At 38.2% G+C, this 61,717-nt stretch overlaps 3 protein-coding genes across 3 annotated transcripts; 1 reads left to right on the top strand and 2 right to left on the bottom strand.

Moving 5' to 3' along the window:
• Nucleotides 1-3,791: 3,791 nt before the first annotated feature.
• LOC577525 (testis, prostate and placenta-expressed protein) lies at nt 3,792-13,750 on the top strand. The gene is made up of 7 exons (XM_777748.5): nt 3,792-4,185; nt 5,072-5,133; nt 8,748-8,800; nt 9,599-9,663; nt 10,432-10,496; nt 11,074-11,138; nt 12,019-13,750. Exons 1-7 carry the CDS (start codon nt 4,002-4,004, stop codon nt 12,080-12,082), a joined length of 558 nt encoding a protein of 185 aa, XP_782841.2. The 5' UTR covers nt 3,792-4,001; the 3' UTR covers nt 12,083-13,750.
• Nucleotides 13,751-25,277: 11,527 nt separating this feature from the next.
• Nucleotides 25,278-26,030, bottom strand: LOC115920265 (NXPE family member 3-like). The gene has a single exon (XM_030975691.1). It carries the CDS (start codon nt 26,028-26,030, stop codon nt 25,278-25,280), a length of 753 nt encoding a protein of 250 aa, XP_030831551.1.
• A 6,775-nt stretch (nt 26,031-32,805) lies between these two features.
• LOC115920264 (NXPE family member 3-like) lies at nt 32,806-60,564 on the bottom strand. The gene is made up of 5 exons (XM_030975690.1): nt 60,542-60,564; nt 38,146-38,452; nt 35,131-35,272; nt 34,309-34,572; nt 32,806-32,833 (listed from the first exon to the last, which is right to left on the bottom strand). Exons 1-5 carry the CDS (start codon nt 60,557-60,559, stop codon nt 32,806-32,808), a joined length of 759 nt encoding a protein of 252 aa, XP_030831550.1. The 5' UTR covers nt 60,560-60,564.
• Nucleotides 60,565-61,717: the final 1,153 nt, after the last annotated feature.

Genomic DNA, 61,717 nt, shown 5'->3' with positions numbered 1-61,717 from the left:
TGAGAGTACATGTACATGGAGTGCATATACATTGTAGTGCATATAGTGTGATTGCCATTCAATATTAGTGTGTAAGAGAAAGTTTATTTTGTGGCATTTGAGTCTTTGAGAACACCTTATGCTTTGTATTTGGGATTGGGGGGAGGGGGGGGGGCAGTAGGTGCAACATTTTTTAAAAATCTATTACACTGTCCATACTCTTTATATTTCTCTTGTAAGGGATTTCTAAGACATTGATCTACATTTGCCACACTCAACCCAGGTGATGTAAATGGGTACCTGGCAGGAATTCATTCTTTGAAATTCTAGAGCGCCGTAATGGCAGCACAGCTAAAGCCGGGGTAATAATCTCCAAGTTTGGAAGCGCGTAGTGATAATTGTAATAAGCGCTATATAAAAACTGAGTATTATTATTATTATTATTATTATTATTTGGCTGATAGAGAAAATATCTGTTTAACCACCTATATACATGTACATGTACATAATTAAACCATTTGGGAAGCTTCTTTTTTACCTTCGACTCAAACTGGTGAAGGGTTACTCCTTTTTCTTGTAAATTCATTTTTTATAAATTGTATACAGTAGATACCCCCCCCCCCCCCACCCAGTGTCGGGAGGATTCTCCCTTGCTTACCATAAATAAAATAGTTTCTTCATTTTAAAGCCTATCTCCACTAGTTTGGCCAGGAGGGATTAGACCTCCCTGCATGGTCGCTGTGGCAGGTGGTTATCTCATCAAACCAGCTCTCTATTAACATAAGGGGACAATGGGGGACCAACGGGTACGGTACCACTTAGGCATTGTTGGCTGTATAGAGGGCGCAAGTAGAACTACAGTGTGTACATGAATATTATTTTAAACTATTATCAATATGTATATGAGATGTGTTTCTTGTCTTTTCCTGGGCATTGTCATTATGATTTACGTATTAGAATTTATTATGCAAAGTAATTTCTTGTTAAAAATCAACTCTTGTTTCTTTTTTTTACTGTCTACATACAATGTAGTTAGAAAATAAATATAGAAAACTAAAATGAATACATGTTGATTGCTATAATATTATTCTGTTCGATATTAGTGTCAAAGTACATATGCTATTGCATTTAATGTATTCCATTTTTGTTTCATTTAATGCAATAATTTACAGCTTAAAATTGATCTTAATGCTACTAGGGTTTTCAGTATATTCTGAATATGCGTGTTTGCAAAGAAGGTGGCATGTAGGCTGCCCAAAGAATGGAAATACTGACTGGAGAGGGAGTAGCGGCACTTTGTACTTATTTACAGTTGACAACTGAACAACTCATACCCCTTGTAAATTTGATGTTTTTGCGTTTTTCGTAACTCAAGAATGGATGGAAGGTGGAATGGTTGAATTAGGGCCTTTGTTTGATACTGGTAGATGTAAGCTTTAGTACTATGTCGCATTCTCAAGAAACATAAATCGGGGCAAATCAACATTTCACGACATATGAATAATGTAGTTAACTGTAAATCGCCTTTTCATATGATGGAGAGGAGAAGGAGGAGGAGGATGGGAGAGCGAGAAAGAGAGAGAGAGAGAGAGAGAGAGAGAGAGAGAGAGAGAGAGAGAGAGAGAGATGAATGGGGACATGAAGAACAATAGTTACAATCAAAGATGAGAACACCTGTTTTTTGTCAAAGTCGACTACTTCGTAGATATGATTCAACTGTGTACTAAGTTTAAATTTTCTCTTACATGGAATGAGATGCCTCATCCCCCCTCCCCAAACAATATTCCATAGCTGGTATTGCTTTTTTTTTTTTTACTTCCATCGAAACAAAGTTGGAGGAACGAGCTCATTCGAAAAATTACATTAACTTTACGTCGCTAGTAACATATTTTTCATATGATGAGGAGGAGAGAGAGGAGGAGGATGGGAGAGCGAGAAAGAGAGAGAGAAAGAGAGAGAGAGAGAGAGGGAGAGAGAGAGAGATGAAAGGGGACATGAAGAACAATAGTTACAATCAAAGATGAGAACACCTGTTTTTTGTCAAAGTCGACTACTTCGTAGATATGATTCAACTGTGTACTAAGTTTAAATTTTCTCTCACATGGAATGAGATGCCTCATCCCCCCTCCCCAAACAATATTCCATAGCTGATATTGCTTCTTTTTTTTTTTACTTCCATCGAAACAAAGTTGGAGGAACGAGCTCATTCGAAAAATTACATTAACTTTACGTCGTTTTGAGAAGAAAAAAAGCTGGTGTTAAGACTGCACTGCACACTAAAATTCATCGGCTTAAAACAGTTGTGCATAAACTCGGTATGTTACTAGTGCTAGTCCTTTCGTTCTTATTTAGAGGATATATACAGTGCATTATTTTTAAACGGCAATAAAATGATTCCAAAGAGACCGAAAGCTCAAAACGATGGTCCGCGCGGTAACATTATAGTTATCGCTATTAGCTTATGAATGTTTTTATGAATTTGCTCTCTCTTATTACTCACTGTATATAAAACAGTAAGAAATCTTCGATCATGTAAAAGGATGTATTTTTTTGTTCCTCCTATTTTTACAAACACATATGGTGAACGTTCATTTGCCCATGCTGCCCCAGTTTTAGGGAATAGCCACCTAGACTCACTTAGAAACACTGACACAATAGATAAGTTGAAGTCCACCCTGAAAACGTATTTATTTCAATTTATTGTAAAAGGAACTCAGTTTCCTTTTTGTCTTTGCTTTTCTTTCTAAGCGCATAGAGACATACTTTGAAATGTGTTATGCGCTATATAAAAATGGATTATTATTACTATTATTATAGTCTATGGGGGAAAGACCTATTTCATGAAACTTGTTTCCAATAACAAGCCACTATAAATGTTATAAGCTACTGAAATCATGGCCTTTGATTGGCCGAGGAAAAATTTGTCATAGAAATTTAGCGTTTGTTATTGATAGTCGTATAAAACACGGGCCCTGGGCCCGGCCCTGGGCAGTAAAAGGAAGACCGCGTGAAACAGCTGGAAGCTGCAGAGATGAGATGTCTGGGAGGTGTGAGAGGGGTAAAAAAAACAAACAGATGAGGCGATACGGGATATGATTCAATTAAAAGGAAGAGGTAAGAGGACACTGTTTTTTTTTTTGGGGGGGGGGGGGGGTAAGGTCACCTTTTTTAGGTCAGCCATGTGCATAATTTTTTTTTTTTTTTTTTTTTTTTTTTTTAATAATTAAAAAAAAAAAACCCCAAGGGGGGGGGGGGGGGGGGGTTTAGGTTTTTTTAGGGGGGTTTACACACATAAAAATACCAAAGGGGGGGGGTTCAACCCCCCTCCCCCCCCCCCCCCCCCCCCCCCCCCCCCCCCCCCCCCCCCCCCCCCCCCCTGCTGCGTACGCGCCTGTACTTGACCAAATAGGGAATATGTTTTTGCTTACTTTTTACGAATCGAAAAAAGGCCTATACACATTTTTTTTTTAAACCCTTTTAATATATCAAACTAACGCCATAAATGTATTGCACAGGCCCATGAGCTTACATGTGTGGTAAGAATTAGTCTGTTGACATTAATCATCTAAAAGCTATTCTTTTTTCATTATCCATATAGATCTACTTGATTAATTTTCTGCCGTCTCCTAGTACGAGCCAGCCCCGCACATCGATGAATTATTCATTAACGTTCCTACAGTAATAATAAAGCAATTACGTAAACTGCGCATGCGTCCTTGCAACCATCATTATACGCGTTGCTAGGGGGACGGTCTTCCCTGGATGCGCACGTAACAATCAAACTTGATTACAATAGGGATTACCATGTGTAGTCACTCCTTAGCGCACCGGCAACAAGTGAACTGTGTTTAACACAAACAACATCTCCAGCGTCTTATCTTTTTATAGCTTGAGTGGCCAGTACAAAGTTCGAACACGATTCCTATACTCATCATCTCCAATATTCAGCAGCAAAAGAGGATCTCGCTTCGCTATATAATATCAAAGTGTTTCTTAAATATTTCAATAGTTAATATCTGAAAATGCCGACGGTAGAAGTACCATATTATGTCCCGCAATACCCTACTTTTAGGAGGGCCCAGTTGGCGGCGGTCAAGGAGGGTTTATACCACCCCTCCCTACCAACCTTCAGGCGTATGGACATGGACACAGCTGCCCATAGACTACCGGACGAACATTGCAGGACTACCACTGGTGTAGGACCAGGTAAGATCTCATTCAATCACCTTCTCTACATTTAGTTTGATATCTTTTTATATTCAATTATTATGGGTATATTACAACAAAAAAGTTTTATACTGGTCGTATGTACGTTAAGTTCATTTTAACTTTTTAAAGACATTTACTAAAACTATAAGACTAGTTCTACTTCTTAATTTTCTTAACGAGATAGAGGTGATTGTATCACACTGTTGGGAAAGGATAAACTACAGACTGAAAATAATTTGCTTTCTCTTACATTCCACGCGGCTAAAAATTCTTAGTCATATTTTTTCTTCCCTTCACCAAACTGTTTTCAAATTCTATGTTTGTATTGATGTTTGTGGCGTCTTTTATAAATCGTTAACTGTAAACCCGAGAAATCTTCGATGAGTGAGTAACGCTATTGCCATTTATTGTGTTTTCCCAAATCGTATTCCATCAATTTGTTTGTATTGATATACACCATCTTTGTTCATTCAACAAGTTGGGGGGGGGGGGGGAATATTCATAAATAAAATAATGAAGCTGTAATTGAACATATACAAATCTTAGGAACATTATTTACCCTGACTTTATATGGTCTGGAAGGTTGATTAAAAACGGTAATTTGAAGAAGTTTACACGCAATAATTCACAAATCTTGTATAAGAGTCATCTTAGACAATATGAGTATTAATGATTATTATTGCTATTTGGTGCATTAATTCGTTTAAATCCAAAGGCAAACATGGTGGCTTTATTTATGTGAATCGTCAGGACACAACCCTCCCCTTCCCCCAATATCATGCTAGAAATAGGGAGACGTGCTTGCTCGATCGCCATCTCTATTGATGTGTAGTTGTCCAGCAATATGATTAATATACCCCCTTCCTTTTTCTTCTTTATATAGCTGACTTTCAGAACGCCACTGCCACTTATTTCCAGCCACCAGCAAACACCTACAACGGAGCGGTAAGTCTTCTCGAAATTATTCCTGCAGAACCCCCCCCCCCCCCCCCCAAAAAAAAAAAAAAAAAAATATATATATATATATATATATATTATATCGTGTAAATGTATTTACCTAATGTATTAACCAAATGTGAGCACCATCATCGAATAATGCAGGTATGAAGCCGGGAAGTCTTGCTTTACGAAAAATAATTCATAGCAAGCATTCACGAACATAACTTATAAACAATGAACAATGGTACATGTACAAATACATGTAGTATATGGGGGGTGGGGGGGACTGCTTAAAAAAAAGAGTTTATTCCCAAATCATTTTGGGAAGTTGTTCCGGGCTATAATGCACCCTGCCTCTAAGAACAGTCTCTCCTTTCTCAGACCACCCCCCCCCCCCCGACCACCACCTTTGATCTCAACACACAAACACTGCCTCCCACCGTTTTGATCAATCACAATAACCACGATCACAAAACAAACATTAATTCAATAATAAATCATTTCAAATCGACCATATATTCCCGAGCCATTGTTAAAATCCGCATGATGAATTCTGTTCAATAAGCACGATGAATAGCGAAGTGTTTTGCTTTTTAGATAATGATCATCCGTATTAAAAAGAATCAGCCCAATATGCAATTGTTATTAACAAAAACACACGTAATACATTTTGAAAGTGTTAAAGACCGCAATTCACGGACCCACGCGAAGCCAAAACTTAAATAAACACGATATGAAATCGACAAAACCCTTGACGAAGAATGTAAGTTGCAATTCGTGAACTTGAGCTAGACATTACCCCCTACATTGATGAGAGAGAAAGAGAGAGAGAGAGAGAGAGAGAAGAGAGACGGAGAGAGAACTGGGTATTACATATCATATTTTTCAAAGCGGAAATTGAAATTATTTTGATAGCATATTTTGCCCCCCCCCCCTCCCCCCACTACCCCAGTTAAGTTTTGTCAACATCTGTTAATTAAGCCAGTGTTTAATTCTGACCATTTTTGCGCTTTTCAGTGCATTTGGAATGTAAGATCTAAATTTAGAACATTTTAAAAATGTGAGACAGTTTATTTGTGTATTTATCAAAATTATTACAATCATATAAAGAAAGAAACGTTTTGTTTGTTACACATTTTTCCCATGCGAGCAAAACATTGACTATAGTTTTATACTGATTTTGAAATCGATAACGTATAGTCGTCATGGTAACGTATACAATGCATGGAAAAATGATCAGCTATTTGTGTTCTGCAAAGGTCATCAAATTAAATTATTAATTATTTATCAACTACATCTCACCAAAGCTTTTATTGCAGAGTCGCCATTTTATGTCGCTGATGAAAACGACGCTTAGCATTTTTTTGTTTTGTTTTTATTTTATAACTGCGGGGAAAACACTCTGATTGAAACATTGAAGCTATCTGAACTATCATCTGCATGTGCTGTACGCCGGATCGTATAATATCTTCCATACATAATCATGATCATTAGCTTGATTAATAGGTCATTCGAAACACGGATGTATTTCCGTAGAGTCACCTGCTTCATGTATACAAGCGCTTATATTACAGTTTATGTGGATAGAAAGAAAGAGAGAGAGAGAGAGAGAGAGAGAGAGAGAGAGAATTGGGAGACGGGGTCTGTTTATTTTGTAGTTCATTTGCAGAATATGCTGGGAACGATGAAAAGATAGGTCCATGCATCATTAATGTTGGCGAGGGAGGCATAATGGAAAACATGTTATTTGAATACAGAAACAAAAGAATCGAAGAATATTATGGCATTCAATAGTAGAATGGAATATTGGATGGCAGTTTCGGAAAGGCAATTCGGGTTCTGTATGAATTGCATACATTATGTTTATATGGAGGTGATGTATGTGGATCCACGCACGCAAAATAAAAAACTATGATTTGGAAGGCATAAATACAACAAAAAAAAGCCTGTGGTGGACTGTAGAAGTAAAAATTACGAGAGAAGGATGAAGTATTCAAGAGAGAAGACAAAAGGTAAGAGATAATTGAAGAGACTAAGTTAGAAGTTAAATTGAAATAGTAGAATATGGGTCTGCAGTTGGGAAGAATGATTGCAAAATTCATCCATTCATATTTCCATACAGAATCGAATCCCAATCGCATGCCATATCAACATTCAAACCACATTCCTGCGTGTGGGGCATTACCCGTTACCATAGCAACCGCCGACCGAACGCAGAGACACCAGACGATAGAACATACAAACTAAATATGACTTGGCGCGTTTTCAAAAAGCTCTGCAGATTAGAGTTAACACCTGCATCATATTATGTTACAGCCTTACATGCCTACATAATGAAGCGAGATTGATTGATTGGTTGATTGATTGCGTTTAAAAGGCGAATGCATATAGATCCCATCGACACTGGTCGATTTTTAATTAATTTGATTTATTAAAAACATTTTATTGGATTATGCCTTGATTTATTAAATGAATTGGCTTACAGCGATTACATTCAGGGTCCGATTACGTGTTTATTCAACTGTTATGCTCAGCAAGATAACTTCGAAAAACAAGACTTAGACAAGTATATCTACGAAGAATTGTCTTCATTATAATTATAAAAGAAAGATGAGAAAACAATATTTCTGAACTTATATATAGCTATAGACGATATATAGCTATAAACTTGACTTCTTTCGCGAACTAAACTGAAAATCACAATTTTGAAGGGGAGGGGGTGCCAGTTTTGTCCAGCTCCTATATCCGTCAGTGCTCACACTGTTGATTTTGTTGATTTATATTGAGCGTTTATACCATATGAAACATTCCAGATCTATTCACAGTTTACCGAGGTGTTACGTATAGATCTTTTATTCAGATGAAAAGGGGCAGTGCGCTCCCCTGTCCACGTCAGTATTGTTCTCTTTCTTAGCGCAACAAAAGAAGAAAGGATACAAGACACTATGCAACGGGGGAGATAATTTACAAAGAGATTTACTGAAATCGATATTTTGTTCTTTCCCAATGTTTGTGTTCTTATTTGCCCCGTTGCTAGCTTTATACTGCGCTGTGGCGATGAGTTGATTGATAGATTGACATACTTTTGGCGCGGATAATAAAAGCAGAGAATGTAGGCTATAGCAGTTCTTCACACAAATTTGAATGTGAAGAATGACACATTTGTGATTTGATCGTATGGTATTTTACGCATTATTAGAGAGAGGTTAGCTCCTAATGAACTGGTTAACATAATGTTGCAGTTTCGCTTGCCAATGATTTGAACTTGGGTAGCCGGATGATCAATGTCCATCATAAAGTTTGAAACAATTGTTTTTTAAGCTATCAAATGAAATTCACGGGAAGAACAGAATCCAATCAACCAAAATTGTAATGTATAGTATTTGAAAGAGAGAGAGAGAGAGAGAGAGAGAGAGTATAATTTGTATAGGCATTGTTATGCTTCTAGTCTTCTAGTGATCACTGCAATTAAACTGTGTTCACATTTGTTTGTCGAATTTATATTGATGAAAATTACAAAGTCGATGGTAAATGAGTGCTAGTTTTGAAATATAATATTATTTTACACCATTTTCTGAATGTGAATATATATTTTGTTTCTTATCTTTTTCCACCTGCAGAACATCACCGACACTGGAAGATTATTGCGAGAAACGATGAAAGACGATGTCAAGTAAGAAAAAGAACGTTTAATTTTATAGGTTCTAAAAGTTCAAACATGTAGACCATCATAATTATGGGAAAAATTAATAATGAGAAGAAGGAGAAGAAGAAGAAGAAGAAGAAGAAGAAGAAGAAGAAGAAAACGAAGAAAAAGAAGAAAACATTCTTTTCATGAAACTTGTCAACCTTATCACTCTAAATAAAGATGATTTATGTCAACATTATAATAATAATAATATTAATAAAGATAGATTTATTTAGCGCATTATAAACCGAAGTTTCTCGATGCGCTTTACAAAGTAAAAAACAAGCAAGTACAAGTAAATTTAAATAGTTACAAATTAAGAACGAAATATAAAGACCCTAAACTAAAGACATGTAGCTAAGATAATTCATTGCGAGCAAAGTTAATACAGATTATACAGGTAGTAAATACTTATGACAAATCAATTAGAGTAACATATTCAATTATAATACATAGATGAATTGTAATGTCAAAAATTACAAACGAAACAGGTAAGTTTTAAGAAGGGTTTTGAAAGTCTGTCGTGTGGGAGCTTGACGGACATGCAGAGTTATTGGAACTCCACTCGTGTATCGCTAGATTAATGCATAATACACTCAGCCAAGACCGACACCAGATCGACAATAGACCTAGCAATACAATACATTTCCCGAAAGGCAATTGCTCTTTCGATAAAGGGTCGGTTTGGAGTTGTTTTGGGGATATTTTAGTGATAAAACAGGTTTCAGTGACAATTTATCTTAACATGTTGGCCACTTCACTTTTATTTTTATTTCTGTTTAGATCACTACGTCTTGACTGGGCTAAAGCTAAAGATATCAAAGAACTACCACAGATTAAAAACACAGGTAAGTAAGATATGTGGTGAAAGGTGTGAGAAAATCGGAAAGATAAAATAAAATATAGTGTCACAACAAGGTAAAATTATATTATTGAATCACATCATTAATTCATAACCACACAACAGTAGCAACATAATTAAACCAAAACAAAATAATAAAATACCTGTGCAAACGGTATAATTAAGGTTCAATACAAAATCAATGTATTCGGAATCCCATATCGCTAAAAAAAAATGCTAATATGACATCAGATTAAAAAACCCACTGGTGTACAATGTTGATATATGAATGCCCAAAATAACTGAGTAAGATTTGTTTTTAACTGATTGATAAGTAAGTGACTCAAACCCAAAATTTGCTTTTGTATGTTTCATTCTTTGAAAAATTGATTAATGCAAACGATGGGTAAAAACTATTAAAAAAAAAACACTTACCGGCGTTTTAATTGATCTGTTATAGCATGTATATCCCGATTTAAATAAGGAACTCTCAAGTAGGTCTATACTTGACGTTATAGAAGATATCATCGCCATGCAGAAGTTATGAATCGTATTTCCAATCAAGACAATTTAATGATGGGTACATTGAACAAAAAGTTATGAAAGAACGTTGATAGCCCAAACTACATTGTTACGTCTGCTAATTCATATAGTATGTTAGCCACCTATGACGAACATTCTTTAGGCTTTACAGTCTCAAGTGAAGTAATTATTTGCTTACATAATGGACCAAGACCCTATTTAAACACTCTTGTTGGTCCCCTTTTTTTTACAGGACAACTGAGATTTAGTGGGTATGCAGTGAGGTACCAGAAGCCAGCCATTAGCGGTTCGTGGAGAGTAAGTACAGTATAATAATATACAAGCGTACGGGGGGGGGGGGGGGGTGGAGGGGGGTCCCTAACACTTCTCGAAGCTACTAATATTCCTGCAAATGTTGACAACACGTTTGGTCTGTTTGCAAATTTTATTCTTATCTAGTAATCAAGACACCTAGAAAAAAAATGGGATTCAATGCTATAATTATGACCACAGATAAAAGATGCCATAAATGGATAAACAATCCAGCAACAGCGAGAATTACTAAAATGAAGTATGATTATTTTCCCGCTATAAAATAAAAAGGAATTGGAAACTTAACATTAGAGATAATAAATGTCAGCCTCTCCCCGGAGAAATCATGCCCATACAACACATTATTATATTTATGTTTGTTTTTTCTTCATCATATCTCATGAAATATTTGTGGTATGAACAAAAAAAAAATTGACTCTCTCTGAAAGGATGAACCTTCATTCAATCAGAAATTGTTTGAAAAAATATTTGGTGCAAACAGTAAAATTGAACTATTTGAAAACCTATTTTTGTTTCACATCTCATTCATGTGACGAACCTACATATTCTTTTGTATTTGCAGTACACCTTTACACAGGAGCCTCGTCTTGATCAATATGGCCAGCGACCAGTTCCTGCCAACATCTAGTAAGTGCACTCCCGTCTTAAAGGCATCGTTTAACAATGTTAAATCTGAGATGCACGGTCCTACGTGTTATCAGTGTCTTTGTTATGGTGTAATATTGGAGCCCTGAAGAAGAAAAAATCGCGCTTCAAAATGATCAAGAAGTGCCACAAAAAAGTAAAAATCTTTGAGTGACCGGTTTGAGTGACCGCAAAATTTGGATTCGATTTCCAATCATAAATATCTTCATAATCAGACAGGCGATCGGCTTGTACAAGCCATGTGGTTCCTAACTGACCTAAAGGTTTATAATAATCATTGCAGCATGAGCTAAATCCAAAATTTAGTTTTAAAATCTGAGACAAAGTTACCGGATCTCTTTAAACTCTCTCTATGTTTGTTATCATATTTGATTGAAATTGGTGCCTTCTTTGATGATCCTTAAATTTGAAACTCCATCATCAGGATTGAAAATTCAAGGAAAACCAGGCAATTGTGTTCTCATGAAATGCTTAAAACCCTGTTAAAGCGTCATTGGAGCAAGCTGTAATAATGTGTATACAGACATAATCGAATACGAAATCTATGCATCAAGCAAGGTTAGGGCATAGAGTTGCGAGACTCATGATTAAAATAATTGTTTATTTCCTTATGTTGAATTTGAACTCCTATGAAACTACAAAAATAGGTTAATTACAATTATGGTGAATCATATGCATCTGGGCATATTACAAAATTACATTCTGTTTTCTCAAATGACCAGGAAATTCAAAAAAGCTTTTGAAAATAATAATATGTTTACTTTTAACTGTTTGTTAACCATCTTTTGCCATTTTCTCTTTTCTCTTTTGTATTTTTTCTTTGCCATCTGCTCTCTTCTTGATGACCGTTCCCGCCAAGCAGCAGTCGTTACCGAGACACGTTCCCTCAGTACAGCCGCAACATGTCAACAGACGCGTTCCGTTAACCCTCCCCCTTCCCCGAGTCACATGCCCCTTGCTAGATATCGCATAATTAATCAAGTACAACCAAGGAATCTGAAACTGTACGAATCGATTTGTAAGGGTGTTCTAATATTGAAAGACTCAAGCTGCAAAATTGCTAGGTATTATAATATTATGCCATGAAGAATAGAACAAAAGTCGTTTCAACATAGAGGTATTTTAGGAATATTAAGATAAGATGGTTCATGGGGCTTTACGTTACTACTACAATTCAAATATATTAAAAGATTATTTATATCGTAGGAACGAAATGGAAAGAACAAATCGGAACGAATTTTATGTTAAATGTTTGATGTGTGTGCTTAAACGCTGCATAGTATTTTATATTGCCATGTTTCATTTTTATGAGTGGAGGGTGTCTTTTTAGTGCTCTCGTAAAAACGAATAGACTGAAAAATGAAATAATTTGTACAATGAAGATCGAAATTATTTACCATACTGTAGGCCTTTCCATTATTATCATTACCTTTTTTCTCGCTTGATTCAATCCCTGTTCAGGGAAACATATACTTTCCTTGAAATATATTTGTATCAGGTAACCATGACGTTTAGTGGTATTTTCTTTTGCATTTTGCATGTATCTGATAGCTTCTAATATATCATAATTGACATCTTCGGTGGTAAACGCTTTATAAGCGACGTTTTGATTATTATTATATTATTATTATCTAATGGTCTATTTTGTTGAATATGCTGTGCATATAAGCGGGCCTGGAGCCTACTATGATCAATCTTTTTTTTTTTTTTTTTTTTTAAGTGTCCTAAAAACCCTTCATAATGATAGAACGATCTCAAACACTTTCCCCAAAATCAACCTGAGGCGATTCTCTCGTGTTGAAATATGCGAGCAGCACAGTGGCAACTTACGGAAACTGAGCTTGATATCTTAAGGTGATACAGTATAGGGTTAATGAAATGGCCCTCACTTTGAATGCTTGAAAGTATTTGCGGTCATCTTATAGTATAGCTGCAGTTGTAGCAGTTTCGCTTAACATTAACGGTATTCTCCGCCATATTTTTATTTTCTGTAGACTCCAAAAATTGTATTCCAGTGAAATGTTGGCCAGTATTTTTTCCTTATCAAAACACTATGCAAAAGTTAAATTGATCTTGAAGCAATAGCAGTTAATCATGCGATAACGTTTTATTTACTTTTATATTTGATTATGGATTTTGAGTCAGTAAAGGGTGAGAATGGGCGAGAGAGAGAGAGAGAGAGAGAGAGAGAAAGAGAGAGAGAGAGAGAGAGAAGGGGGGGGGGGGGTAAATATGAGAACGTTTTCTTTGAATTGATTGTGTGTCAACAACGATGACACTTTATTTGATGTTTTTGCAATGCAGTTATTCCGTCCATGCATGTGAATGTTAAAATAAATGACGATTATAATGATTTGTGTATAAATCATTCTCCATTTCTGTGTTCATCCATACGTGATACTTTCGTCAATGTTATTAACGTGTTGGTGCAAGGAAAATGCCAGAATATTTTATGTGATGGCCGTATGTTCATCAGCAGTCGAAAATGTCGGGATACATTTATTATTGATGTGTGCTGTGTGCCATGTTATGTAAATAATAATATACGTACATGCGTAAAGTCATTTTGCAATAAATGTCACTTCAAACTGTAACTTTCGTGCATGGTTTGTGTTTATCGTTTATATATAGTGAGCATAATCTTTTAGCCTAGTAGTGGTAGATTATTGCCGATTGGAGTTAGCGGACGGAATAGTATAAGCTTAAAGGTAAATCCAACCGTGATAGCAAACTACTCTTATCTAGCGGAAAGCAGAACAATCAGAGAAGTAGACTGGTGAAAGTTTGAACGAAATCGGACAAAAAAAAATCAGAAAGTTATGCATTTTTGAAAGTTGTAATCACCATAGGTATGGGCTCTCCCAATTGGCCGAATGGTCTCTGTCTCTGTGTGATGTTTCTGTGATGTAGATGCGGACAACTTTTCAATTTGCTCTAACACACAACATGAGTAAAGTGTCAATTTCTCAAAAATATTTGACTCAGGAGGGTCTTTTCTCTTTAGAGGACCTATAATAATATGTTATCCATAATATATTTAGAGGAATCCCACGAGAGAAAAGGCACTTAGGATAAGCACAGAAATTACACGACAAATAGGATAGTCATCAGCGATTACGTCCAAATCCATTGATAAAACTGCCAATTTGCGATTCGCATTAATTGACTTAGTGATCTCATCTTTCAAACATTCATAATTTTCTTATTATTTCTCCTAATTAATTTCCAACTTTCGCCATTTTGTTTATCTTATTGTTCTGCTTTCCATACGAATAAAAGTATTACAAGGGTTAGATTGCTCTTTAAAGGTACTATGTCCCATTTGCAGGCAAAACTAAATGATCAAATGGTTAAATTCCAACGGCATTTGAAAGACAATACTAATTTAGAACTTCCCTAAAAAAAAAGGGGGGGGGGGCTTGAAAATGTCTTTAAGTGGGAAAATAATGACTATTAGTTGTCGAATCGACTTAGGAGCTATAGAGCCAGTAAGTAATAGTCTGATTTTTCAGACCATTGTACCGAATGGTCGTACGTTTTATGCTACGCAATAACGCAAACATTCCATCAGTTTAATTTTGGCCATTACATGAAGTGAGATATTGATGTAGACAAATGCTCATGTACCCTTAACAGCTCATTTTATGTATGTTATTACCAAAGATGAACACTTCCAGTTACTCACTCAATAGTGTCTGACAGTGAAGTCTAGCAAGTAAACAGGTTTCCTTGCATAATTTGAATATGAGGACACTGCTAGTGTTTAAATTTCACAAATATGACATACATGACATACTCATATTTCCTGCAAAGTTGTACAGAATTTGATGTTGGCTGCAAAAGGGACATAGTATCTTTAACAGAGGTTTACAGCATCAGGAACATCAAGTTGACAACTGTCTATCATTTGCATAAACTTTATTCAGGGACCACCCGGTTCCGGAGGCCGCATTGGGCCAAGCAGAACAAATTGTGAAGGGATTCAATCTAGTTTATCCCAAAATAGCCCCCCTTAAATGTTGTAGAAATAGCGGACAGTAAAGGGGCCCGATTAATCTCATACAGTGAAGTGCCTGGGAATGTTACATTCGGGCAGCGAGGGGCCTAAATAATATGACTTTGATATTCGATTGTCTTTTAATAATAAAATGAAATTTTAATACAATTAAGCAAATTTCTTAGAAACTGGAAGGATGATATACGAGCAAGCGACGCCCCCCCCCCCCCCTCCCCAAGTTCCAGGCAAATTTGTACATGGCAAACGAGTGCCGCTGTGTGACGATATTTTCCTACTGGTGGCGGGAAAGACATCCACATATATGGAAAGGGGAAAAGGAAAAACCTTTCAGAGGCAACGACAGCTACAGCAGACGCAGTCTAGTTCTGGACCCTTTTTATGATTTTTTTTAAAAATTCGCCGACTATAAGCGTTAAGCCGGGTGATGGCGCGCGCGCCGTCATTAAGGATCGCGCCATCACTCGGCTTAACGCTTATAGTCGGCGAATAAAAAAGATCATTAAAAGGGTCCAGAACTAGACTACAGCAGACGGAGAAGGATGGCATAAGCTTGTGATGGCTACATCAGCGCAGCTAGCGCCACCTGACTGAAGAATAAAGGAGCTTAGGCTTATTGTCGACTTAATCGACGTATGTATATTAAAGGAAACCAAAACCTTCACACAAAGTTACTTTTATTGTAAAGTTTAAAAGATTTGAATAAAATCAGTGAAAATTTGAACAAAATCGGGCAAGGAATAAGGAAGTAAGAGCTTTTTGAAATGATTAGTCACTAGAGGGCGGTATTCAATTTGATGACATCATCTGTGAACAACTCTCCATGCCTTTTGTACATAAAATTTCACAATTTTTTTGTTTTCTTCGTATTTATTTGTGTTCTTGATCCGACTTCATAACATGTGAAGTAGAATATCATTTTGCATTCTATATCTTGCTTTCGGGGGAGTACATTATCTCAATCACAAGAAAGAAGGAAAAACATGAAATTTGATGTACAAAAGGCATGGAGAGTTGTCCACAGATGATGTCATCAAATTGAATACCGCCCTCTAGTGACTAGTCATTTCAAAAAGCTAGGCGTTGTGGCGTGCGCCTGTAATCCAGCTAAAAAGTGGAAGTTACAAACTGATTCAGCCGAGGACGCAGGTTCGAAACTGAGTCACGTCTTTCGGATGGTGACGTTTAAAGGTCGGTCCCAGACGTAAATAATCATATCTGATTGATACACGTCTGTAAAAACCCAATACACACACACACACACTCTTACTTCCTTATTCCTTGCCCGATTTTGTTCAAATTTTCACTGATATTTTTCAAATATCTTAAACTTTACAATAAAAGTAACTTAGTATGAAGGTTTTGGTTTCCTTTAAACATGTTGATTTTATTACAAACAAATATGTAATCTTAAATCTATTTTTATATTAAATGAAGGTTAGCTAGGTCTTTAATAGCAGGGCGTCAAGGGGTGGAGCCCCCAGAAGCTCAGGGGGTATAGGCATTTAGTTACTGTCAGATGAGCATATTTTGATACCTTATTAATTTGTGAAACTGGCGGGACACAAATTGGTGTAGGGTCCAGGAGGCGGAGCCCCCAGAAGCTCATGGGTTTTATACTGTACATTAAATTACCGTCAGATGGGCATATTTTGATACCTTATTTGTGACAATGGCAGGACACAAATTGGTGTTAGGTGTAGGGGCGAAGCCCCCAGAAGCTCAGGGGTTTTATACATTAAATGATCGTCAGATGAGCATATTTTTATACCTTATTTGTGACACTGGCAGGTCACGAATTGGCCTGGGGTCCAGGGGCGGCGCCCCCGGAAGCTCAGGGTTTTGGGGCAATAAATTACATTCAGATGAGCATATTTTGATACCTTATTTGTCACACTGGCAGGACACAAATTGTTGTTTGGTCCAGGGGGCGAAGCCCCCAGAAGCTCATGAGTTTTTTACATTAAATAATCGTCAGATGAGCATAATTTATACCTTATTTGTGATACTGGCAGGTCACGAAATGGCCTGGGATACAGGGGGCGGAGCCCCCGGAAGCTCGGGGGTTCGGGGCAATAAATTACGGTCAGATGAGCATATTTTCTATACCTTATTTGTGACAATGGCAGGTCGCAAATTGGCGTGGGGTCCAATTGGTGGAGCCCATGGAGGCTCAGGGGTGTTAGACAATAGATTACGGTCAGATGAGAACCCAGGGGCCCGCCTGAGGGCAATGGTTGAGTTCAGGGGGGGGGGGGATAGAGCCCCGGAAGCTCAGGGCTTTCGGCATTTAATTACGTCAGATGAGCATAATTATACCTTATTTGTGACACTGGCAAGTCACTAATTGGCGTGGGGTCTAGGAGACGGAGCCCCAGAAGCTCAGGGGTTTTAGGCAGTTTATAACTGTCAGACAAGCATGCAGGGGCTCGCCTTAGGGTTCCTGGTGGGGTCGAGGGGGCGGAGCCCCTGAAACTTCAGAAGCCCGCATTAGGGCAATGTTTGGGTTCAGGGGGCAGAGCCCCGCAAGGCGGGGGGTTTGGGGCATTTAATTACGGTCAGATGAACATATTTTGATACCTTATTTGTGGAACTGGTAGGACACTTATTGGCGTGATGTCTAGGGGCCGAGACCCAAGAAGCTCAGGGGTTTTAAGCATTACATTACCGTCAGATTAGCATCCAGCCATTCGCCTTAGGGCAGTAGGTGGGGTCCAGGGGGCAGAGCCACCGGAAATCAAGGGGTTTAGGCATTTTGATTACGGTCTGATGAGCATATTTTGATAACTTATTTGTGGCACTGGTAGGTCACTAATAGGTGTGGGGTCCAGGGGGCGGAGCCCCCAGAAGCTCAGGGGTTTTAGGCTTTAAATTAACGTCAGATGAGCATCCAGGTGCCTGACTTTGGGCCCTAGGTGAAATCCAGGGGGCAGAGCCCACGGAAGCTCATGACAGAATGGAAATTCTTTTAGGCAATCCTCAGGCGTTCGCTGGTGGCATTGTCACTGTCTTGTAACTCTTTCATGTTATATGCTTTGTGTTGTCATTTCTATTTTGTTTATACAAGTACCTGGGATTCAAATAAATAAAAAATAAAAAAAAATAATAAAAACGGTACCTATAAAGGTCTGTTTTGTTGTTATCGTTGATTGGCAATTTTGAGTGGTCCCAGAATAATTTCCGCTTTTTTGCCTTAGGGGAGAAGCTAAAGCAATAGACCAAATAGGTAATTCACCTGTTACGGGTAATTGATTGTGACCCCTGTTAATCACCTAAACTTAAGCGTCTTTGGGCAAGTTTTGATAAATTTGGGAAATTTAATGCACAAATCTTTGTTAATTGCCTCGTTACAAATTATTCCATTCACCTGTTACGATTTATTGTATTTCAATAGACAGATTGCGAATTGCATACAGTTCATGTTTAGGACAAGCAATAAAGTTTGTTCTAAAGAGGCAAGTTTGGGAAATTGTGAGATTTCATTTTTGTATGCGAAAAAAAAAATATATATTTGGTCCATTTGCTCACTATGAGTGTCCCCAGCTGTTTGAAAATTTGAAGAAGAAAAAATCGCAAAGGGTTGGTTTATCGTTTTTTGCGATTTAATAAAACAATAAAATTTAATTAAAAAAAAAAAATCTTTGTGTTTCTTTGCTCACGATGGATCCCCCACATTTCGTTAGGTTGATGTTTGACCCATGTTTGTCAACCTAGAGGGGTCCAAGGGTAATTTTTTAATAAAAAATCGTCAATTTTTGGCCAAAAATAATATACACCTGGGTAGATTATTGCCTCATTGCCAAGGAACGTTAAGACCGTGGCAGGGAATCTAATCTAGTGATCTACAGTCATCTGACTTGGAGTTTGGAGTTACTCTTAATGTACCAAGTGACATAGCAGTTTATTTAGTTAATTAATCAACTCACTTATTATGTTAATTACAAACTCTTCCTTCATAGCCTGCCACACGTCCGCCTCAATATCGTTGTTTCTCTTTCTCTCATTTCTGTCTCGTGTCCCCCACTCCGCCCCTATCTCTCTCCCATGTCCTTTCTTCAGTATCTCACCCCAACCCCTTCGCCCTCTCCATCTCACCACCCACATCTCTGCCATCCTCAATCTTATCTTCTGTACTCTATCAAGGTTTTACCACACCCCTTCCATCTATAATCACCTTCCTCTCCCATCAGTTACCTTAAATCTTCCATCTCTCCCAACCTTTCTAATGGACGCCTTACTTTCCCCTAAAATGAGTCACTCCTCTGTCCTGTATCTTATCCATGACAACCGCCCTTTCCGACTCTCCATAGACTGATCATCCTTACCACCCATTCTCTTTTTGTGTTTCTTTTTTTTAATTGGGTACACAAGGATGACATGAAGTTGAAATTGAAGTTTATTTATTCCACATTTTACATAAAAAACAGTTTAAATTCGTTCTGTTTTAAATTTGTATATACAGGCGTATAAGAGTAGATTTCACTCAAGAATTTTTTTTTTTTAAATTAAAGATTTCAAATCAAGTATAATGAACGGAAAATAAGTACGAAATTTCGAAATATATAGATATAACAGGCAAGGTAAAAACAATGTAAAAGCCAACTGGCTATTTACAATCATGTACAGGAATGTGAAATGACAAAAACATCATGAAGTCCATTACAACTTAAATATATATATATATATATATATATTGTCATGCTTAGCTGCAATTACATATTTAAGATTTAGACTTCATTTTTTATCAAAGATATAAGACCACGAAAATTTGGAATGTCTTTCTTAAATTTGCAGCAATATATGTAGAGTCTGGTTCACAATAGGAAGACATTTATACATATTGAATTTTGATAGTCCTTGGGACAACCAAACATTCTTTCAAATTCCGAGAAAATAACTGATTTTTTTTAAGTTTTGAAGATTTCTAGGACCGACCAAAGTGGCTTAACAACGTCTGTTACTGGGGGGATAGAGCCTTTTCTCATTCTGGTCCGGGGGAAAAAATATTGGTAAAAGGGGAAAGAGAGAGAGAGAGAGATAGAGAAGAAGAAAAAAAGAAAGAGGGGGTGTACATCAAGATTCACAAATGTATGTGGTACAATGTAGTTGGAATTCAATTTGATATATGAAGATAAAAAAGAAGTTGCACATTTGAATATTAGGTGGCCAACTTAGGATGTACTATAGAATGAAAATACTCACGAGGTTTCTGGACAATATGAATAAATATGTGAGATCAGCGAGCTGGTTCATATAGACTGTAAACCTTTGTTTGTATACAAAACAGGTTTTGGGAATATCCCAAGTAGGCCTCATTGTTTTAAAATCGTTTCATCTCGTTTAAAAAGTGTTTGAACTAAGTATAACAATCCCATTTTCATTCAAATTGTACTTAAAATGTCTTGATTTGTTACTGTCCCTTATTACCTACACATGTAGGTAATGAGAGACCTTTGGTGATGACGTCATTAATCAATGTTATCTTATTAATCAGTTACATCATGACCACAATTTTGTTACCAAATATAGAGAAGAAGTTACTGAAGAGAATACAAAGCTTTCTGTATGTGTATAACAGTTTTTATGTTTATGTAAATTATGCAAATGTGCTTAAGGGTCTCCAATTCCCTACACCTACCCTACATGAAATACGGGTTTTCTATGTATTAAAACATTCTTTAATACGATAAAATAAATATTTAAGAAATATTGCATTGCCAAGTTGTATTTAGGCAAAAAACAACAACAAATAATTCAATCATATTTTTAAACCTATATACAAGGGTGGTAAAAATTAGTATTAGTAAACTTATATACATACAATTTAGTGTACCTTTCCATCCCACTATCACTTCCTGTAACAAAAATTAAATTTGTGGAGGGGGGGGGGGGATCTATTGTATTTAGCAAATTATCTCAACATTGACGTATACAATCCAAAATAATCAAATGCTCTTTAATATTGTAGAACACGTTTACACGATTTAATTAAACCAAAATGCTATCATTTCAGTTATATTGATATATAATCTTAAATTTTAGTTTTAATATATTTGATGAATCCGGCATCTCTCTGTAACAGACTACAGTTTGATTTCCAGTAACCTCTACCTCTTTCGAGGGTACATAATGGAAAATTCAATGATACAATGGAGTGGTCAGAAGCTAAACCATTCGAGATTGAACAGCTAACTACATTTGACAAAATATTATTTGAGACGTACAAATAATCTAGTCTAGAGAGGGCGACAGGTAATGTTGATGTCTTGTGTATGCCTTTTCTCTCGGATGAAATAATCGCCAGACAAATTATCTTGCCTTAACATTAGACTGGAGTGAACAGAAGCCCTTATAGCATAGGCGCCGGAAGTGGGGGGGCAGGGGGGGCAGTTGCCCCCCCAGTCAAAAAAGTGGGGGGGCAAAACGCATTTTTGCCCCCCCAAAACGCCCCCCCCCCTCCAAAAAAAAAAAAAAAAAGCAGTAAAGGAATAAACATGGTTTGTATTTTTAACCCAAAAGAACATAACAATAATAAAAACCTGAATTAAAGCACATATACCATTCCATTCAAAGAAAAGGAAAGTTCACAGGAATTAAATTTTTATAAACATTGCGCATGCTACCTATACGGTTTATAATAGCGATACGCGCATATCGTGGACATATTGTGCGAGAATGGGAAAACGTGTCTGTTTTTTTGGTTTTGTTATAGGGGTGAGAAGACATGAGCCCCTGAACGCTGGCGTACTGATGGGGGGGGGGGGGGGTATATCTATACGATACCAGTGATTTACACATGTTGCTGTTATGACATGATTTTCCGGTATTTTTTCTCCATTTTTTTTTAAGTCATACCTTTTTATGCGTTTGTTGGAAAATAAGAAATTCCCAAATTACAGTCGGGCGAAAAATACGCTTATTTAGAAGCCTTTATGACATGGTCTGCAAAGTGGCTGGGCTCGAGCCCCTCCCCCCTCACTTTTTGAAAAAGTATGTTAAAGAGAAAAAGAAAGAAAGACGGAGAGAAAAAATAAGTGACCTGCCAATGTCACAAATAAGGCATAAAAAATGCTCATCTGACCGTAATTAAATGCCTAAAACCCCCGAGCTTACGGGTGCTCCGCCCCCGGACCCCACCAAGGGCCCTAAGGCGGGCCCCTGGATGCTCATCTGACCGTAATTAAATACCTAAAACCCCTGAGCTTCCGGGGGCTCTGCCCCCTGGACCCCACCAAGGGCTCTAAGGCGGGCCCCTGGATGCTCATCTGACCGTAATTAAATACCTAAAACCCCTGAGCTTCCGGGGGCTCTGCCCCCTGGACCCCACCAAGGGCCCTATAAGGCGGGCCCCTGGATGCTCATCTGACCATTATTCAATACCTAAAACCCCTGAGCTTCCGGGGGCCCTGCCCCCTGGACCCCACCAAGTGCCCTAGGGCGGCCCCTGGTTGCTCATCTGACCGTAGTTAAATATTAAAACCTCTGAGCTTTTGGGGGCTCCCCCCCCCCCCCCTCTGGAACACGTCAATGGCCTTAAAGAGGCCCCTGGATGCTCATCTAACCGTAATTAAATACCTAAAATCCCTGAGCTTCCGGGGGCTCAGCCCCTTGACACCCTGCCGAGGCTGGACCCCACGCCAATTTACGCTCTACCTGATCGTTAATACTTCACTTTGAAAAACGTTCCGCGGGACCTGCATGTAACGTGTAAGACTGGTGGTGATGCAGATTTTTCGTCTGCCCCCCCCCTTCCGAACGTTTTTTTCTCATTACGTCACTGCCCTCGGAAGGTGAGCCCCCTGGAATGTTTGCCCCCCCAATCCCAAACTGCTTCCGGCGCGCCTGCCTTATAGTCCAACGGACCAACTACTATATTCAAATCAGTACCCATAATTAAGTTCATGCAATCATGATCTTCAAATTAAAAAAAAGGTCCGAAAAGAACTTAGGGCTATCCTGGTTAGGTGCATAACTATTTGAAATTTGAATGTAAATCACCAATGCATACAATTAAAATAATATATCTACCATCATTATCAGAGAACATACGAGATTTTTTCCTTTGTTGATGAATGGTGGTGGTTGTTCTAACTGACTGCTAAGAAAGCATAAATTGCTGGTAAGTAAGCAACCAGACGGCCGACGGCTTTAGGTCCTCTCCGAGGGACCTGGTAATGAGGATTAATGCATTAACCAAAGGGCGCTAGCGCATCGCCTTGGTTTCGAACCCGGGTCACCGGATTACAAGACCACTGCTCTACCGACTGAGCTATCGCACTTAGACCTAGTTTGAATAGAACAGCAACACCTCTCGAGTTGGAAAAAACATTATTAATTATTATCAGTTGACCTCCCAAATTCTCGGTTTCGTTTTTTTTTGGGGGGACGCACTGTATAGAGGGAGCAAGCAGCTAAGATTAGTACAGTGGGGCTTTAAGGCACGTTTGGCACTTAAGGCGATTATCGAACCCCTCTATATGTTTGCATTTGTATATATCTATGCCTCGTTGACACTTGCCCGCATTTTGGTCCCGCACTGCCCCGCTCTGTGGCGTGCCAATGCGTGCCAATTAGTGGCACGCAGGGTCACGTCTAATGTACGAATAGTTCACGCAATGCGTAACCACCAGGACTCGCATTTGTAGACTCTGCGCATGGCGTGTGAAAACTGCGCGGGAAGTATGCGCAGCCAATGCGCAAATTGTGCGCAAATTAGTCGTGAACTTGCTTGCCACTAGGCCATAGCACACGCATCGGCGCGCATTGGCACGACTAGGTAGCGCATAGGGTGCGCATAGTTCACGAAGTGTCCACGAACGTTGCCAAACAAAATTGTCGTGCCAAAATTTTGAACATTTTGAAAATTCTATCACGCATTTCACGCACGGCCCGCATCCGCCCGCATCTTCCCGCACGCTACCACGAATACTTCCCGCATTGGCACGCAAGAGTATGTGTCTGTGCGCAAACTATGCGCAAACCAAAATGCGGGCAAGTGTCAACGGGGCATACACCCATCACATGGAACTGGTTTCGATATATATATATATATATGTATATATATATATATATATATATATTTATATACCTCATTTTAAGATTCTTTACTAATCCTGTCTTCTGATTGGTTGAAAATGCAGTCATGTTCTTAACCATGCCCGCTAATTGAAATTCATAGTCATTTTTCCCGGCTCTACCGGTTTATATCCATTTTTCATAGCACTTTTTCCATGGCTGTGAAACGTGACGTCATTTTGGTTTACGTGTTACCGTATAAGTTTCTTTTGTGCGATGACCAATGCGCAATACCGTTAACGGTGTTTGAGTGCAATTCGATTTTGGTCGCTGCATTCAGGCGACGAATCTACCAATCCACGCAGCGCAGACGACCGATCGCCATTTTGTGTACTAGTCTCGAAAACTGTGTTGTAAACATCTACAACAAGTAGACTAGACGCACAGTCTGTGTAAATATGTTGCGAATTTGTGAATTTATAAAGTTACTGTTCATGTTCTACTGTTCTACTGGAGCACAGCTTGTTGGTGATATCATCCTGTACAAAAGTTACTGTTCGTGTAAACGTGTTTGGTATTCCCTGTTCTACTGGAGCACAGCTTGTTGGATTTCATACTGTACACAAGTTATTGTTGGTGTTAATATTCATGACTTCAAAGAGATGGAAACCTAAATGGGTGAGTCAACATTTTCCTTTTTTTCGGTATATAAAATATATATTGACTGCTTTTAATATTCGAGGCATAGTTGTTTCTATAGGGTCTCGGGAAACTCACAACCTGCTATGACCCCGCGGCGCAAGCGCCTTGAGGTCATAGCAGGTTGTGAGTTTCCCTTGACCCTATAGAAACCACTATGCCTCTCAAAGCAGTCAATATATCCTTAATATAGCATCATGACAAAAACAAAAGACAGAGAAAAGGAGGGACTAAGGCAGAGGAAAAGAAAAAGGGATTTGCACATTGCAAGCACTGATCAAGCGCCTTAATGATAGAAGCATAGGCCTCTGCTTGCACGATTTTCAAATTTGTTTGACTAAATGTATAATCCTTTACATCACTCTCTGACGGGAAATGAGAACTGTTTATCTCTATACCGTTGTTTTTATCTTGTCCCTGCTCTGTAGCAATGGACACAAGTAAGACAACAATACAGAAACTTCCTGATTGATGACGTCTTTGGGCATATGCAATGCAATAGGCCATGGACTTCCTAGGTTCATATCCCATATATCAACGAAGATTAAACCAAGACCTTTAAAAACATCCCTGACAAGAGCTCTCATCTCATTGAAGACGATGTCTCGCGCATGGAACGCCGACCACTCGTCTCTGGGATGTGGACTTTTATAAACAAAAAGGAGATCTGGACATCTCTGCATGGCAACCAAAATGGCTGCCCTGATGCCCTTCAACCAGTCTGTGTACGCTTCCCACTGCCAAAAACAGAAATGTGCCCAGGGACTGAACACGACAACATTCCTACAGGTATGACGTGGCAAATCGAGAATAACATCAGCTTCAAACTTGACCGTCGAGAGATTGACAAAGATATTCTGGGGATGGGCCGTGAGAGGATGGAAGATAAAAGTAAGGTTAAGATTTGCTGTCTTTTCACGTCTCTGCAGCAGGAAAACCCGCTCATGATCCTCCGGTTGTCCTAACCCTAGGGCCTCGGTGATGGCGGCAAACCATTGCCTTGTGGTCGAATCACCGGTGAGGTAGATGTTGGTGTCGTGAAGACAATGTTGTACATTGGCCTTGTTCAAAGGGACACGAGGACCACAAGTTAACGAGAACCAAGTCTTGTTCCACCAGTATCCTTCTGTCAAAGGCGTGTCCATTCCTGGTTCACAGCGCGGTAGATAAGTCGAGCCATCAGATAGAAGGTGTTGTCTCTTTGAGTCACCCGCTTTGTTTAAATGAAACGTCGAGATTGGAGAAAACATTAGATAATACAAAATTATAAATGAGTGCCGTAAATTTTAGTAATACTTCCCCTTAAATTACACTTTGTCCTATTTCGAACTTAGTTGCATGGTTCCCTTTGATAAGTTCGGTAATATGAACTTACGACATAAATGACATTACCCTTTTCATTTCTATAACTGCCTTATTATGGAATATTTCTGGTGAAGTCCTAAAGGCAAGGTAAAATGTTGCAACTACCAGTAGCGTATCTCGGGATTATTTACTCAGGGTAAAGTACGAGCAATTTGTGTATGCATTCTACCCATAAGAAAATTTGCTAGTAACCGCAGCAATCGAACGGTAGATTTTCGAATTGTTAACATTGATAAGACATTTGTATTCCTTTATTCCTTATTATAGGGCGCAAAATTTGACGAAATATGCGGGGTATTTTTTTCAACGAATATATAAATTTCCCGACAATGAAGATTTCTTTCAGATCTTTCTTCAGATGTTGAACCCTTTCGAAACGCCTTCCATGTTTCATATATTTGGGCACAAAAATAAGAATGAAACCTGACGCAACATTGCGAGGGAGCAAAGTGAACGATGATTTTAGCGTTTAAAAAACCCAACAACTATTTGTATTCCTTCTTTCTTATTATTTATTAATACATGTACATTATTTTATACAAATACATTAATTTTAGATTACTTATTAAACTAGTCAAAGGTATTGCAAAATTAATATCAAAAGAAGAAAAATCATTGAAACAGTAACTAATACTAAAGTGGATTCTTTTCTCTTGTACTTGCAATTCATTACTCGTTGTACCGTGCTATTCTTTGCTATTTATTCATGAAAAGACACATGGATTGGAAAAGAAGACCTTCGGGTTGTAGCAATTTATGTAATATTTTTCTTTTCCCGGTATCCATGAGACTATTTTCCAACCTTACTTGCTGTTCTGTGTTTATTGTTCTGTCGGTTTTGTCTTTGCCTAATGAATAATACAAATATTATAGTGATAATGATAATAATAATAATAATAATGAAAGAAATCTCACCAGTAACAAAAATATCACTTGGAACATTTGTGATGGCTGTATAATAATATGGTCTGTAACGAAACATCAGTTGAAAAAAATATCAATTACTCAGATACTAATTTCACATCCATTGTTTCATAACAAAAACGGATCCTTAAGCGATCCATAAAATATTATATTTAACTCTGATCAGTAGAAAATAGAAAATAGAAATCCTTTTAAAAAGGATTTCTATTTTCAGTGCTCCGTTTACTCGGATACCTGCTTGAGATGTAGGCCTACACAGACCTAACGGCAATACATTATACTTTACACAAGCACTTACAGATAATCCCATGCCTGGAAGCAATTACAGTCTAACACTTAGACCGTTAACCAAACGTTCAGAACATCTATCAAATCGGGTAGAAAAGCATTTATTTAAAATATGTTGGGGAGACGTAATACAAAGTCATCTTTTAAAGTTATAACCTAGCTGCTCGTATAATATACAAATATACCAAGCTGTGAGAAAGAATAATGGAAATTATTTATCTGAGGAGGGACTGGCATAGTACTATATTTTCCGAGGGGCATGCAAAGCCCCGAGGAAAAGATAGTAACTTTTGCCAGTCCTTCAGAAGATATAACTTTTCCACTATTATTACGAATTAAATGCTTAATATATTTGTTTTATATCCCTTTTTAACGATCCGAACCGATGAGCTACTAGCTGATCTGGATCGAGCGCTATATAGCGCGGGGCTAAAGTACCGGCGACTTGCGCCGATACTGCAGGCGGCAACGTTAAGAGCAGTCCGTATGATCTGGTGTGACCATAGTTAAACTATGTGGTCACATCATCATGTGCGTGACTTAACTTCGCCATCTCTAAAAATCGGTAAGATTTCGAAAATCAGATATCTCCAATAGAAAGAAAAATCTAAAATTACCCAGTGACGGTATTGGGTATGAAATTATGAAAATATTGACAAAAGATAGGCAAATTTTGGGCGCTATTTCAGAAGTCTATCCAAAATTTGAGCCGTAACTCCGGCGTGGAGATACCCTACTAAAACATACCCAAAATGAAGTAAATATTCATCAAATGTCAAAAAAAAAGGTCATGATTTAAAAGTCATATGTTTGTTACCTGTTTTTGTATCAATTTTCTTATCTTTTTCGAAGCATTTTTCCTTAAAAACGAAGACTTATAATATGCACTTTCTCATGGGATTCATGGCGAACTGCAGCACAATTCAATTGCATACCGTCCGATGGGATACGGGCGCTACGGGTCCAAGTTTGGATAGACTCCTGAACTAGCGCCAAATTTTGTAGTCATTTGCACTCCGTTCCGAAAAAAACTATTGACTTGCCAACAAGGGTTTGGAAATAATTAAAAATCTTCATTTTGAGAGCATATCCTCTGAATTGTGAAATGGTACCAACTTATTGTATGATATCTTGCCTTGCAAATGATGAAAATACCTTATTTGTTATGGATCGAATTAAAGAAAATCAGCTGTAATCCCTGTAAGCCCGGCGCCGTAAGGACTCGCTCAGCTGTTCGTCTGTGCGTTCGAATTTGACACAAATTTTTGTCATAACAGTGAGCATGCGCAGTAGTGACTTGGAAGTAAATATCAAAGAGAGCATGCGCAGTTCTGCCCAGGAAAAAAATAGTAAACAAATATACCATGCACTGAGAGGCTCTAGTTGAAATTATGGGTCGAGGTGCCATATCTGTCGCCGAGGAATCCATAATTTTAACACGTGGCTTGAAATAATGCATGATATATTTGTTTTATATTTTTCAAACCAACCTTTATAAAAAGTAATAATAATAATAATGTTAACTGTCACTGAAGTAGTGTAGAGTGCAGCGAGAGTAGCGCAGACGACTTTTGTTTTTGTTTTCATAGGATTTTAATTAATTCTCTCATATAGAAAATTGTACATAATTTATAACATTTTATACAAAATAACAAAATAAATTTCATCATCATCATCATCATCAACGTCAGGTGGCGCTGTAAAGCGCTGCTGTGGCCTTCACGAGAGCACGCCATGCAACTCTTTCATCTGCCATTTGTGTTGCACCTTTCGTTCCTTGTCCAGACACCAAAAAGGTTAGGAGACAGTCGCCTTGGCGTACTCCCCTGCCCAATCCAAACCCCTCAGTATTGCCGTTACTGGTTCTCACTGTTGCTTCTTGGTCATGATAGAGGTTTTTGATCAGTTCGATGATGTGATTTGGGAACCCCGTCTTTGCCATTGTATTCCACACAGTAAAATGGTTTGCTATAATCTATAAAGCACAAATAGAGGGGATGTTTGTGTTCTCTGCACTTCTCTAATATGTTTCGAATGTTGACAATCTGTTCTCTTGTCTCTCTACCTTTACGGAACCCTGATTGCTCATCTGAGATCTCGGCTTGCAGTTTGATTTTCATTTTTCTGCTAATCACCTTCAGAAGTATTTTGCTTGCATGACAAATCCAGCTGATCGTTCGGTGATTTGCACATTCTGTCAGATCTCCTTCTCTGGCAATGGTATAAAAACAGCTCTACACCAGTCCTTAGGCCACTCCCTACTATTCCAGATATTGCAACAGAGACGCCACATCAGGTCAGTACCTTCTTCACCTGTAGCCTTCCACATCTCGGACGTAAAGTTGTCAAAGCCAGGGGACTTGACATCCTTCAGTTGTTTCATTGCAAGCTCCACTTCTGATCTTAATCGAGGGGGCTCCATTTCATCACTTTCCTCACACTGAGTGTCAATGTGTTCCTGTGCAGCAAACAGCTTGGTACCATACTGCACCCATCTTTCCTTGATGTCTTCATTATCCGTCAGTGTTTTTGCCATTTTCATCATTTATTACATGCAGTCTTGGGACTCTTTTCTTTGTGATTTCTTTCACAATTGCAAATGCTGCCTTGGAGTTGTTCTTGTAACACTCTAGGTCTTCTGACTTCCCCTCGATGTATTTCCTTTTGTCCTCCTTCACACTACTTGTAACCGCCTTATTGAGTCTCGTCCATTTTCCTCTATTGCGTTTTGCTTTTGCCCTCTTCCTGTCATCAGCCATGTCGAAAGTCTGATTTGTTCGCTTCCTTTTCTTTGGGATGTGATTCTTTGCTGTGTTTTCAACTGTTTTTTCATGTCTTCCCACAGCTCATTTGGTGTTTGCTCTGCTTCATCGTTTCTCAACAGCAGCTCAAACTTGTTCTTCACTTCCACTGAGAATTGAGAAGGGATATTTTCAACATCATACCTTGTGGGAGCTGAATCACATTTCTTAGCTTTCAGCCTTAGTCTCAGTTTAGCCACAAGCAGCTGATGATCGCTGCCACAGTCAGCACCTGGTCTTGTCTTGTTCTGTAGTGAAGTCCGCCACCTCTTCTTGACCATGATGTAGTCTATCTGGTTTCTGGCTCTGTCTCCCGGACTCATCCACGTCCACAGTCTTCTGGGATGATGCTCAAACCACGAGTTACCAATGATGAAGCTGTTTGCTACACAAAATTCTTCCAGTCGATCTCCTCTTTCATTTCTGATGCCAAGACCATAATTGCCAATGAACTCAGATTTTTCCCTTGTAATACCAATCTTGGCATTCCAGTCACCAAATATTATGAGGAAATCTTTCTTAGGAATGCTGTCTACGACACCTTGTACCATCTCATAGAAATCAGTGATTTCTTTCTGCGGTGCATCTGCTGTTGGTGCATATACCTGAATTATGGAGATATTCATAGGATGCCCCTGTAATCTCACAGTCATAATCCTCTCGTTGATCGGGTTGTATCTCAAGACACATTTAGCTGTAGCCTTCTCTATGATGAATCCCACACCCCTCGCTTCCTTCCACTTTCTTTCCCTGAAAAGATGATTGGATTTCCTTCGTCTGATGTAAATCTGCCTTGTCCAAGCCACCATGATTCAGATATTCAATAGTCAAATTACTAATCGCCAATAACTCAAAACACAACAACAACATTCCCAAAACTTTAATATCATTTATAGTCATGTCCTTCTCCACCATTTCCACCTTCCCATCTGGCATACCACACACGTTCCACGTGGCTACATTGATTGGTTCCCTCAGAGGGGTGCTGTTCCTTTCCATCATGGGACCTTCAAGAAAAGAACTTCCTGCAAGAGGCTTTGATCCTGATCCGTCATCACCCGCAAGCGTACTACGAGCAGTACCTCTCTCTTCCGCAGTAGCTCTTGACGTATCTTCTGGCCTGCGGGTTCCACCTTCCGATACCCACTTGATTTGTTGATTTTGTACTCTCATGATGACAAACGTGACCAATTAATAATGGTGGGCGGCCAAATCCTTCAATCGCTGTACAGAAGCCAGAAACATTGGTGCCGACCTGACCTCCGCTCCCCCGTAGCCGCCGTTATCCAAGGTTTGGATCCTCCGCCAACTACAGGTACTGCATCGCTGCACATATGTCTAAATACATTTGCAAGTAAACTTTTACATTTACATACAAGGTTACAACTAAAGTTACACATTTACAGATGAAAAATATTCACATAAACTATAACAATTATATTTTCACGTTAACAAAACAAATCGCAAATAAAGTTTGTACTATTTTCTCGACCAATACCGCGACCGCGACCGATAGCACATTGATCTTGATCGATCGCATATATATGACGTCATCCATGGTAAGTGCACTATACCATGGATTACGTCACGGTTATATCATAGCAAAGTTATGTTTGGGCACATGATGCTTTGTTGACCAATCACTGAACAGGATTTCATTGATCAAAAATATAATGAAAACTATTCGGAGCTCTGGCAGAAATTTGTTTTTCATAGTGAAATTATATTTTATCACGTGACCACCAATTGATCAATCATGTGTTTAGACAACTCATGAATATTCATAGAGGGATGCAAACGGTGATAATTATCATAAAAACATTCTTATAGAGATTACTTTGCATTTTTCTCCAAGCTTTAAAATAATGGTACAGCGCATTCTCTTCACGTTCTCTTTTCGGTTCCTATTTGTTTGGGGATGTTGGGGATAGACTGATCGGCTAGTGGAAAAAAAAAAACAAGAAACCGCCATAAAGATCGCGGCAGGGAAAAAACCAAAAACCCGTGAAAACAAGATATCAGAATCTACCAGAAAACTCATTGGAAAAAAAGAAGGAACAAGAGAGCAGTAAGCATAGGCATCCGAAATGTAGAATACGTAGAAACCTGCAAAACAGTAAGGAAAAAGCTACGTGAAGACATCCGTAGTTACAACACAACAATGATCAAATCTACAATTGAGGAAAACAGAAGCCTGCAGAAAACTTACAAGAAACTAGCACATACTTCAAAGAATTGAAGAATTTTACGAACAGCTATACAACAGCAATAATGAGACAGAAGATCCAGGAGAACCACAAGAAGAGTTCCCAGTTGTAACTGATTGGTAGGTTCAACATGCAATAAATCAAATGAAAAGAGGGAAGTCACCAGGCCCAGACAACATACTCATAAACATAATCAAAGAAGGAGGAGACATAACAACTGAGGAACTAGCCAAACTTTACAATGCATGTATGCAAACGGGGAAGGTACCACATTAATGGAGAGAAGCCACAATAATAATTCTGCACAAAAAGGGTGACAAGCGAGATCTAAAGAACTACAGACCCATCAGCCTCCTCTCAAACCTGTATAAGCTGTATACAAAAATCATCACCAACCGGCTAGAGAAAATCCTTGGTAACAACCAACCAATTAGGGAGCAGGCAGGCTTCAGAAGGGGTTTCTCAACTATGGACCGCATCCACACCATTAATCAACCGAAAGAAAAATGCCAAGAATACAACCTCTATGCGTAGCATTCGTAGACTACGAAAAGGCATTTGATTCCGTCGAAACCATTGCAATACTCAAGGCACTTCAAGACCAATGAATCAACGATGCATACATCAAAATCCAAAGACATTTATTCAGACTGCTACAACACTTCAGAATGCACAAGGCCAGCAACAAAATCATTATAAGAAAGGGAGTTCGACAGGGAGACACCGGCTCACCAAAATTCTTCACTGCTTGCCTAGAGAGCATCTTCAAAACATTAGACTGGTCATCAAAGGGAATCAACATAAACGGGGAAAACATGAGCCACTGAAGATTTGCAGACGATATTGTCATCGTATCTGACAACTTAAACGACCTCGAAAGAATGCTGCAAGAACTGGACGATGCAAGCCGACTAACAGGTCTCAAATGAACATGAAGAAGACTAAAGTCATGGCAGGATCAGCCAAGATCCAAAACAAAATTAAGTGAACGGTACCAAAATGGAGCAAGTAGAGGAGTATATCTACTTAGGGCAACGTTTCTCTCTACAAGTCAAAAATCAAGATAACGAAATAAGAAGAAGGATACAGCACCATCATGAAAGGCAAACTTCCATTATGCCTGAAAAAGAAAGTATATCACCAGTGCATCATCACAGCAATCTCATACGCTGCAGAAATATGGACACTAACATCAAAAATGGAAAGAAAACTAGCAGCATCTCAACACAACATGGAAAGAAGTATTCTAAGCATCACATACAAAGACAGAAAAACGAACAAATGGATCAGGGAACGGACAAAAGTCCAGGACATCCTTGAAACAGTGAAAAGAAGGAAATGGAATTGGGCGGGACACATCAGCTGCAGGAATGTTGATCGCTGGAGTTCAGCAATCACTCACTGGACACCATATGAGGGAAAACGAAACAGGGACGTCAAAGAAAAACTGGGGAAAGACTTATTGGCATCAACAGGCGCTGAACAGAGGTATTTGGAGACATCATGCGGAGGTCTTCATCCTGCAGTGAATCAAAAATGGCTGAAAAGGTAAAGTAAAGTAAAAAAAAAAAAAAAAAAAAAAAAAAAAAAAAAAAAAAAAAAAAAAAAAAAAAAGTTGGGGTGGGTAGGATGGGACTCGTACAGTGTCGACGATGAGATAGAGCTCAATACGTAGTATGATTATTGCATCCATAGAATCAGCAACAACTTCCAAGATGTTTATGAAGGCAATTATGATTATGATGGGAATTCAAATTTCTAAACATATCTGAACAAATGAAGTTTACTGTGCCCCCACCCCTGCATATTATTTTGACAAAATGTCAATATCAGCTTACCTCTTAAGATATTTCTTGCGGTCTGATGGTAAACGTTTCTTGAAGTCCTGTGTGTAGAGAGATGTGTGCGCATAAAGGCCCACTAGTGAATCGCATGGAAGGGTCTTCGGTGGATTGCATACTATGATGGCGTACTGTAGAGCTTTAGGGTTGGCTACACACTTCTCACTCCAAATGGCGTCGAGGCTGAGGGAACACGGTGATCGTTCTTCGTGCTCTCCAAATTTGAAAAGTCCTGACCAGCTAGGAGCTCTCATGCTATGGCTGTTATACAATTATGAAATGTATCATATAATGGAAATCTTTCCAGATTGTGATAATAATGTAATATTCAGCTTTTATATAGCACTTAATACATCTCCGACGTCCCGAAGCGCTTTACATGCAGAAACCCGGTCATTGAATTCAGTGCTTGCCTGCACACACTGTGTGCACAATCTCCACTTATTGGGCAGCATTCCAGCCATGCATGACGTTTACAAGCCGATCGCCTGTCTGATCAACAAAATATTTATGATTTCGAAATTTCAAAAACCGTTTACCTAACGTTTTTTTTTAATAATACTACAGTCTATTGGGGAAAATGAGTATGGTAAAATTCGGTAACTCAAAGATTTTTACTTTTTTGAGGCACTTCATGATAAATTTTTAGGGCTTCAATATTACACCATATCACAGACACTGATAACACGTAGGGCCATGCATCTCAGATTTTTAGAACTGGAAACATTGTTAAACGATGCCTTTAAGCAATATTTTAGATCGATAGAGCATAACTACACTTATTGTTTAAGGTGAGGTTCCCTTTAGGGAAAGACTTACAGGTATTCAGTTCTGATCCACTTGGCTAATTCAGCGGGATGTACAAGTGTGATACGAAGTCTAATCATCCCACTCCACCCAGCAACAAAAAGTAAGGTGTATAGACCATTCTCATGGTCAACTATTCGCCCAACAGTAGATGCTGGAAACAAATGAGAAAGATTAGTTAAGATGACAAAAGAAAAAAAAGCCGTAGGACAGGAAAGGAGGGAATGTCAAACATTCAGAGATGTAAATGTAGTCTATCATGGTGTAGCCCGGAAGACCTGCCGATCTGAGTAAATTGCGGGCCGGATATATTACGGGCCGAACTAAAATTCAAGTCAACTCGGTGAACCGAGACCGGCAGGGTAAAAGGTGTAGATCTGTCAAGGTAGCTGAAACTATTGAAATCAGATCAGCACTGCCGTGTATTAAAGGAAACCACACCCCCAAGAAATAACTTACGTTATTCTGAAAGATTTATTATATTCTTGCATATTCATCTACACGATTCCTCGGCAACGTTAATGTGAGAGAAGTATAAAGCAAAACGTTCGTCAACAGCCGCGTACACAGGATTTTTTAAAGGGGGGGGTTAACAATTTTTAAATCGCCCAAATTTATTTATTTATTTTTTTTTTTTTTTTTTTTTTTTTTTTGGGGGGGGGGGGTCTCGTAATTTGAAAATTTGACATTCTGCTCCGTTGGGGGGGGGGGGTAAGGTAAAAAAAAAAAAAAAAATTACAAAAGGGGAGGGGGGGGGGTTTCCTCCAAAACACACACATAACAAAATACCAAGGGGGGGGGGGGTTTCAACCGCCACCCCCCCCCCCCCCCTCCCCCTCCGTACGCGCCTGTTCGTCATTAGGCAATTTTCGCAAACTCATTGCGGAATTAGAATCTGCGGTTCGTGTGCAAAATCGAGAAGATACTATAGTAACAGTTGGATGACCGCTGAGGCCCTAAACTCTAGAACGGGTTTTGGCCAAATGTATTGAGGAACTTCACATAGACGTATGCATTAAATTTGATTACATTACAAAAATGGCCTGTTCCCTTCCACGCAATACAGTACAGACGGGACTACACGACTAGCACAACTTGTCTCGACCAAGCCACAAAACGGCTTTTTATCAAATTTCAACAATAATTTATCATCAAGTTTTAAAACAATTATGTTATATCCATATTCATGTTGTTATTGTTCAGAAACAATAATCGGAAGAAAAAAAACTCACCGAAGAGTCATTCGTGTCAGGGGCGGATCTAGGGGGGTTAGGAGGTTTAAATCCCCCTTGGGCTGGCCAAGTTGCTTTCTACCCCCCCCCCCCGAAATATTGGGTGGCACTTTTTTCAAATTGAAAACAGATTTTAGTGCTCCCTACCCCCGACTAAGCGAAATATTGGTCGGCGCGATTTTTCAAATGTCAAACCCCCCCCCCCCCCTCCCACGCCATAGAAAAGAAGCTAGATCCGCCCGTTAAAATTCGTCATCCTTCGTTATTAGACGACGAAATTCTCATAACCATCTTTGGTACAAGCTCGCTGATTGGCTGTTATTCACTTGGGGCGTCATTGAGAACGCCCGTAGATTTGGCCAAAACCCGTTCTGGATTTCAGTACCTCAGCGATCACCCTGCTGTTACTATAGTAGCTTCTCGATTTTGCACACGAACCGCAGATTCTCTGTCCGCAATGAGCTTGCGAAATATCCCTAATGTTTGTCGGACTGGCAACAACTAATGTATGCAGTTTGGATTATGTCTATTGAAATACTACTATCCTTATCAGGTGAAAGAAATATTTTGTATCGAGGCACTTCACAAAGACGTATGCATTAAATTTGGTTACATTACGATAATTGCCTAATGGCATTGCAAATGCAATACCTCCGTAGAGATCCGTACGCATTCACCGAAAAGCGAAACACGTATTGTATCGAGGTCGGACTGTGTGCGACGGCCGTAAACCTGAGTGCTCTGCGTCCGCGAAGGTCTGTATGTTGCTGAGCGAAAACTCGCTATTATCAACTTCAGGTGGCGCTGTAAAGCGCTGCTGTGGTCTTCACGAGAGCACGCCATGCAACTCTTTTATCTGCAATTTGTGTTGCACCTTTCATTCCTTGTCCAGACACTTTCTTGATATCATCAGTCCAAGATATTGGTGGACGACCTCTACCCCGTTTTCCTTCGACTGCTCCATGCAGTATTTGCGTCTCAACACCTCCAGATCTCCTAACGATGTGCCCAAAATAATTTAGTTTTCTTTCCATGATTCCCCTTCTGATGGTCAAGTCTGTTCCAATCTTTTCCAGGACCCACACATTTGTTTATGATTTGGGGACATGCTACAATCGCCTACGTCACATTATTTTGGGCGTTTTATTTGTTTGATTTGCAAGAAAAAAGGAATAATGAAAAATCGGTTTTTGTTTTTATATTTACGACTTGATAAAGTATTCATTAAATCTGAGCTAATGTTTTCCAAGTCCTGAGGTCATAAGCTTTCTATTGATATATAGTTACATTTTTATAGAAAGGCTACTTTAATAGATTTTATCACAATTCCTCAAGCCACAACTTTACAAAAAATCAGCATACAAGGGAAGATTTGAGAAAGAATTCGACACTTAAGTGTAGTTTATAGCCTGATTCACGATGAGAAAATTGCATTCTCGTAAACTTAAACAAAATTGAGAGTTTTCTCATTCTTATCACTCTCATTTGTACCAGTAAACGGTTAGCAATGTCTTTCCAAAAGAATTCCTCTAAAAATGCCATCTTATTTCAAATATTGCTGGATCAAATTTAGTTGAAACACAAACTAAACACGTCTGTGTGTCCCATATATTATCTGTGTATGGAGCGTTTCCTTTTTGTGCTTTTTAAACCTCATACTATATCATTTCCCTTTCTATTAAATAATAAGCCTTTAAGAATTACTGAAATTTCTTTTAAATTGACATATTCTGATCATGCAGTACTAAAAAAAAGGTAAAAATAAATGCTAGCTACTGATCACATGCTAATGTACCGTTTTTATTTGGATCCTCCATGATGGCAAACCAGTAGTCTCCACCGAGTATCTTTAGCCGTCCCATGGAATCTCGAGCCTCTAAACTAAACTTCAGTTTGTCCCCTACCATCACTGTAAGTCCCGTTGCATCTTCAGTCATAGGTGGCAATGGAATTACCTCGAATCCACGAACAATTGATAAGAGAGAAACGGTTGTATGATTTGGATGCGTTGGTCCACTGCTTGATACCAGGTGCATTGTAGCTATGCTACGACGTGGTCTCTCATGTTTAGAGAACGTGATCAAGTTAGTTCGTGAGATCTCCTACGGAAGAACAAAATGATTGAATAATAGATCATATATCTATATCTATGGACTGACTGAGTGCATGCCGACTGATCCTCGTGGTTGCCGACTATTATTTGGTTGAGAAAAATTGATCTACGAATCATGTACAATTATAAGTTACCCATTCAACTCCAAACGCCCGCCGAACATCAACAACCAGGACGTTTTGTTTTTCTTCTTTTCTTCAAGTTTAAACATGATATTGTTGCTTATATTGCTTGACACAAATTCAATTTGTTTGAAACTTTTGCATCGAAAGAAAAGAAGAAAAAGGAAGGGAACTTTTATACCTGTTTATATATAATATACACAGTTTTTTGTGTCATATATTGTGTCTCTGTAAATATTGATCGATTTTCTTCCAAATTTTGATATGTTCTAGCTGAGACAATTTTCTACAAATACATTTGTCATGATTTTTCATTTTGACAAAGGCATCATGGCGTATTTTTGCGATTAAAGGAGGCATGTCAATATTTCACATTTTGCGTGTATTCTCTATGGGACATGACTTTTTCTCAAAACTGGATTCTACATTCCTGTCTTTCGCGAGCAATTTCTCCATTGTTTTAGCTTCGTTTTCGCTGAGCTTCCAGTATGTTGTAGCTGAGACAATAAGCTATCACAAATGTGCCCTTTATTTTTCGATCAGATGCCGGGATCATGCTCATATTTCACTTGCAAAGTAGGATTTGAGAATTCCTTTTCCCGTTTACGTGTAATCGCTTTGGGAAATGTTTTAGTATATCGGTAACGCACTTGACTTCCAACCTTGAGATCCCTGGTTTGAGTCCGGGTGTCTCCAACAATTTTTTTCTTCACTTTTTTTTTCTTTGTGACCTTTCACTTTACCATCTCCTTTGATTATTAAAACACGTATAATTGCAAATAATGTAATAAACAACCCTATTTACTTTATTATACGCCTATTTACACTTAATCCATTACTTTTTGCGTGTCATTCCTATGGGAGATGACCTTTTTCTCAAATCTGGATTCTACATTCCTGTCTTTTGCGAGCAATATCGCCGTTATTTCTGCTTGGATTTTGTTAATTTTTGAGTATGCTGAGACTATATGCTATCCAAATCACCCCTCATTTTTTCAATAAGATGTCAGGATCACGCTCATGATCATGATCATCATCATCATCATAATGATGACAATCATTTATCAATTACATTTTCATTTCTTTGAATAAGATAAACTTGTCAAAATGTGTTCTTCATGTTGTAAATTATAGTGAAAGGTGTAACTGATTACTGCACAGGGTCAATGGTCATATATTGTTTTAATCTATCTTCCCTAGATCCATAATGATCAAGGGGACACAATTTAAACTTGAAATATGGATAGATCATAATGGGAAAAGCACTTTATAAAATAATATGATATCGTGTAATGCATTCTTCGTTATGTAAACCATTAGCATACGTATCACCTAATTCGTCTAAGTGACGAATTCAAGTCTAGTTGTTCTTGATTTTGCAATTGTATCATGCTATCATGTGGTGCTTTATATGTAAAAAATAAACTAATTTTGTCATGTTGGCGCAGCCTGGTAAAAACACTAAATCTCAGTCCAAAAGTTATATATAGTCTAATATGTTCACTGATACATTTAACGTATGCTTCTGTTGCTTGTATATGGATCCGACATAACGTATTTTCATAAACCATTTTAAAGTATCTAAATAATCGAAATATACGATCGAACAGAATAACAAAGGACAGGAAACTGACATAATTATTAAGATGAGACAGGACATGAAAAAAAATCATAACAGGACAAGATAAAACAAGACATGACAGGACAGGACAAGACAAACAAAACAAAGCCGCACACTACAGAAATAAGAAGGAGAGAGAGAGAGAGAGAGAGAAACAGGGGAGATATGAGAGGTATTCCCATATCCTACAAGTTCAACACGTAGGGGACGTTAATTTTGTATTAAATTATTTTTGAACCCGCTGCTAAAACTATAATATGTGGGTTTATCTCTAACTGGATCTGAAAGAGAGTTCCAAAGTTTTGAGCCTGAACAATCACAGGATTCATTGAGAGCAAATTTCTTGTTTTTGGTTGATGAAAAAGCCCGGCAGACCATTTCTATTTAAATTATACATAAATATTCCCAGCTAATAACTGTATGAATTTGTTATATTTCGAATACTGTGTGTGTGGAAAAATGCATCTGTGTGCGCTCGAAAATCAGAACGACACTTAACACACAGCGCTTTTTTCTAAAGTAATGAAATTATATTCAAAATGATATCCAGCACCATTGCCCCATGCTATTCCGTACTTTAAGTGTGGGAGGATCAACATTGAATACAGGTTTAATAATACAAGTAAAATTTGATCTTGCTTACAATGGCAGTATGTGTTGGTGGCCGTCGTGTTTGTTTGTCAGAGGTCGACAAACAGTCGAACAACTAGAGTGATAATCAGCATTAAACATATAATAAGGATGGTCGAAAAAATGCATAGCTGTTTGCGATTGTACAGTGCGTCCCAGGAAAAAACGAAACCGAGAATTATTGATGTTTTATCATAACTTAATCAAAATTATAATTAATAAATGACACTTGTTTTTAAAGTTTAGATCCTCTTCTCTCCTTTGATGCAACGCATATGATGCACATTCCACGTATGAGTGATTAAAAACCCTCAATTTAAATAAAAGTTACCAAAAAGTCATTTGGCGAACGGTATCTGAATTTCAAAGGCCACATTTGCAGAAAGATGGCTGTCTGCCCTAACAACAAAGAAGACGAAAGACTTCATGCATGGCTGATCGTCAACGAAATAGTCCGGGAGCCAGGGGGGGGGGGGTCAACCTAGCTAGAGAGGTCACCAATTTTCATGTGCACGGATGTAAATATCGCATATGCAATTAGCTTCATGGGGTTTCCTTTCCAGCTGATCTAACTCCAATTTTTGACCTCTTTGGGGGCGTCTGGCGGGCACCTTCCATCACTTAAAATGTCTAGCATTGTCCATTCATGTACCTCGAGACTACAGCGAATCTTCTCATATGGATTTCATTGGGTTTCCTTTCCAGCTGATCTAGTTCAATTCGGGGATTGGGGTACTTTCGGGGCGTCTGGCAGGCACTCCCCACCACTTAAATCGTCTGGCAGTAGTCATGTATCTGTGGACTCTGCCGAACAATTTCCTATTGGTTTCATGGGGTTTCCTTTCCAGCTGATCTAGCTCAATTTTTTGACCAATTAGGGGGCGTCTGGCGGGCACCTCCCCAACTTAAATCGTCTAGCATTGTCCATTTATGTACCTCGAGACTACGGCGAATCTTCTCATATATGGGTTTCATAGGGTTTCCTTTCCAGCTGATCTACCTCAAATTTTTGACCACTTCGGGGCCTTCCCCTGGCCACATCCACCACTTAGGACATGCCAGACGGTCAATTCGCTATATGGGATTATGCGATCTTAACATCCGTGCACATTACAATTGGTTTCCTTTCCAGCTAGGTTGAGTTTTTTTGTTGCTATGGCAGTATGGTATGGTATGGTATTTATTGAATCATGCATCGCAGTTACATATACTGAATTGCACATGGATATACATTGCATTTTAAAAACGAGTGTACAATTGAAAACAGTATCATTTACATAATTATAAATACACGTATATGTGACATGCTTAGCCTAAATTTTGTATCAAATTTAAAATACGAACAAGAAGGGAAAGGGGAATATGTACCTAAATAAAATTTGAATTCAAAGTGAGGAAGAGAGAAGGGAAAGATGTAGAGTAAAGAGATTAAAAAAGGAAAGAGAAATAGAGAGAGAGAGAGAGAGAGAGAGAGAGAGAGAGAGAGAAGGTGGAAGAGGAGGGGTAGAGAGGGAAGGAAAGTGAGAAAAGGAGAAAGAGAGGATAAGAGACCGAGAGATATAGCGAAGAAAGAGAAAGAGCAGGAAAGATAGAAAGATGGAGAAAGAGAAAAAAGGAGAGAGAGGAAGGAGAGAGAGAAAGAGAGAGATAAAGAGGAAGAAAGAGAGAGAGAGAGAGAGAGAGAGCAAGCGAGCGACAAGAGGTAAAGAAGGTAGAGAGATAAAGGGGGATCTTGCCAACAATTAAACACTACATACGAATTGACGATAACAAGATAAAAGTATGCATTGCAAATTAACGAATAGTATTAATGAGATGAACAAAAAATACATTGTAAACATTGTATGGCGCACCTAAAAATGTTTTGTAAGTTATATAAAAATGTATTTTAACGCAGATGGTAGTAGGAACATTAAGATACGCCTGTAGTATAATAACAACCTCTTATAAAAAATTAAAATACAGGCGGATATAGAAGAGCAGCAAAGTTCAAAAGGAGTAATTACAGACCTGAGTAAACTAATAGTGTTAAGATAAAATAGCGAGCAACCAGAGGCAATTAAACATAATAATCATGACATAGACAGTGTACAATACCAAGAGTAAAGATAATAAAAATGATAAATTGAGGTAAAGCGTATTGAAAATATTTACATTATGTTTCTACGTTTAGCAATAATATATTTGTTTAATCAAAGATAGTTAATTGAACCTGAAATATAATGAATTAAGATTTGGCAAATTGAAGATGTGTTCAGGCAAAGATTGCAATTTGAAAATGAATTATACTGAATACATTGTGATTTAAAAGAGGTATTAGATAACTGGCAAATAATTCATATAAAGAAAGATTTGATCTTGATACAGAAATTGAAGTTTTGAAGAAAAAAAATATGTAATGCACAAAATTTGGCAATATTATGCTATCAACAATGTGAAACAAACCGGTTGCCACATCATGGCTGGTTCAAAAGCCTTACCAGATAGGGTAAAGCACCTTTTCTGTAGCGTTCTGCCCTACACTTGATTTCACGTAGCCTGTTACTATGTCTGAATTGTCTTCGAGAACACTAGCTTTCAGGTAAATCACTCACGAAAGTTAAAATAGAGGGACCTAGCAAATATGTGTCATTTATTGATTATAATTGTAAAGTTAAGTCTATATGATCCATTTGTACAACGACAGCTGTGTGAATCAGTGGAGTCAATAGGAGAAGGGCACGATACAACGCACCCAGTGAGTCTCAGAAAAAACGAAACCTTTCGTTTTTTCTGAGACTCACTGGGTGCGTATATATACGTCTGTCCTATAATCTCACATATTATTTCGTCTGTCATCCCTCTTGACTCCTAATACACACAAATAACACAATAATACACTTCAATTATTGTGGAATAGCCTGACAACGACTACTGAGAGCCGGCCGTTTATTCAGTATGAATGTTTAACAAACATTTCTTCTCGTTTCCTTCACTGGAAACCGTTTCCTTCACTGGAAACCGGACCTATCATGGTCCAGGATAAAAAACCAGAGATAAAACTCAACGAGCATAAAAACTCTGGAAAACCTGATTACGTTACTACGAATACAGGCTACCCCCCCCCCCCCCCCCGGATTGCGTGCTGTCAGCACCATTATTTATCATGTATACAAACGATTGTTCAAAGCAGGCCTCGCGTCTAAACAGCAGAGCATGGAATAAAAATCAGCTATATTACCGTGACAAATAATGATAATAAATATTCGAATGATGAGGATGATAATAACAAATAATGATAGTAGCAATAACAATAATGATAATGATAATGATGATGATGAGGATACAAATAATGATAATAAGAATGAAATTAAAATAATACAAGATAATATTAATAATATTTCCGAATTCCACGAAATGTTATATTGTTATAAGTCCATTTATTTTCTTATAATATTCCACTATATAAAAACGATTTATATCCGTGTTTTATATGACTACGTCATTGTTAATTTGATACTGTGTATCATCTATTTGTGCATATTATTTTCTATTGTCTGATTACGTTACTACGAATACAGGCTCCCTTCAGGGTTGCGTGCTGTCAGCACCATTGATCATCGTGTATACGAACGATTGTATCTCGTCAAAATGACAATGTCTCAATTGTTGGATATGCTGATGACACGGCTATTATTGGCATGATCCATGGCAACGATGAACGTCAGTAACGGGAAGGGTTATTTATGTTTGGGAATTGGTGTGAATATTATTTGTCTGCGGTACGATTGTATAGCAGACAAATGTTGTTTGTATCGTTAATGAATGCATACTTATGTTGGGTCCGGGGCGAGAAGGTTTCGTTTTTTCTGAGACTCACTGGGTGCGTATATATACGTCTGTCCTATAATCTCACATATTATTTCGTCTGTCATCCCTCTTGACTCCTAATACACACAAATAACACAATAATACACTTCAATTATTGTGGAATAGCCTGACAACGACTACTGAGAGCCGGCCGTTTATTCAGTATGAATGTTTAACAAACATTTCTTCTCGTTTCCTTCACTGGAAACCGTTTCCTTCACTGGAAACCGGACCTATCATGGTCCAGGATAAAAAACCAGAGATAAAACTCAACGAGCATAAAAACTCTGGAAAACCTGATTACGTTACTACGAATACAGGCTACCCCCCCCCCCCCCGGATTGCGTGCTGTCAGCACCATTATTTATCATGTATACAAACGATTGTTCAAAGCAGGCCTCGCGTCTAAACAGCAGAGCATGGAATAAAAATCAGCTATATTACCGTGACAAATAATGATAATAAATATTCGAATGATGAGGATGATAATAACAAATAATGATAGTAGCAATAACAATAATGATAATGATAATGATGATGATGAGGATACAAATAATGATAATAAGAATGAAATTAAAATAATACAAGATAATATTAATAATATTTCCGAATTCCACGAAATGTTATATTGTTATAAGTCCATTTATTTTCTTATAATATTCCACTATATAAAAACGATTTATATCCGTGTTTTATATGACTACGTCATTGTTAATTTGATACTGTGTATCATCTATTTGTGCATATTATTTTCTATTGTCTGATTACGTTACTACGAATACAGGCTCCCTTCAGGGTTGCGTGCTGTCAGCACCATTGATCATCGTGTATACGAACGATTGTATCTCGTCAAAATGACAATGTCTCAATTGTTGGATATGCTGATGACACGGCTATCATTGGCATGATCCATGGCAACGATGAACGTCAGTAACGGGAAGGGTTATTTATGTTTGAGAATTGGTGTGAATATTATTTGTCTGCGGTACGATTGTATAGCAGACAAATGTTGTTTGTATCGTTAATGATGCATACTTATGTTGGGTCCGGGGCTGTGCCCCGATGGAATGTAATTTGCATAGGCAGCTCGTACAGGTGTGCGAGCTAATTCTGCCACGGGGACCAGGGCGTGGCATGAATTAGTGTGTAATTGAATCATTCTAGCTTGAACTTTCAACGAGACAACTTTTATTTACAATAAAAGTGCGTTGTGTCATGTAGTGTTACATGATTGTGTTTGAATAAGGTTTTCCAGAGTTTTTATGCTCTTTGAGTTTTATCTCTGGTTTTTTATCCTGGACCATGATAGGTCCGGTTTCCAGTGAAGGAAACGAGAAGAAATGTTTGTTAAACATTCATACTGAATAAACGGCCGGCTCTCAGTAGTCGTTGTCAGGCTATTCCGTTGTCAGGCTATTCCACAATAATTGAAGTGTATTATTGTGTTATTTGTGTGTATTGGGAGTCAAGAGGAATGACAGACGAAATAATATGTGAGATTATAGGACAGACTTATGCGTTCAAAACATTTCATCAACAATGAGGTGAGGGATATTGGCCGATAGTCATTTGGTTCAGATGCTTAGAGTGTTTTGGCTGCTGGTATTATTGTCGATGATTTTCAGCACAATGGGACATGGTTTTGATTCAGAGATTCTTGAAAAGGAGTGACAAAAGGGGTGGCTAATTGTCAGGCACATGTTTTGACACTATGAACATGACGGACAATGAAAGCGGACAAAATATACAGTTCCTCAGGTAGACAAAGGAACATATATCCCTTCACTGCTATTATGTAAAAATGTGTAGAACAGGTGAATATGAATGTGACACAACTTTTACATAATAGCAGTGAAGGGATGTTCCTTTGTCTACCTGAGGAACTGTATATTTTGTCCGCTTTCATTGTCCGTCATGTTCATAGTGTGAGTACTTTCCCACAAATACTGTCCGGTCCCACAGATTTTCTTGGATTAGTGCGTTTGAAGTACATGACAACATCATTGTAGTGAGTCATACAATGGGTGTATCATTGAACTGTTTCAAATCTTGCATAAAATGTATTAAATTCATTGGCTGTATCATGAACAGATCTAGGTTCTGACACTGGTGGAGATTTCTGCTTCTTTTTATAACCTGTCATCGTTTGCATACACTTCCACTCGTCATGGATTATTAGATCTGAATGTACTCTCTAATTGGTCTCTATATTTTTCTTTCGCATCAATAATTTCTTTCTGAATGTTAAGATTAATGTCCCTACATGAGTTCATCATTGTCCTGATTTGAGAAAGCCCTGTTTCTTTGCACAAACAAATTCCTCAAATTCTTCCTGACCCATGGTTTTTGGTTAGGGAAAACCTTTATTTCTTTATCCTTAAAGGGAAAGTCCACCCCCAAAATAAGTTTGTTTCGATAGAGGCAGAATAATAAGAAAATCAGGTGAGTGAAAGTTTGAGCAAATTCTGAATGAAAATAAGAAAGTTATGAATTATTGAAGTTGTGATCAATCAAATACAAATTGGCAACTCTGTGACTTATTATACGAGCTCTCCTTCATTTGCTTTGTGCATAATATTCCATAAAATCATGTTTTCTTCGTTATTGATGACGGAATATATATTTGTTCCTTGCAGGGGGAGTATAGAAACAAATTTGCAATTATTATATTTAGGGTGCATGTATGGTTGAAATTTTTCTTGGGGGAAAATGAAAATTTTAGATTTTTTTAGTACTGAGCAAATGGAAGTTGAGCTCGCATGATACGTCATAGAGTTGCCAATTTGTGTTTGATTGATCACAACTTCAAAAATCCTAACTTCCTTATTTTTAATCGGAATTTGCTCAAACTTTCACTGACTTGTTTCTCTCATTTTTCTACTCCTATTAAAACTAACTTAATTTCAGGGTGGACTTCCCCTTTAAAATGTGTCAATCTTTACAGAATACGATACAACCTTGGACACTAGGGACTTTTAGATTGAGTGAACGAGAACACGACGAACGCCGACTGATCATGCGTGTCAACGTACACAACTGCCCATGTTGACTACAATAATACCCCATTCACAGTGGTTTTGAAATTTGTAGCGGCGTTGTAGCGGAGCGGCGACACCGCCATAACACCGCTACAAATGCATTCACAGTAGAAAAGTTATCCCGCTGCAGCAGCGGGATAAATATCATGTACCCATTCACGCTGCAGCGGGTGATTTTTATTACCTCCGTAACAAACACGTGTATGCATGGCTCATGACCCGCGAGTGACCCCGATATGACCGGAAATACTTGCTTGAAATTGCGCGGTAAACATGTCAAGTTGCTTTTTGTATCCTCGATCATATTACTTTTTAAGAAACTAGCATTTTTATTGCTTCCAGTCAGAATATTTTAATTTTTTGAAGTGTGAAATATTTTTATTTGGATAATTATAATACCTACATAATAATAAAATCAATTTGAATCCACTGGTTACTTTATTTCTATTTCACTTTATGTTCCCCATTGCTGTAGAAAAGAGGTCAGTGATAGGTAAGTAAACAAATCACACGTGTTTGTCGCGGTGTTATAGCGGAGAGCCTTCACACTGAGTAAACACCGCGACAGCAGCGGGACTGTCCCGCTGCTGTAGCTAGGCGTCCCTAGCGATAGTTTGTGTCGGCGTTATCGCTAGGCGGTGTTATCCCGCGATAGTTTATAACGGGTCCGAGCCTTCACACTGAAGACAACACCGCGACAGCAGCGGGACAGTCCCGCTGCTGTCGCGGTGTTTGAGGCCACTGTGAATGGGGTATTAGAAATCTTTTAGATTGCACTCGACGATATACATGCAGGAAGTAACACTATGATCATGACAGACGAAGAAAGAGGACAAAATATACAGTTCCCATTCTACCCTCAACAATAGGCCATTTTCGTAATGTAACCAAATTTAATGCATAGGTCTTTGTGAAGTGCCTCAATACAAATTATTTTATTCACCTGATAGGAATAATAGTATTTCAATAGTCAAAATGCAACTGCATATATTAAGTGTTGCTAGGTAGGTATAATGTTTGTCCAACGTGGCAACAACTCATGTATGCAGTTAGGATTCTGTCTATTGAAATACTATTATTCTTATCAGGTGAATGAAATAGTTTGTATTGAGGCACTTCACAAAGACCTATGCATTAAATTTGGTTACATTACGAAAATGGCCTATTGCTGTGGTAGAACATCCCTTCACTGCTATTATGTAAAAATGTGTAGAACAGGTGAATATGCATGTGACACCTGTTCTACACAGCAGGGAAGGGATGTTTCTTTGTCTACCTGAGGAACTGTATATTTTATGCGCCCTCGGCATATACTAGTACCGTACTAGATTTAGGAAAATCATGGTTGACACCCTCTCGATCGCCGACTGAGACGGCGTGACGCATGCGCAGTGCCTTAAAATGACGTCACACGTTGCAGTCAAAGCTGTCAACGTGCAAATCTAAAAGTCCCTACCGTTGGACATTTAACGGTAGGATTCATATCTTAATCCTAATAATGTCCGCAGGGCACGTTTTTTAATTGACTGTATTTGAGCTTCCTGGTTTAGACTTAGTGAGGAATATACCATACCATACTTCACAATAGTATTCTAGAACCGGCCTTATGTAGGAAGTAAAAACTGTGATCATATCATGTCAGCCAGTGAAAACGAATTCGTTTGATAAAATTATGGAAATGCAACCATTACTTTAAACAACCAGAACTTTGTTATTCCTGGCCCAGTTTTCCTGATTGAGGTGTCATATGAAAGGACCAAAGATGATCTTTCTTGGAATGTGATTTTCTCTGTAAAATTCAGATTACTACAAAAACAAGAACGCCAACTAGTCGCCACTGAGCTGCGCCCTCACCTGAAGAAGTTTACAAGCAATATTTCCTAAATCTGCTAAGATTTATCTTGGACAATGTTACATAGACACATATTAGTGATGGTTGTTGCTATGTGATGAATATTTTTATGGTTAATTTCGAAAGCAAAGGTGAAGGCTTTTCGTTTAGTGTCCTGACGACCCCGCCCCCCCCCCCCCCATTATACAAGCGATACCTAATTCGTAACACTCACACCCACAGCCACGGCCAATGACAAGAAAATGTCACGCCCATGAAATATCGTATGGATCTTTCAACAAATCCTACTGATTATATAAAATCGATGTTTATAGAATAAGCTTGTAATTACTTACCGCGTTGTCAAGATACATTCCTAACACCGAAATGATAATGAGGCAAATAATTCCAACCACTCCATATCTACGTGCCCTCGACATGATGTCTGTATGTAATGTGTAATGTGATATGCTTGAGCGTTAGCTACTTTGGCAGCTCGCCAGGGTAATATGTGTAAGAACCTATGGTATGGTATGGTATGATATCCCAGAAGGAAAAACCAGTTGCAACTGGTCCAGTTAAACCAGTTAAAGCCAACTGGTAACCCTGGAAATTGAAATGGGCCAGTTGAACCAGACCAGTTGAATTCTAACTGGACCAGTTAGAATTCGACCAGTTGAAATCCAACTTTTTTTTTAATAGAAAGTCCTAATAATTGGCAATTTGTATTTGTAGTATTTTCGAAATGAATTGCACATAACTAAATCAGCAGTAATTAAGGAATATGCTATAGATTCAGATAAATTGTATTGAAACATAGATATGCACGCACCCCATATCCATTATGCAAATTAGCTGGTGTCAACTGGTCAAATTCTAACTCAGTGGTCCAGTTGGAATTCAACTGGTCAGATTTTTAACTGGTCCAGTTGGAATTCAACTGGTCAAATTCTAACTGGTCCAGTTGGAATTCAACTGGTCAAATTCTAACTGGTCCAGTTGGAATTCAACTGGTCAAATTCTAACTGGTCCAGTTGGAATTAACAGACCAGTTATCAACTGGAAATATGCCCACAGACCAGTTATCAACTGGCGCAACTGGAAATATGCCCACAGACCAGTTATCAACTGGCGCAACTGGAAATATGCCATGCACAGACCAGTTATCAACTGGTGCAACTGGAAGTATGCAAACAGACCAGTTATCAACTGGTGTAACTGGTCATTATAAGGACTGGTTCCAGTTAAATGAAATGCAGTCGCACCAAATATCCGCTTGATGTGCATCATGGACCAGTTAGAATCAACTGGAACCAGTTGAATCTAACTGGTTCCAGTTGAAGTTAACTGGAACCAGTTAGAAATTTCAACTGGTGGTAACTGGTTTTTCCTTCTGGGATGGTATTTATTGAATCTCATATTGCTCCGATTGTCTCATTTTCGCTCGCGTGAACATTGCCAGCACAAACCACTGACCTCTACCTCCTGTACGGATCATCGCCCATTCCCATTCATTATACGTTACGTACTAAAAGGCTGTATTGTCTGACTGTTCATGAATATTCATGTTTTTGCTTACCTCGGCTAAGTGTTTGCTTTTACTAAAGTGAACAATTACGGTGGGGGTTGGATGAAATGGACATAATGAAATAGGCAGAAGTGATCTATGATAATTCATGCTTTTTATGTTTCGTGTGCTCGACCTATTATCTTCAAATCGCTTGACAAACTGAGTCCAAATTTATAGTTGTTTCACATGTGTATTATAGGCAATGACGAGCTTGCAACCTATTTTTGAAAAATTACGATGGGTGAACTTTCCAAAGTCAATGAGACATGAGGGCTCCAATGAAAGAGCTAGTGATAACGTACGTCGGGGTGGATGTGCTTTTCGTTTAAACAAAAAATGAATTTGTAACGATTTAAAAAAAAAACGTCCATAGGCTAACATGTTAGGCTGCTGCCTCTGACCATGCTCTGACGATAGGGGGCGTTGTGAAATGAGACTAAACGGAGCAATATGTACATCGCAGTTTCATATACTGAATTGCACATGGATATACATTGCATTTGCGAGGGTACATTGCGAGGGTACAATTTAAAACAGTATCATTTACATAATTTTAAGTACACGTATGATGTCACAAGTTTATCCTAAATGTTGTACCAAATGTAAAACAAAAGCAAAAATACGTGAAGGAAAAGATGTAGAGAAAAGAGGTTAAACGGGGAAAGGGAGAGAGAGAGAGAGATAGAGGAGAGAGGGGGAGGAGGGGAGAGGGAGGGAAAGTAAGACAAAGAGAAAGAAAGGATAAGAGACCGAGATATATAGTGAAGAAAGAGAAAGAGCAGGAAAGATAGCAATATGGAGAAAGAGAGAAAGAGAGAGAGAGAGAGAGAGAGAGGAAAGAGAGAGATGAAGGAGAGAGAAGAAGAAAGAGAGAGAGGGAGAGACGGATCTGACCTGACGTATACCTGCGCTATATAAATAACATGTTATTATTATTATTATTATTATAAATTTGTGCTTTTAATGTACGTCATTATTTAATTAATCATGAAACGCCCTCTAAAAGAGTAATCAAACAGTGTGCGTCTACAATAACATTTAAAAAATATTATTATAGTAATCTTTTAAATTATTAATTCATGTCAAAATTTTAATTCATCCTCTTCCATAGGGTACCAAGTATATTATGATATTTCCATGCATGGATGAATTCGAAAGGTTTCGAGTGAGTGATATCACAAGTAGTTTGCGCGCAGAAGTGATGCAATTCAACTCCGTTTTTAGCACATTAATGCAAACAAATAATAATGATAATAATTTGTTGAGCAAGATATTTCAATATCTTTTTTCTTCTTCATTTGAAAACAGTTCATCATCATTATTTCGATTCACACATCTACTACAGGCATTCAGCATGTTACAGCTCATCAGTAGATGATCCATGGCCTGAGGGCCCTGCCTGCACGTGCAGTCTGCTGAATAATGTTCAATATATCCCCACTGTCTTGTGCATGTTTGCCTTGCACCCAACCTCTCCATACCTGTACGCAGCCTGCCCAGGTAAAAAAAAAACAGTTGGGGACCAGTTGGAATCAACTGGTACTGGTACCAGTTGATTCCAGTTAAGTGAACTGGTTTCAATATGCATATAGCTCCGTTTAGTCTCATTTGACAACCCCCCCCCCCTATCGTCAGAGTCAGCAGCCTAACATTTACCCCAACAAAAAGAAATCGTTAAAAATTCATTTTTTGTTTAAACGAAAAGCACATCCTCCCCGATGTATGTTATCACAAGCTCTTTCATTGGACCCCTCATGTCCCATTGACTTTTCACCCACCGTAATTTGATCAAAATAGGTTGCAAGCTCGCTATTGCCTTTATAACACAGGTGAAACAAGTCGAACTTTCGACTCAGTTTGCCAAGCGATTGTAAGGTTTTAGGTCAAGCACACGAAGGATAAGAAGCATGAGTTATAATAGATCAGTTCTGATCGGTTCATTATGTCCATTTCATCCACCCCCCCCCCCCACCGTAATTTTTCAATTGAAGATAGGCAAACATTTTGCAGAGGTATAAGCAAAAACATGAATATTCATGATCGCCATGGACTATTTGATTATTTACAGAGGGGTGCTATTGTGCACCACATCAAACTACCCTACTTTGAGTCAAGTATTTCATTGTATTATGTAGTCTGGTAGGTTCATTTTAATAACTGTTTAATTATCAGATATCAATGATACTTTAAAGATATGGAAAATGTTCTTGTTTTTTATATTTAGCAAAGCAATCTCACATACAAATTGACTACCGAGTGTCGTCTAATCGGCCGATTGTCGTCTGCTATATACGTCCAGCGAGCGAAAATGAGACAACCGGAGCAATTTAGAAATTGGTATAGTGGAATCAACTGGAATCAACTGGTACTGGCAGGGGGGGCGATTTCTTTTCATGTCCGGGGGGGGGGGACGAAATGCGAGGGACGAGGGAGCAGTGGCGTAATGAGCAAAAACGTTTGGGGGGGGGAGGAAAAAAATCCGCATCACCACCACTCTCATATTGCTTCGGTTGTCTCATTTTCGCTCGCTGGAACATTGCCAGCAGAAACCACTGACCTCTACCTCCAGGACGGATCATCGCCCATTCCCACTTTACTATACGTTACGTACTAAAAGGCTGTATTGTCTGACCGTTCATGAATATTAATGTTTTTGCTAACCTCGGCAAAATGTTTGCTTTCACTAAATGGAAAAATGACGGTGGGGGTTGGATGAAATGGACATAATGAACCAAACAGAAGCGATATATGATAATTCATGCTTCTTATATTTCGTGTGCTTGACCTATAATCTTAAAATCGCCTGGCAAACTGAGTCCAAAGTTCGACTTGTTTCACATGTGTATTATAGGCAATGACGAGCTTGCAACCTATTTTGATCAAATTACGGTGGGTAAACTTTCAAAAGTCAATGGGAGATGAGGGTTCCAATGAAAGAGCTAGTGATAACGTATGTCGGGGTGGATGTGCTTTTCGTTTAAACAAAAAAATGAATTTTTAACGATTTTGGGGGTAAAATTCCATAGGCAAACATGTTAGGCTGCTGACTCTGACGATAGGGGGCGTTGTGAAATGAGACTAAACGGAGCTATATGTACATGTTACGCAGGCCTTGGCAACGTTTTCTCAAAGTGGGGAGGGGGGGGGGGGCTAAAGTATTTATGATCAGGTAGAGCAAAGCGAGCGAAGCAAGTGGAGCGTAAATTGGCGTAGGGTCCAGGGGCAAAGCCCCGGCGGGAGTCAAGGGACAGAGCCCCATGAAACTCAGGGTTTTTAGGCATTTAATTACGGTCAGATGAGCAACCTTAGTGCATTTGGTGGGGTCCGGGAGGCGGAGCCCCCGGAAGCTCAGTGAAAAATACCATTTCAGCAACATTTGTAAATCACTGGAACAAATAAACCACGTTTGATTTTTATTTTTGGAGGGGGAACTTCCCCCAAGCTCCCCCCCCCCCCCCCCCATATTTGTCTAAACGCTGCACTCTTGGGCCCTCCAGAGCCTAAGGTTTGGTGAAGTCTTTAGTCAGTATTTGCTATACATTTCTTTTGGCACTTTTTCAAATTTTGAGGGGGGGACGATCCCCCCTAAACAAAATTGAGGGGGGACGTGTCCCCCCGCCCCCCGCCCCCGGATCGCCGCCCCTGGGTACTGGTACCAGTTGTCAACTGATACCAGTTAGAACCAGTTGAAACCACCAGCTGGGAACTTGTACCAGTTGATTCCAGTTAAGTGAACTGGTTTCAATATGGAAATTGGTATAGTGGAATCAACTGGTACTAGAACCAGTTGGAATACCAGTTGTCAACTTGTACTAAAAACCAGTTGTTTGCCAGTTGATTATTCAGTAGCGACTATCAATTAACTGATAATCAATAATCAATATTGTTTGGCATCTGGCCACCAACTAAACCATTCTTTTTTATAGACTCTTGCAATTGCCCCATCACAAAGATCATTTGAAGTGGAATGCAGTTGAGTATAATGTTAATTAAAGAATTTAGAGATCGTACATACATATATAAAAAATTATACATGTTTTTACTGGTTATTAATGACATATATCTTTATATCTATTTGTACGTCTTAAATTAGATGTAAAACATGATCAGACATATATAATATATTTGTCAATAATTGACTAAGAAAATATAAATCACAAAATTTATGTGCATTGTCACATTTGCTCGACAGATCATGATAATTATATTTTCTGTGAAACTATGCATATTAAGCATGAATATGCACAAGATACAATGAACTGGTTTTCAACTGGTATTCTACTGGTTTCAACTGGTAAATCAACTGGCAATCATCTACTGGTTAACTGGTAATCATCTATTGGTTTTCAACTGGTAAATCAACTGGTAATCATTTACTGGTTTCACTGGTAGTTCAACTGGTAATCATCTATTGGTTTTCAACTGGCAAATCATCTGGTATCATTTACTGGTTTCAACTGGTAATTCAACTGGTAATCATCTATTGGTTTTCAACTGGTAAATCAACTGGTAATCATCTACTGGTTTCAACTGGTGATTCAACTGGTAAACATCTACTGGTTTCAATTGGTAATTCAACTGGTAATCATCTATTGGTTTTCAACTGGTATCTACTGGAATTTCTGGAAACAACTGGTCTCAAATGGTCCACTCTGGTTTTATGGGTTTCAAACTGGAATCAACTGGTAGATGTACCAGTAAGGCCTATTGTTTTTAACTGACAGTGGTATCAACTGGTGTAACAATTTAATACCAGTATGGCTAATTGGTTTCAATTGGAACCAACTGGTTGTTTTCACCATGCCAGTAGGGTCAATGGGTTTTAACTGGGATATACTGGTGCATTTGAAGTTTACCAGTTGTATCAACTGGTTTCAACTGGTACGAGTTGAATCCAGTTGAAACCAGTAGAATAAACTGGCACATATCCCAGTTCCGTCAACTGGAATCAACTGGTACCAGTTGATTCCAGTTGATACCAGTTGAAAATCCAACTGGTTTCAACTGTTTTTTGACCTGGGTGTTACGGCTGCTCCATGTGATGTAGGTAAGATCCTGCAGGGAGTGTATCAGATCGGCCAATGGCCATGTGTTTATCCTCAGGTAGTTTCTCAAGTCTCTCTTCCCACAGATCGAGTCATCTAGATGTTGTGCTGCCTTTTTTTAGAGGAGAATCAGAAGAATGGAAACTCGATGGGATTTCAAGCGTTGAGATACCAAAAGGCGACCATGAAGAGGTTATTGTCTTTCAATTCCTGATTGTCTGATACGTTCATTTTCACTGGATCAGGGAGAGTAGTACCGGAGAGTAGATAAAGATGGTCTGTTATGGTGTGTTTCATGCAACTGGGGATTAAGTGACAGCTTATGTTCAGCGATATAGCTGATATAGCTCAATTTCGGGGATTGGGGCACTTTAGGGGCGTCTGGCAGGCACTCCCCATCACTTAAATCGTTTGGCAGTGGTCATTTGTGTATATGTGGACTCTGCCGAGCAATTTCCTATTGGTTTCATGGTGTTTCCTTTCCAGCTTATTTAGCTCAATTTTTCGACCTCTTTGGGAGCGTCTGGCGTGCACCTTCCTCCACTTGAAATGTCAAGCATTATCCATTGATGTACCTCGAGAATATGGCGAATCTTCTCGCATATGGGTTTCATAGGGTTTCCTTTCCAGGTTATCTAACTCAATTTTTGACCACTTTGGGGCCTCCCCCTGGCCCACCCACCACTTAGGACATGCCAGACGGTCAATTCATAATATGGGGCTAGGCGATCTTTACATCCGTGCACATGAAAATTGGTTTCCTTTCCTGCTAGGTTGACCTTCGTGGCGCCCGGACTAAAACGGAGTTGTTGTTTTTGTTGCTACGTCAGCCAGTGAAAACGATTTATAAAATTATGAAAATGCCAGCATTACTTTAAACAAACAGAACTTTGTTATTCCTGGCTCAATTTTCCTGATTGAGGTGTCATATGACCAAAAATGATCTTTCTGGAAATGGGATTTTATCTGTGAAATATAGATAACTACAAAAACAAGAACGCCAACTGATCGCCACTGAGCTGCGCCCTCACTTGAAGGAGTTTACAAGCAGTATCGACTGTGCCGATATTGATGCACTAAAGAAACATTCTCCTAAAAAGCCAGTGAAAAACTTGAACACTCACAAAGCAAAGGGCTTGAAAGTAGCTCATTTGAATGTGCGAAGCTTGTATGATAAACTTGACGAAATTAATTATTTGTTGAAAACTATGAACTTTGATATATTATGTCTATCTGAGACCTGGTTAAATAATTCTATTGCTAGTGAAATTGTGAAAATAAATGGGTACTCCCTCTATCGACGAGATAGAAACGATGGTCGCCGAGGTGGTGGCGTTTGTATCTATGTAAAAAGTACCATATCTTTCATTGAGAGAAGTGATCTTTATGACAATTCCCTTGAATTAATCTGGCTTGAAATTCAAGGGCTAAAACTAGCAAAGTTACTTGTTTGTTGTATTTATAGACTTCCTGATACAAATACTGAGTATTTTGAGAAGATCACAGAAAATGTTGAAAAGGCAAATGACACAAATATGGAATTACTTATACTCGGGGATTTCAATGTCGATTATAAACTTAATGAAACTCTTCATGATAATTCTGTTCATTGCTTGGAGACTTAATTTCTATTAACCCAATTGGTCACCAAGCCCACGAGAGTCACTACAAAATCAGCAACTTGTATTGATCACATCTTGAGCACAATACCTGAAAACACATTTTAACTGACGTACTTAATATATCATTGAGTGATCACTATCTCGGACAAAAAATTCATAAAGTGAGGCGGTTTTGGGATTTCAAGCAATTTGACGAAGCCCGATTCCTTGAAGCTATTAAAACCAATAATATTTTTGAATTGTATAACGAAAATTCTCTGCCTCTGACTTTGGCATGGAAATCCTGGAAAGAAACTTTCTTGAAAATAAGTGATGATTATTATTCACCTTTTAAAGAAGTACGGGTAAAAGATCGATATTGCCCTTGGATTACTAATGAAATTATTCAGCTCATGTAAAACGGGATCATTTGAATAGTAAAGCTGACTCAACGAAATCTCATGATGATCATTGTGAATATGTGAAGTGTAAGAATTATGTTAACAGATTAAGAAATGAAAGGAAAAAGGCTTATTTCAATGATGTGTCCAAGAAATATAGTAATAATGGTAAGAAATTATGGAAAGAAATGCAACAGTTTACAGGCATGACTAAAAATGATAGTTCATCATCTTGTTGTATAGACAGTGATAAAATGAATGATTTCTTTGTTAATGTTGGTAATAATATTTCACAATCATTTCCTCAAAGTAAGTCTATTAAGTGGAAAAACCCAGCATGTATGTATGAATTCAAAATAGAGTCTCTGAAAAAGGAGAAAATACTTAAATATTTGCTTCTTTTAGATATATATGAATCCTTAACAGATATATTTAATTCAAGCATACAATGTGGAGATGTACCAGAAGACTGGAAATTGGCTAGGACAACTCCAATATATAAGGGAAAAGGTTTTAGGAATGAGGAAACAAACTACCGTCCCATCTCTGTTGTAAGCCATATCCCTAAATTAATAGAAAAAGAAACTCAGGAACAACTGCTACGTTATCTTCTTAAACTTAATCTTATCAATGTTGAAAAACATGCTTTCCTACCGAAACATACAATGACAACTTGTCTGCATAGAGTTGTCGATGAATTTCTTGATGCATTTAATGAAAAAGAAAAAGTTGGGGCATGTTTCTTAGATATATCAAAATGTTTCGATAGTGTAGACCATGATATTCTACTTTTCAAAATGCAGCAATATGGTTTTGCTGAAAACATGCCAAGATGGTTTTCAAGTTATCTGAAGGAAAGAAAACAAGTTGTATTCTCGCAAGGTAAACTTTCTGGAGAAAAAAAAGGAACTGTCAGTAGGGGTACCACAAGTTGGAGTACTTGCCCCGGTCCTATTTCTACTTTTTATCAATGATATATCACAATCAATCGAATCTGGTGTTCTAACAATATATGCTGATGATGTTATTTTATTTGAAATAGGGAAAGATGTGCAAACAATAACCTCTAGACTTCAATCAAATATTGATTCTATTAATTATTGGTACAAACAAAAAACCACTTAAGAATTAATGTTGACAAAACAAAGAGTATATTACTGCAAACGCGTTTTCATGACATTCTGAAAATATATATTGATGGAATTGATATTGAGCAGGTCAAGTCCATACGATACTTAGGCGTTGAAATTCATGAAAATTTAAAATGGTCATGTAAATCACCTATGTAAATTTATTGGATACAAGATCCATTCTCTTGGAAAACTGAGGAAATGTCTTAGTTCTTCTTTACTGAACACTCTTTATAAATGTACAATATAACCCTGCATCGGTTATGGTATTACTGTCTGGGCCAACAGTGCAAATAAACATAAAACTAAACTACAAAGATTACAAAAACGAACCGCACGTTATATAACTGGCAACTTTGACCTGAATGTTTCTTTCAAAACACTTTTTAAAAAAATAGCTTGGCAAGACATTGATGAAAGAAAAGACTACTTTCTTGCCACACAAATGTTCAAATCTATACATGGTCTAGCCTCTCCACAGCTTTGTAATGATATCGAAATGTTTTGTGAACGACATTATCACCATACTAGGAACAATGATAGTCTTAATGTAGTCCCACCTGAAGTCCACCTCTCAATTGTTAAACAAGCCTTTAAATTTTCTGGTGCTAAGCGATGGAATGGCATTCCCCACTTTATACAAAATGCCCAAACAATTGAAAATTTTAAACTGATTCCTAAGAAGTTTTATTTTTAAATTATTTTTTGTAAATATTTATATCTATAGTACTTTTTTTTTGTATTTTTAAGAATATTTTATTAAAATGTATAATACAGTAGTATGTTATACCTAATGATACTTACATTTCTGAGTTTTCACTATTTTGTTTTAATTTTAAGTCAACATATGCAGTTAAATTATTGTAATTGAAACGTTGTTATACATTATACATGTGATTTGCTTCTTAATGTTAACAGGACCATGTTGAAAAACATTATACCTGAACATAAATCCTGTATAAAGATGTTTTAATAGATAAATAAAAAAAATTAAAAAAATCTTGAACAATGTTACATAGAACAAATATCAGTGATGGTTGTTGCTATTTGATGAATATTGTTTTGGTAAATTCCGAAGGCAAAGGTGAAGGCTTTTCGTTTGTTTAGTGTCCTGACCGCCAGCACCCCCATTATACAAGCGATTCCCTCGTCACGCCCATGAAATATCGTATGGATCTTTCTACAAATCCTACTGATTATATAAAATCAATGTTTATAGAATAAGCTTGTAATTACTTACCACGTTGTCAAGATACATTCCTAACACTGACATAACAATGAGACAAATAATTCCAACCACTCCATATCTACGTGCCCTCGACATGTCTGTATGTAATGTGTAATATGTTTTTTTAATTTACATGTACGTAATTATTAAATTAATTATGGAATGCTCTCTAAAAGAGCAATTAAACAGTGTGTGTCTGCAATAAAGTTTTTAAAAATTATTATAGTAATTAATTTTAAATTATGTCCTAATAAATTCTTATTAATTCATGTCAACAATTCAATTCATCCTCTTTCATATGTTACCAAAATATGAATGTTCTTCAGGTGGAAGGCACAGACCCCGGCCCCCCCCCCCCCCCCCACCACCACTCCGGGGTCGGAATGACCGCATGCGTCTTACCAAAATGTACGGTAAAGGGGTATTTTTCACGCACCAAAGTCCGGCTCGTACATACACACAATTGACTTTACACACCGGACTTAGGGGATGTTTTCAAAAGGAGGGAACACGCATATGCGTACCCTAAATAACACTGAGTGGGGGCGGGGCACGGACTTGTGTTTTGGAAGGTTTAACTGTCAGGTTTGGCTTCTGCCTCATGAAAGTCCATAGTTTACGTAGTGATACATAGGTAATTAGTGAAGCTCCTGGTGTTAGGGTGGATAGGCTGGTAGTTGACATAGATGACAGCACAACGATAAATCGCCTGTTTCCATTGTGCTGTTGGGAAAGAGAAGTCGTTGATTCGTAATTAAGGGACTTTTAGATTCGCACGAAGACAATGGGGATTGCTACGGTCGACGTCCTTTTAATGCACTGCCTTGAATGGACGTCCCACGTATCAGTCCACGCAAATCTAAAAGTCCCTATTAAGTCCAGTGGACAGAACAATATGGTTAAAAGACGAAAGAAATGAAAACACAGTGATCGTTGTTCAATGCCATTCATAGTGTTTTTCTGCATAGATCCCAATCTAGTGCGCGAATCAATTTTAACATTTTTGGTTTAAATAGTTTTAGTAAAATGGTCCCTGACGCTTTCTACGCATACGTGGTATCATATGAAAGAAGATAATATTTTTTTTGTAATAATGAACTACAATATAAATCTTTATGTTGACTTGCGGAGATGTTGCTGGAGAAAGTTGGGGTTTTCTTTTTCAGGAAGCACAAGTGTATTTCACGT

Source organism: Strongylocentrotus purpuratus, unplaced genomic scaffold (genome assembly GCF_000002235.5).
Source record: "Strongylocentrotus purpuratus isolate Spur 01 unplaced genomic scaffold, Spur_5.0 spur5_scaffold_8, whole genome shotgun sequence".
NCBI lineage: Eukaryota > Metazoa > Echinodermata > Echinoidea > Camarodonta > Strongylocentrotidae > Strongylocentrotus > Strongylocentrotus purpuratus.
This window is presented reverse-complemented; position numbering and strand designations above follow the sequence as displayed.

Excerpts from the sequence above, each read along its gene's own strand:
- LOC577525 (XM_777748.5), top strand. The coding sequence starts at position 4,002 with ATGCCGACGGTAGAAGTACCATATTATGTCCCGCAATACCCTACTTTT. Across the intron at positions 8,801-9,598 it reads ACGATGAAAGACGATGTCAA|ATCACTACGTCTTGACTGGG; the intron begins GTAAGAAAAAGA and ends ATTTCTGTTTAG. Across the intron at positions 9,664-10,431 it reads ACCACAGATTAAAAACACAG|GACAACTGAGATTTAGTGGG; the intron begins GTAAGTAAGATA and ends TTTTTTTTACAG.
- LOC115920265 (XM_030975691.1), bottom strand. The coding sequence starts at position 26,030 with ATGGACACGCCTTTGACAGAAGGATACTGGTGGAACAAGACTTGGTTC.
- LOC115920264 (XM_030975690.1), bottom strand. Across the intron at positions 35,273-38,145 it reads GGAGGATCCAAATAAAAACG|CATCTACTGTTGGGCGAATA; the intron begins GTACATTAGCAT and ends ATTTGTTTCCAG. Across the intron at positions 34,573-35,130 it reads TGGATCAGAACTGAATACCT|CCATAGCATGAGAGCTCCTA; the intron begins GTAAGTCTTTCC and ends ATTGTATAACAG.